We start from the raw sequence: 66,953 nt of genomic DNA, 5'->3' as shown, positions 1-66,953 counted from the left end.
ATTGCACCTTCACAAAAACTCTCAATCAGGCTAAGACATACTAACACCCCTTATGAGTATACCCGACCAAATAATTATTCCCACGGGGAACAAGTAACGAATATTGCCATGAGCTATAGCCTACAATAATACACACATAATCTCATATATTTTCTTTTCAACCAGCATGATTAATTAACAGGTTTAAAGAACAAAATAAAACAAGTCTAATTAAGATCACATGCATTTTATAAGCTCACTTATGGATCATTAGTCTTTCCCTTCCACATCAACAGTAGATTAATTGTGATGTTCGTTCGCTTTTGCTTATTATATTTGTAGTTGACACACCTATTAAAAAAATATTGATTGACATGCATATCATGTTATTCTTACAATAACCTGTATTTATAAGGTTAATAAACAAAAACAGAAATAAGATGAAGCAGAAAAAATATAAAATACAAGAATTAATCCGAGTCCACAGAAACTACTGTGTGTCCTTAAGAAATTTAATCCCCTCACTGTACCCAAGGTTATGGATTAATTTCTCCCAAGATAAAACGGATTAAACCTGTTAAAAAAATAGCGGTACCTCAAACTTCTTTAACTTCAATGAACTTAAGAACAACAACAAGTCACACAGACTCAGTCGATCGACACTTTGATTTTTTATTTGAGAGAAAATAAATGCAGAGAAAGAAAAATTTTTCAGTGTTTTAAAAATCGAAAATTGACTTCCTTTTATAGCCATTTTCAGCAAGGAACATGTCTGTTTAGTGAAATCTGTTCAGACCCATTTTATTCAGAAAGTTGTGTCTTTTGGGAAAAAATAACAACTTTTCAGAAAATTGTGTCTGTTAGGAAAATAACGATTTTTTGGAAAGTAATGACTTTTCGGAACGAGTAACAACTTTCGGAATGTTACCGTTACCTGCAAATTTATAAGAGATAATTTTTAACAGGATTTATTTCATTTAACAAAAACTGATTAAATAAATTTTGTCCAAAAAATTTATCAATCAATCACATCATTTGCCGAATCCAAATCCAAAATCCAAAGCCGAAGCCAAGGCCGAGCGACGACGACGACGGCGCGAGGGGGGCATCTTCTTCTTAGCTCTTTAAGAAGTAATGGAAGTGTTTCCTTCTATAAGGACAACAATTTCCCTTTCTTTTGCCGATATGGGAGAAATGACTTTTCATTTGCACTTTGCAAATGACTTTTCATTTTCCTTCCAAAATAGTTCCCTCACTTTTTCATATTCTCTCTTTTCTTTTCCCATTCACACTTGCTAAATCCCAATAATCCCCCACATGAATGGGGAAGGCTATTGTTAAAACATATGCATGAAAAAACTTGTGTGTCTTGTAGGTAAAGGTTAATCGTATCTGGATAAGTAGGTTTCCCTTTAAACTTTCCATAATGAACATATATCGGATATACTCGGTCAATCGGTAGATTTGATATCTTTGAACCATCTAGCTTTGGTGTATACCTAGAAAACATAGGTCACACAATCAACCCTTGAATTGTTCTTAGTTCTCATTGTTTTGTTCGTTTCAGCCATGAACACATCTTGGATAGTCAGTGCTTAAAGAACTGGCCTTACCGGATTCTCCTTGAAGCGGCTTACACTTCACACTTATATAGGTGATTTGTAATTGTGTTATCCCATAGATACACCATTTGATATTCCCTGTTTCAAATTTAGAAACCATTAAAAAGCCTTATGTCTTTATCCTGGTTACTAAACATTGTCTCATAATGAGAATGAACCATAAAATAATATTTTTTTCTTTTCCTTTGACAATGTTGAACCGTCATCAATGACTTTGTTTTATCTCCTTGAACCTAGATCTTGGTATCTCCAGTCTTCTAGGTAGAGTTACCGCCACGATGACTTGTTCTCGGCCATAGTCCCATTCCCGTCGATGATTTCTCAACTCCCTCTCTATTTAGGCCTTTTGTAAGTGGATCCGACACATTATCTTTTGACTTCACATAGTCAATTGTGATAATTCCACTCGAGAGTAGTTGTCTCACAGAGTTATGTCTTCATCTTATGTGACGAGACTTGTTGTTATACATAATGCTTCAAGCCCTTCCTATTGCAGCTTGACTATCACAATGTATGCATATAGGGGCCATTGGTTTGGGTCAAAATGGAATATCTTCTAAGAAATTTCGAAGTCATTCAACTTCTTCACCTGCCTTGTCTAAAGCAATGAATTCAGACTCCATTGTAGAGTGAACTATACATGTTTGTTTGAATGATTTCCAAGATATTTCTCCTCCACCAATAGTAAAAACGTATCTACTTGTGGATTTTGTTTCAGTTGATCCAGTAATCCAATTTGCATCACTATATCCTTCAAGAACGGCTGGATATTTGTTGTAATGTAAAACATAGTTTTGAGTGTCATCTAAGTATCCCAAAACTCTCTTCATTGCCAACCAATGATTATGATTAGGATTACTTGTGTATCGACTCAGTTTACTGATAGCGCAAGCTATGTCTGGTGGTGTACAATTCATGACATACATTAAGCTTCCTAATACGCTAGCATAGTCCAATTGAGACTGACTTTCACCTTTATTCTTTGCAAGATGAAGATTTACATCAATTGGAGTCTTTTCCCTTTTAAAATTCAAAAATTTGAATTTTTAAGTATCTTTTGAATATAATGAGTTTGAGACAATGCTAGACCGTTAGGAGTTTTAAGAATTTTAATTCCTAATATCACATCAGCAACTCCTAAATCTTTCATATCAAACTTACTAGCAAGCATACGCTTTGTAGCTTTTATATTAGCAATGTCTTTGCTCATTATAAGCACATCATCTACATATAGGCATAAAATAACTTCCTGATTTGGAGTATCTTTAATGTAAACACATTTATCACATTCATTGATCTTAAATCCATTTGACAACATGGTTTGATCAAACTTTGCATGTCATTTTTTTGGTGCTTGTTTTAGCCCATAAAGTGACTTAATAAGTTTGCACACTTTCTTTTCTTTACCAGGAACTACAAAATCCTCAGGTTGTTCTATGTAAATTTCCTCTTCAAGCTCTCAATTTAAGAAGGTTGTTTTCACATCCATTTGATGAATTTCAAGACTGTATACTGCAGCTAGTGCAATTAACATCTGAATTGATGTAATCCTAGTCACTGGCGAGTATGTATCAAAATAATCAAGACCTTCTTTTTGTCTAAAACCTTTGACAACAAGTCTTGCTTTATATTTGTCAATAGTTCTATCGTCTTTCATCTTCCTTTTAAAGATCTATTTTGAACCCAAGGGTTTGTTCCTTGGAGGAAGATCAACCAACTCCCAAGTATGATTGCATAAGATTGATTCAATTTCACTATTAACAGCCTCCTTCCAAGAGGTTGAGTCGCTAGACAACATTGCTTCCTTGAATGTTTGAGGCTCACTTTGAAGAAGAAATGTTACAAAATCTAATCCAAATGAAGTAGATGTCTTTTGACGTTTACTGCGTCTTGGACTTTCTTCATTTTGTTCATTCTCTTTTGGTTCTTCTCTGGGTTGTTTAGATCCCCCACTAGATGACGCAAGTCTAGTTTTATACGGATAGATATGTTCAAAAAATTCAGCACTATCTGATTTCATTACCGTATTATCATGAATATCCGGATGTTCGAACTTATGAACCAAAAATCGACATGCCTTACTGTTTGTGACATATCCAATGAATACACAATCCACAGTCTTAGGTCCTATTTTTACCCTCTTAGGTATAGGAACTTGGAATTTTGCTAGACACCTCCACACTTTGAAATATTTCAAATTGGATTTTCTACCTTTCCATTTCTCATATGGAATTACATTTGTCTTTGAGTGAGGCACTATGTTAAGTATCTGATTTGCTGTAAGGATAGCTTCCCCCCCACAAGTTCTGTGGTAAACCTGAACTTATAAGTAATGCATTCATCATTTCTTTTAAAGTTCGATTTTTCCTTTCTGCAATTCCATTAGACTGAGGAGTGTAGGGAGCAGTAGTTTGATGGATTATTCCATTTTCTAAACATATTTTTGCAAATGGAGATTCATATTCTCCACCTCTATCACTTCTGATCATTTTGATCTTTTTATCTAACTGATTTTCAACTTCAGTTTTATATTGCCTAAATGCATCTATTGCTTCATCCTTACTATTAAGCAAATATACATAACAATATCTAGTGCAATCGTCAATAAAAGTTATGAAATACTTTTTCCCACCACGTGATGGTGTTGACTTCATGTCACAAATATCAGCGTGAATCAATTCTAAAGAATTTAAATTCCTTTCAACAGATTTATAAGAATGCTTAGCATACTTAGATTCAACACAAATTTGACATTTTGATTTATTGCACTCAAATTTTTGCAAAATATTTAAGTTAATCAGTTTTCGCAAGGTTTTGTTATTAACGTGTCCCAAACGTTCATGCCATAAACATTTAGACTCAAGCAAGTAAGAAGAAGCAAAATCTTTATTCATATCAACTGCAATTACATTGAGTTTGAAAAGGTCATCACTAAGGTAGACTTTTCCTACATACATATCATTTTTGCTTACTACTACTTTATCAAAAACAAATACACATTTAAATCCATTCTTGGTCAGAACTGGAATTGAAACTAAATTCTTTCTCAATTCTGGAACATATGAGACCCTATTCAAAGTCACCACCTTGCCTGATGTCATCTTTAATAGGACTTTGCCAGTTCCTTCCACCTTTGCAACAACGGAGTTTGCCATAAATAATTTTTCATCTGTAAGTGCTGGAGTATATGATGAAAATAATTCTTTGTTGGCACAAACATGACATGAGGCACCAGAATCTATCCACCATTCTCTTAGATTTCCAACCAAATTACATTCCGAAAGCATTGCACAGAGATCGACCATTTCTCCTTTGGATTCAGCCAAGTTTGCTTGATCTTTCTTTTTATTTTCCTTCTTAGGATCCCGACATTCATTAGCCCTATGACCATGTTTACCACAATTAAAGCAGTTTCCATTGAATTTCTTCTTAGGAGGATTGCTTTTTGGACCAGATGATTTCTTTCTTTTCTTTAATTTTGTAGAATCTTCTTCAACAAAATTTACTCCAGATATTGCTGAATTACCAGGTGACCTCTTTTCTGCAGCCTTATTATCCTCTTCGATTCTCAACCTTACTATGAGATCTTCAACAGTCATCTCCTTGCGTTTGTGTTTTAAGTAGTTTTTAAAGTCCTTCCACAATGGAGGTAACTTTTCAATAATTACAGCCACTTGAAAAGCATCATTCACAATCAATCCTACATTAAAGGTTATGTGAGTATTAAGGGAAAACTTAATATTCCTAACATAGGCATTAAATAAATTTATACCTTCAGCAGGGAGATCATGGATTATGACATGCTATTCTTGAACTTGGGTGACGACAGTCTTACTGTCTATCATCTTATAGTCCAGAAATTTTGCCACAATGAATTTCTTCATTCCGGCATCTTCTGTTTTGTACTTCTTTTCTAAAGCATCCCAGAGTTCTTTTGAGGTTTTGGCATTGCTGTACACATTGTACAGATCATCTTGCAGATCACTCAAAATATAATTTTTACACAAAAAATCTGAGTGTGTCCATGCTTCTGTTACCAAGAATCGTTCATCAGCCGGAGTTTCATCTGACATAACAGGAACATTCTCATTGATGAACTTTTGCAGACTCAACGTAGTGAGACAGAAGAACATCTTTTGCTGCCATCTCTTAAAGTCTACTCCAGAAAACTTTGCAGGTTTCTCAGCTGGTGCTAAGGCAGCATTTGAACGATTATGTGCAACCGTTGTTGTTGCAGCACTTACTGTTCCAGCATTTGTTTGACTTGAATTAGTCATTTTTTTCTGTCACAAATGGCAGATAAATTAAGTATTTAAAATACTAACACTAAAGAACAAATCTTTACACAAATTGTTTCTGATTTAACGATAAAGTTTTTATGTTCTTTTAATCGTTAATCGAATGAATTTTAAAAATTCAAACAGAGTAGAAAACCATAAAGGTTTTAATCTCCAGAAACCTCAAATACAGAAACTGATAAATTTCTTAAGATTGTTATTCTTACAATAACCTGTATTTATAAGGTTAATAAACAAAAACAGAAATAAGATGAAGCAGAAAAAATATAAAATACAAGAATTAATCCGAGTCCACAGAAACTACTGTGTGTCCTTAAGAAATTTAATCCCCTCACTGTACCCAAGGTTATGGATTAATTTCTCCCAAGATAAAACGGATTAAACCTGTTAAAGAAATAGCGGTACCTCAGACTTCTTTAGCTTCAACGAACTTAAGAACAACAACAAGTCACACAGACTCAGTCGATCGACACTTTGATTTTTTATTTGAGAGAAAATAAATGTAGAGAAAGAAAAAATTTCAGTGTTTTAAAAATCGAAAATTGACTTCCTTTTATAGCCATTTTCAGCAAGGAACATGTCTGTTTAGTGAAATCTGTTCAGACCCATTTTATCCAGAAAGTTGTGTCTTTTGGGAAAAAAATAACAACTTTTCAGAAAATTGTGTTTGTTAGGAAAATAACGACTTTTTGGAAAGTAACGACTTTTCGGAAAGAGTAACAACTTTTCGGAATGTTACCGTTACCTGCAAATTTATAAGAGATAATTTTTAACAGGATTTATTTGATTTAACAAAAACTGATTAAATAAATTTTGTCCAAAAAATTTATCGATCAAATCATTTGCCAAATCCGAGACCGAGGCCGAGCGAGCGACGACGGCGGCGCGAGGGGGCATCTTCTTCTTAGCTCTTTAAGAAGTAATGGAAGTGTTTCCTTCTATAAGGACAACAATTTCTCTTTGTTTTGCGGATATGAGAGAAATGACTTTATTTGCACTTTGCAAATGACTTTTCATTTTTTTCCTTCCAAAGTAGTTCCCTCACTTTTTCATATTCTCTCTTTTCTTTTTCCATTCACACTTGCTAAATCCCAACATATCATACTATCCCTATTAAATGATGTTTAGTATATTATGAAGTAAGCAATTAATGCTATGGGAAAAACATGAATTTTGTCATCTTTTTTTTTTTCAAAAGTAAAAAGTAAAAGTTTATTTTTAAAAATAGCGGAGAAATGAAAGTGAACATAGGAAGTATTTCATATTCTTTAAATTTTATGCAATATACACGAGTCCACTGTAGATTTGATCTAAAGTGGTTACTGTTGAGCAAATAAATGCAAATAACACACACTTTTCTTAATAATGTTGGTATACAAACTAAGCTTGTTGGTTAATGCATCAAACTACTGTCTACTATCTTTGATCCCATATTAGATGAATATTTTACTAAAAGTATTTATTTTGTAGTATCTGATCATTTATTAAATTTAGATAAAATTAATTATTTTCTCAATATTACCCCTACAGTTAACAAGGCTTTGGAAGTTTAAACAAATTCTTAAGATCCAATTTAATTTCAAGAGGATAATTAGCATGATCAAATGACAAAATAGTAAAGTTAATCAACTTATTAACAATTTTTTAATAATAGTGTAAAGTATAAAGTGTTCATCCAACACGGGACGAAAGAATATGTCTCACCAAACAATAAAGTTTAGGCAGATGGGAAAATGTGATCGAATTCGAATATTAGTTCCCAAGGTAGTAGTGCCCCACTAAGCCCTATCCTTTGGCAAAACTCAGAACAATATAAACAACGAGATATATTCCAATTTTTAAACATCATTTTTGGAAATTGGAACATTCCTGGCGTCTGGGAAACAAGTAGGACCTAACCACACATGGGCACACTTTTTTCTATCTGCCTTTAATGTTGTGATTTGATTGATCTTGAATCCCCATTAAGCATCATTGTTAGTGATTGGACATGCCTTAAAAGTATGATTCTACCCATGTTTGCTTAATCATTCAAAGATGGATTTGCCAAATGTTTCCATTTAATAGTACACTCGTTTGGCCAGAAAAATGTTTTAAAAAATTCTCATGATCAAATGAGTCTTATATTAATATTACAAAACATAACTTCAACATTGAAAATTACAAATAAAAGTGAATATAGAACTACTTGCATCAAATCTTTTAACACCTGTACTTATGTTTTCGTGTTTCCAAAAACAGTACATGTCCTCAGAATTTTACTTCAAATTCTACATTTTACCTTCTAAACTACTCCTGTTCGTCTGATAACTATACACAAGTAACATAGATTCTTGGTGATCTAAAGAAGACTGCTGTATACGATGAAAAGTGCAGCCTCACCCTCCTCCCCAGATCACACATGGATTATGAAATATTCAAATACCAAATTTTATGAAGCTTCCAAGATAAGTGGGCAGGATATATTAACATTCGTCTCGGGGAGTTCCTGGGAAGTAGTGCAAGGAACAACTAAAATGCAATCTCTTGAAGAATTTGAAGTGTGTTCTGATGAACCTGAAACACAATTTAAAGTTATATGGATTAGCTACTTGTCCAGAAATGATGTTAAAAACAATCAGCCATTGATAACAAAAGCAACTTTCTAAATGAAACGCTACCCTAACAAAGATTAACAAGAGTATACCCATTCAAGATGCTGTGCTGTAACTCCAGAGACATTTCCTCCATATATGCCACCTAACACCTACAATGTCGCAATAAGATGCGGTAAGATATTATAATCGTCCCATCCTCCTTCTTACAATGTTTCTGAAGATTGAATCAGATATGCCAACTATGTCCAATAACAAAAATCTCATGTACGAGAAACTCTTACCTTAGAAACTGTTTCAAGAAACATGCCAGGACGCACAGGTGATGGTTTTCGCCCACTTACACTTGCCTGGAAACAAAAGAAAATTATAGTTGAGAAGCTTTGGAATTCTCAAAAGGTAGTGACATCATCTCAGGACAAAATCTCACCCTTCCTGCAATTCCACCAGCAGCACCAACTTCATCATTCGAACTGTCTGCACCTTCTTCTTTACCAAGCATCACGTTTTTTATCATGTCGCGTACTGCTTTCCCTGGTCTTAGGGAAACAAGTTCAGTTAAAAAGTTCACCTGCATGACCATAAAATGCTAACATTTAGTAGTCAAAGCAGAAGCTGTACAATAACCATTCAGATGGTTTATTTTTCACAGATTTACAGGCCCACCGAATTAAAATGTGACATGGGATATATATGTTTAAGTAACAAACCTCTGATTCAGGAAGAATATTAAGGCCACGATCATTTCTTTCGTCAAGTATTCCACCTCCCATCATGTTCCTAGCTTCTTCTCTGATTAAAACTAACCTTGCTAGTAACTTCCTGTCAGGGATAACAGAACGAGATTCCATCGTCTGCAACAAAGACAGTCACAGACAATCCATAATTTTATCAGTGAACACTAGCGTGAAGGATTCCTTCAAATAGTAATAATATTTTCGAAGTCCGTTGATCTGATAAATGATTTTAAGGGTTCAGAAATCACATTACATGATATTTTTTTTTGAGAATTTACATGATCTTATTTTATCTCTTACTTAAGCATGATGAAACAGTTTTTACTTTTTTTTCACAATGGAATATGAAATGATTCTAGAGCATGAAAGCAACTAACGAAACCTAATAGTAAAAGGAGCATCCGGACTAAATCTTTTACTATGCCATATCCATTATTGCATATTACTTCCAGAGTGATTTTCAAATATGTAAATTTATTTCTAGAAGAGGATAAAATGGGAGCCCAAGGGTGTGACCTAGTGGTCAATCAACTGGGTTGTGGACTCTGAGTTTTCAAGTTCAAATCCTAGCTGAGACAAAAATACTAGGTGAGGTTTTTTCATCTGTCATAGCCCCGTGGACAAAGTTATGTGGTACCTGTTTATTGCTAGTAGGAGGTGACAAGTATGTTGTGTAACAAGTCGAGGTGCATGCAAGGTGGCTCGGTCACCGCAGTTAATAAAAAAACAAAAATAAGGATAAAATGGATATTATATCTAAATCATGGAAAAGGTCAAAACTGATAACGAAGAATGAAGTATATCACATATATTGAATTGGGGAACACAAATAAGTTCAAACAGATGTCAAAAGAGAGTAATACAGAAAAGTTAGCCGAAAGCGCCAACACCATTTGACACTTACATGAGGAATTTGTTTAATTATTGATGACTGAAAACTGATAACTCTACAGTGACACGAAAAAAATTGAAGTCCAAACAAGATGATTCCCCTAAGCCTTTTTGGCAGGTTAGGTTTCCAACTGAAACCCATGTACTCCCTCCGTTTCAATTTGTTTGACTTACTTACTTTTTAGTGTGTTTAAAACAGAATGTCTCTTTTCTATTTTGGTAACTCTTTTCCTAAATTTCCACATGACATATTTAAGACCATAAGATTAAATAGCATTTTGGTACATTCTACATATTTTAGTTCAAGGCCACAAGATCCGAAAAAGTCTTCTTACTTTCTTTAACTCTGTCAGGTCAAAACCACAGAAACAAATTGAAAACGAGGGAGTATCATTTTTGGCCCTGATAACCAAGTAAGATGGCATCTGTTAAAACTTGACATTACCATGACTTGCCTTTTTTTCTTCATTTTTATAAAAAATTAATATTTCAGTAACTTGAGAACAAAAATAAATAATGAATTCAGCATTGAGCACAAGTTTCTTACAGCTTACATATAACCAGCATCAACACTACAAATTGTCTGACCAAGATGGCTGAACAGAAGTTTTAACATCAATAGATGAAAATATTGATCTAACCATTTTCCAAAATGTGTTACATAATGCACAGTGTGGTGCCTTATGGTCTCTACAAACCAGATGTTCCATACCATGTAAAGTTTGTGGTTTCTAATAACCTGCACCCTAAGGGACCCGCAGCCAAATGAAATTGATGCAAAACAAATTATTTTAGACTTAAATACCAAAAACTGGTTAGTCTCCTGACTATGCATATACATTAAGAGCCTACCTCCAGAATATCATCCGCTTGGTTAGCTATATCATTCAAATTTGCCCCAGGAAGATGGACTTTTGTCCCATTCTCACTTTGAAATACTCCACCACCAGCAGCAACTCGCCTGAGCAATTCATGTCTGCTTTCTTTTTGAGGAGTTCTACAGAGCAGGCCTATGACTTGAACCTAGAAAACATACAAATCCAATTCAATGTCAGATCAAAGACTAGAGCATCAATGCTGCTAATAATGTAGTCATTCAGCATACTAGCATACTCACATGAGGGGGGCACTTCTTGGTAAGATGGGATAATACAGTCTCCTTGATAACTTCCAAGAGTGATTTGCGCTAAAAGAAACAACTTTGTTAATCACATACCCACCCAGAAAACCTCTTGTATCAATGCAGTACTCTACAGGAATCAAATGGACATGAACTGGGCACAAAATGGAAATATATATATAATATATATAAAAAGACTATAATATGGATCAGATATCCAGCTTGATATCTAATCAAATAACATTCAGTCTAGCCAACAATCAAGGAAAATTGATTATAGAGAAGGTTCCCTTTAATGCCTTTAATTCTTTAATTATCGCTTCTTCAACCCGATGCTCTTGGCAACTTTTTCTATCAAGAAATAAATTACCCATACGATGAAAAGGCTAAAATGAGAGAACCTGACTATTTACTAGAGAAATCAGCATCAATAAGCTTCTAAATGAGACACCTATTACTTCATTACATCTTGTACTAGGCAAAAATTACATGAATATCATCAACAACAACTATTTGTTACTAATCCATCTCCAATGGCAGCACACAAATTATCTTACCACAGAAAATGTACCAGATGTGTCGACAGTGAAAACTAATAAATCAATTGCTCATGGCAAAATAATGATAGGTGGGACTATGAAGTATAAACCACGCATACTATGAAATCGAAATATGATTCCACGAACAAAAGAACTGGTTAAGGGAAAATAACAAGGAAAAAAAAAGAAAAAAAAAAGATCAGGAACCTTAATAATACTACCTTATCATCCTGGTCGTTGTCAGCAGTTTGGATCATGTAATCAAGGGCCATCATGAACCCGGACTCCATTTCATCAACTCTTTTCCCAATCACTCCTTGTGCAGCCAATTGCACTGCTACCTCCTCAGATGCTTCATCCATCTTCATATCTTCCAACTGTTTCATAAAATATGTATCCAACAAAGTATATTGACGAGATGAATAACTACTCCAGCTGACATACTGAAGTAACCACATAAGCGACTTGAACGGAAAAAAAAAGGGGGAAAATTCTATCTTTTTATTACTTACATATTTGTATCCATACCATTATCCATTTCAACATCACAAATTAGTATACAGGATAAGCTTCATTTCTAGGGTTACTAGCTATCAAGAATTAAGACCACACCCTTCAGATAACAATACAGAGACTTCATAAAATTCCTAAGAGAAGCACATTCACATGGACTGTGAAATCCTAGTACCTCTGATATTTAACTTGATTAACAATTAAACAGGAACAAATTCAATGAACACCTAAAGGGTTTAGGGTTTAATTTTTCTAGTAATCAAACACACAGAAGAATTGTAGTTTTAAAAGTATATCATCACAAAGACAAATGAAATATAATACAATTAAGGGAAAACATACTAGCTTGGCCATTTCTTCAAGGACGGAGGTAACTTGTTCACCACCTTTAAGAAGAACTTGATACTGAGAAGTATCAAAATCTCCGACTTCATGTCCATGATTTTCCATTCTTCCATTTTGAGCTCCGAATTCCTCCGCCAAAGAACCTGCGCCGACCTCGTTACTCGTACATAATGCCGAAAGGTTCAGTCTGCAGGATGTCTTCAGCTGCAATGAATACTGATTGGGGATTTCCGGTTGAAGAAAATAGTATAGTGATGGAGTCGAGTAACGAGATAGACTTGCAGGAGTAGCTCCACAGAAAACGATAGGGATGGACAGAAATGCCATGGATGAAATGACCAACGACGGAATTACAATCTTTTCTTTTGGGGGGTGGAAATGGAGATATTGCGGGAGAGGGGTAAGATCATTGTTATTATTATGGAAAAGGTCAAAATATTCGTAAACTATTTAAAATAATTCATATTTAAATTAAAATTACCTTTTTAAGAAGATAGCACTAAGTATGTTTGTTTCTAGCCTGCAAGCTTGGCCCAAACTTCAATTCATAGCACTAAGTATGGTTGTTTCTAGCCTGCAAGCTTGGCCCAAACTTCAATTCATACATCAGTTTCTCTTAGTAGTTTGGTACTCTTCAAGCTTCTTATAGGCCAAACTTGTGAAGCTTCACAATGGAGTTGCGAAAATAAAAATATATGAAGTTTTCGAAATGAATACGAGAAATTAGGGGAAAGGGGTGATTAAAATGGTTTCAAATGGAAATAGAAAAATGAGAAGAAGAATTAGGATTAAAATCTTATTATTAGTCTACGTGGAAATGAATGAAATTGGGGAGCTTATATGGTATGTCATGTGGCATTCACCTTTAACAAGTTTCATTAATAAGAAGGATAATTTTGACCCAATAATATTACAAGAAGCATAATTTTGGGCCGAAATATAGTTTAAGAATAAATATAAGTTATTTCGAATAATTTAGAGGAACTTTTGAGCATTTTCCATTATTATTATCACTTGTTTTGTTATATTTGAATAACGTGTCACAACTACAAGCTTATAACTTTTGACATCGTCTTTGTCCTTTTGGTGTGAATCGTGTAATGATATGTAAATCACTTAAAATATATAAATAGTACTATATAAGCACTATGTGATACGCTCGACTCATAAAATATTAAAATGATTAATTCCAAAGTCATCTATACACTACAAACCAAAATCGTCAATATGTAATCTATAAAACAGAAAAAAGGAAATGAAAAATACGTCAATCCACCATCATATGGTTAAAAACCATGACCGTCCATGTCATTTTCACCTTCTCCATTCTAATTGAGTAAATCCCCATCATATTTTTTTTTTTTGAATTAAAAATTCACCTAAATATTTTTGTTTCCTTATAAAAATATTTGATACATCTTTCCTGGTGAGATGGCATATGTATTATTATAATATTCCCTTTTTGTTTACAATATATTTTTTACCTTTTTGAATCATCCATATTTAATGGGGATAATGGTATAGAACGACAAATTAATAATATAAAATAAATATAGTAGTTACCGTTTTGATTTATTTGTGTTTCATAAAAAACTTTTTGTCAGTCACTCTCTCCCTCATATTATCGCTCGCTACTCTCCCTCTCTCGCTCGCTTCCTTTGCTCGCCTCTCTCGCTTTATACAATAGAATTGTATAAATTGTGTATCTAATTGTACAAAGCGAGAGAAAATTGTATATACACATGCAAATACATATATCTCCGTCTTATTCACTTACAATTATAAAATAAAAATACTTTCCTGCCTAAGTCTCTTTTGTCTTTCTCTCTTTCTCGTTTTATACAAATTCAAATTGTATATAATTTCTCTCTTTCTCGTTTTATAAAATTCGACTCAATAGTATATTCTCTGTCCAAGTCTCTTTTGCCTTTCTCCTTTCTCGTTTTATACAACTCAAATTGTATATAATCGTCATATACACTTATAATTATGTAATACGTTTTATATACTTCGTTTTATACACTTCATTTTATACAATTTTCTGCCCAAATCTCTTTCTCTTTCTCATTTTACACACTTCTTTTTATACAATTCACTTCAATTATATATGTATAGCGAATTATACATATATATGTTTGCTATGGAGCGCAACCATGCAAACTTTGTTATAACATACAAATATAAAATTTATGGTTGTCATGTGTGAAAGTTTCGCTATTTGATTTTGTACTTCTTCTATCCCTTTTTAATTATCATAATTTTCTTTTTAGAGTCAAATAGTAAGAAACATTTAATGATGTATTTTTTAATCACACTAATATGTTTATAGTACTTTTCATATGATTTTGAATGTCTAAATTTTAGTTTAAAATATTAAATTGATGTAATTGAATTTAATTTTAAAAATTAGTCAAATTTACTTTTGAAAAACGCAATATAACAACTTAAAGGAGATGAGGAAGTAGCCAATAAAAATTACTACATTTTCATATTTATTGGTTAAAAAAAAGATTTTTTATTATTGTAAAAAATTTCATGTCATACTTTTAACTTCGTTTACTTTTAATTTATTTTTATTGGTTTACTATGTTAAAAACTAGATAGGTGGTGCCCAAATAGGTGTTGTTCATGCCACCACGGCCTAATAGCAATAGCTGATGTAGTGGTTATATATACATGAAATGATATAAAGGAGCAAAGACGAAATACAAAAAAAAAAATATGTATAAATAAATGGATCCAACAGCTGAAAAATGAAGTTGTAGTGAAAGAATTTTACTATACAATCTGAACATTGGAAAACCATCTCGCATTTGTGATAAGGGGTGCAGTTTATTTTCATCTTCCTCTATGTATATCTTTGTATGTATTTGTCTTTTTATACAGATGATAATCCTTTGTGCCATAACATCCTTTAAATTCACTTTTGGAACAAATATTAGTTCAGTTAGTTGTAAAGCTAAAATGTTCTCCTTGAAACCAATTAAAAGGGATACCGATCGTAGTCAATAAAAACCCAACAAATAGTCGAGGTCGAATTTCATAGGAAATGGTATAGTGTAGAGATTCCTAGCAAGAAATTTGGATTGTAAAAATGTTCAATTATAAGGGGGTGACAAGTGGGTGGATGATTCCACCAATTTAATAAAAGAATCAAGTATATCATATTTTAACTAGAATTTCGAAGAATTCAAGAGTTAACAAGCAATCTACGGGTGCGGAGATTGAAAGTTGATGTTACATTGGGGTATTATGTTGCTTTATAATGATAAATATTCATGAATTGGTTAGATCATTTTCAACGATGCTAATTATCTTTCGATCTCAAGAAATATATGTGTAGTATCTCCTTTCAGTAATGTCAAACTAAACATCCCAATACATTAATGCGTTCTCTCTTTCGATGTAGAAGGGTAAATAGGTCCGACTCATAACTTCTATTTTCAAGCAAGTTACAAACATCAAACCTAAATTTCTAATATTAGACTTATTACTCATTCCAATCAATCTCTTTCGAACATCAATCGGAGATCAAAAGTAGGAATTATGTTTGGAACTCTAACCCATAAATTAACTTATGCTGATTAGCCCAAATTCATGTATAAACAACTAACAACATAGAGCATAACACAATATCCACTACATTATATCAACACCCAACCCCATAATTACACCTCTCTCTTGGGGTTTTAGCCACCCTTCGCAAAAGAGAAACACATGCAAGCTTTGTGCCATAGGTTTTCCATTAGTTTTAATCATAACACAATACCCACTACATTAAATGCACATGTGACCATACCATAGACACATCTATTAAATACAATAGTAAATGGTCCACATGACAGGTGAACGGGCCCACATTAACCTTTCAATATGTTCCGAATAATTTTAGGGGATACAATCTCAACCGTAGTTGATACAATTATCATTTCGTCGTGAGAACAAACAACAAAAATATCTTGAAGAATCTTTTATTACTTCAAACATACAGCCACAAGAATTTTCAATTTCTTTTTCATCACATTTAAATCTGTAACGACCTATTTTCGTTGTTATAGAAAAGTCAAAGGGAATAAATTTTGGGCCTGAAAACTTTTTCGTAGTAATTTGAATTTTTTTTTAGCCTAGATAGATTTGGATGAAATCGGAGTCAATAAAGTCTAGGAAAATTTGGTAACAACTAATAATAAATTTAATCAAAGGAGTAGCTAGCTAAGACATTAAGAAACCCATACGACTTTACGAAATTGAATTTAGGCAAGTAGAACTCCTGAAACTAACATAGGATGAACGAATAGTTTCTGAGTGTCATGGATTGAAAGTGTGTTGTGAAATGGGGATACTAAACTATAATTCCGAAGTTCAGTCTCCATGTAAGCCACCAAGGCAAGATTTATTCCTTTAGGGCGGGGTTACTGTGGCAGGATGGTGGCCACCATAGCTGCCAATCACGTTTTAAGTCATAAATAAACCTCCAAAACATTATTATTCTGTAAACTTCGTTCTTAAGAGTTAGGAGAAAAACCATGATGACTTCTTGACAGTTTTCACCATTCTTGTGGCTAAAGGTAATGTTTTTACTCCCAAAATCCATTTTTTCAATCCGTAGAATGTAAATTCATGGATATTATTGTTGAGGAAGGGTTTTGAACTATTTTGGATGGTGGAGAAAGCCCTAGTCGCATTTAGGATCATGGGTTTTTCCTAGGGTTGATGATTTTGATTGTAAACCAGGTAATTAAGCCTCAGTTATTGATTCTCGCGTCATATTGATTGTTTGTACCTAGAGAAAACGGAAAGAATCCAGAAAGGGAAGAATAAAGTTTCTTAGGAGGGTTCAAGCTTTGTTTGAGGTGGTGATGGTTGTGATTTTATATTGGTTTGATGTATGTTAGTAATAACTTCATAATAATGCATGCATGTATGTCGAATGTTGAATTATTGATCACACTAATCGTAAATGACTATGCATGAATGATTTTATGCCATGAATCAATACTTGATTGTATTGATTAAGAGAATGTACATTGTGATTGTGATTGTGAGTTTTTGAATGGATCATGTGTTACGTCCAACACACTAATTCTGGTGCATATATGGGATCGAGTGTCACGTCCGGCATACTAACTTGGATCGGATAACATGTACTAGTACAGTAGCAATTTAGGTGTGGGTTCCATGGGAGGACCATTAAATTTTAATATTTGATGTATTATTGAGAAGGTGGAATTAGTATTGATCCTGAAATGATGACTGATATTGTATACATTTGATATATGCATGTTTTATTATGTTGTGATTTCTTGTATACGTTTCACCTTTTGGAATAGTCATGTGATCTTACCAGTACACTATTGTTGTGTACTGACACTACAGTTGCTTTATCTTTGTTCAGTACAAGGCATCTCCAGGCGGCTACTAACATACCTCATTTTGAAAACAATGATCGATTTGATTTCAAGGATGAGATAGTTCTTTCAGATGGCCATGAGTTCTCGTTATGATTAGTCCATTTCTATTCGGACTTAGACTAATACATTAGATATTCTTATGTTTAGTTTGGGGTTGCAATCATTTTCTTAGACTTTTCGTTAGTAAATGTTTTGGTACATTGACTTTAGGTTCTAGGCATTAATTCTGGAATTTTTTTGTTAGACTTTTGGAGTTTGTGGGAACTCTATCAATTCTTGAATTTAAACATGCTTCCATATCATTAAATTCTTTACTTTTTATTAATTTGGGTTAGCTAGTTAGTATACATGGTTCTTCCGCCGGAGGGTTAGTGTGGGTGTCAATCACAACGGTCTGGGTCGTGACAAAGTTGGTATCGAAACCCTAGGTTCGTTGATATCGATGTAACAAAATGAGTCCAGTAGATTCTTGCAGAACGCTACAAAGACATCTGTACTTTTCTTCGAGAGACTATAACACTTTAAGAAATCTCTCTATTTCATCTTGTCTCCTTTTGTGCTATAATTTGGTTCCGATTAGTATCTGGTGATTCAAGTTGATATTTAGGCTCCTTCGCTCTTCTGTTCGCAGATGGTTAACACTAACTTCAACGACATCAGGACCATAGCTCCCATTAGTGCTGCTAGCTGAGGAATCCATAGTAAGTGGTCGCAGTTGAGGCAGGGATAGAGGAAGAGCAAAGGGAAGAGGCCGAGAAAGGGTAACACCTACTAGGAAGGAAGCTTCGGCTAAGAATGCTCCCAGAAATGAGAATCATCATGCACATCATGAAGATATAAAGGAGAATGTTGAGGAAAAGAATAATGAAAGATGTTAGACAAGAGAAAGAAGCATGCTAAGACTACATATATTCCTCCCCTAGACCTAGTGTTATCTTAACAAATTATTTCATCCCAAAAGGATAGGTTGGTCTTAGAGTGCTCCCCTCAGTTCAAGCAACTCAAGCACCCGCCAATCCCCCAATTGATATATCCCTATGGTGGGTGGAACTATAGGTAATGATGGTTTCTTCCATCCTTTTTGGTCCTTTTATGACTGGTAATGAACACGAGATGTTGACTAAGTTCATTAAATTAAAATTGCGTGTATTCTATAGTTCCAAGAGTGAGGATGATGGTGAGTTCTTTCTAGATTGTTATGAGAGGCTTCATAAGTTGGGAATCGTCCATCAACATGGAGTAGAGTTTGTGAATTTTAAACTTCAAGGTGAGGATAAACAATGGTGGAGATCTTATGTGGAGTGCAGATCTTCAGCGTTATACCCACTCACTTGGACCCATTTTTATGCTCTATTTTTGGATAAGTATGTGCCCCAGATTTTGAGAGATAGTAAGAAGGACGAGTTCATGGTTTTGGAACATAGTGCTATGGCTTTGACGGCTTATGAGGCTAAGTTTCATGCTTTGTCTAAATATGTTACACAATTAGTGACTACTAAGGAAGAGAAAATCCACCTATTTATTAACGGAATAAATTCCGAGTTGCAGATATTGTCTGTTCATATGACCTCTGCAGGAAAAAGCTTCAATGAGGTAACAATTTTTTTTGAAGAAAATGGAGGGGTGAGACGAGACAATCAGGCTAAGGCATTGTCTAAGAAAGCCAAGAATACTGGTAATTTTCAGGGTTCTTACTCCAGAGGTTCAAGGAGGCTGACACTTGCATTTCGGAATTAGTATTGATCTTGAAATAATGACTGATATGTATATGTTCGGTATATGCCTGTTTTATTATGTTGTGATTTCTTGTATATCTTTCACTTTTTTGAGTAGTCGCGTGATCCTATTAGTACACTGTGTTTGTGTATTGATACTACACTTTCTCATTCTTTGTTGAGTACAAGACATCTTTAGGAGGCTATTGACAAATGCGTACATAAAACAGTGATCGATTCAAATTCAAGGGGGAGCCAGTTCTTCTAGTCTGCCATGAGTTCCCGTTATGATTATCTATTTCTATTCAAACTTAGACAAGTAAATTAGATGTTCTTATGTTTAATTTTGGGTTGCACCCATTTCTTAGATTTGTCGTTATTAAATATTTTGGTATATTGACTTTCAGGTTCTAGACATTAATTCTGTTGTTGTTTTGTTAGACTTTTGGAGTTTATGGGAACTCTATTGATTCTTACATTTAAACTTGCTTCCGTATTACATTGATTTTCGTTAGCTAGTTAGTATTAATGGTTCTCCCACAGAAGGGTTAGCGTTGGTGCTAGTCACGACGTTCTAGACTTGACAAAATCAGAATGCTCAATCAGTTATGCCAACTGATATTTATTCTAGTGTACTTCTTTGTCATGTGATTCCTTCATCATACCAATATTTTTATTCAATAAAAAAGAGAAAGATGGGTAACCTTTTATGTAAATATTTATAACCCGCTTTGATTGTAGTAATCTGAAGATATTCAATTTTTCAGTAATGTACAATCTCAATATCATATATTTTTCAATTCCTCTGAAACTTAAAAAAATTCTTTCGAGACCTACTAGAACCTCAATATTATGAACTATTTGAATTTCCGGATAGCAACAAATTAGTCCTTTCGGAGATCTTAATTAAGTTTTGTGTACTACTACAAATTTCACAACACCTTTCATATGGTGGCCATCTACTTCAAGGAGAAAATTATCATTGTTGTCAAGGTTAGAATAATTACATACAAGGCTTATTTCTTGACAATCAATGACAAATTTGTGTTGTCACATCACGACATTTATTTTTATTTTGACCACAACCTTTATAGAAAAGGATTATTTCTTTCTTTTGTCCTCCAATAGGTAATAATAAAATATACCATAATATATGTGTAGTACTCAAACTATATGACCAAAATGACCATTTATGCCAAATATATTTTTTTAATATCTAAAAATTCCGTAGAGGTGAGATGTGACATTTATCCAATAATATACAAACATGTATTTATCCATACGAACACAAGTCACACTCTCTTCAAGAAATGATCATAACCATTTGTACATGCTCCATATTTTGTTACTAGTCATACTTTGTCATTATCAAATTTATTTAACCCACCTTAACATCATTTTAAAAGTACCAAATATACTACAACTTTTTAATTCTTTTTTATGGAAGATTTACAAAACTTTTAAATATGGTTGCCCCAACCCAATGTGCCCAATAACCTTTCATACCACTTTGATAACCAATAATTTCTTCACATTTGAAGGACCATCTTAAGAATCCATATTGTTCTTCCTTTTAATTACCACAATTGACTATTAACATTTTAACACACTCATATATTCATACATTTAACATTTTGTCATTCTCATACACAGTATGTCCAGTTATCATATTCACATAAGAGAATGAAGGAAATCAATTGGAGAAATTTCATAACTTTTACCAAAAGCATATAAATTTTCTCAGTCATCATTACATCGTCATTACATATATAACGTTGGAATTTGAACCCAACATCTAACCTATAAGAAGACATTTTAGGTCATGATTTGTAAGGACCCAACCCAACATTTTATTGTCATGACACATTAGGACTCTCACCCGACGTATTACCTTCTTGGTGCAATTAGACTTGAATCCTCTGTCTTACCCTTAATCAATGACATAATATATCAAATATAATAAGATTAGCTATTGAGCTTTAAAAAATATTGCCACTTTGTGATTAACAGTGCACAAATAAATATAGAACAAAAGAAACACAGTAAAAACATTCTAAAAAAAGCATGTACTAACATCTTAAACTTGTTAAAACAGAGAGTTACATAAAGCATTATATTCTATTATGCTTGGTGCACAATAATTAATATAGTTAATTGCCGTAACAAAACAAAGAATCAATTTCACACTAAAAAAAATAATAATTCCAATTACACTAAAATAAAACTGCTCTCAATCACTACTTCTTTTTTCAATTTCCATGTGAACCCAAAATATTTCACACACAAAATTAAATAAATAAAAAACTTATTTAATTAACATAAAAATGAGCATAATAAATAAAATATATAATAAGTTTCACATACAAAAGAATGTACATAAGTCATAGAGGAAAAAAAAAGAAACAATAATTTTAATCATTCACCTTGTTCACAAGTAAAATATAAATTAGATTCCACAATAATTTACCTTGTTCCAAGGAGAAAATAAACACAATTATTTTACCTTTTTTTATTTTATCACGATCTGAGCCTACACCCTATTATGTAACATGGCGTACAAGACTCCGAAGAGTCTCATACAAGCCTCATAACATATTATAACATAAGATCATAGAAAATGGTACGGAATTTGAAATTTTTTTATGATCGAAGTCTTTCATAAAAACAAATGGAAGTCTAAAAAATTTCTCAACAACCCATCTAATACAATCTAGTATCAATAAGGGTCACAACCATTTACAACATAGTCTCAAAAAAGAATGTAAGAAAGACATTCAAAATGAACAACTTTTGTCCTCAAACTATGAGGACTCACCAAAAGTGTAGAGAGAATCAATCCAAGCTTTGAACACTAGAAGAAGCACACCTGAACGACCTACACTTGTAGCAAAAGTAGAAATATGAGTTAGTATAAAAATGCACAAAGTATGATAGACATGCATAAAAATCCTTAAAACATCCTAAACGTGATATTTAGTTGAAACCATTCTATATGCCAATTTTGAACATGATTTTTGAAATAGTTAGGGAATGTAGCTCATAAGAAAACTCATGTACAATTCATCATAACATAAAGGATATCAACAATCACAAGCATAACCTATAACATAAACATAATGTATGCCCCAATAATCATAAAACATAATTCACATACATAGTTAAATATCAAGATCATCTCATCATAATAGAACCATCACTTAAGTAACCCTAAGTTATATTTGTGAAATGCATAGATAAGATCCCTTTGTCCCATCTACACCAAGTACCCTATTTAGCCCACAATGCTAACACTTATCATGCTTTGATCTCATCCATAGTTAATACTCATAGACAAGGAAACATTCATATTTATAGCTTATAACAAGGAAATCCACTCTTAGAAACAATCCATATCATACATGCATAAACTCACATATCTTTATATCATAAGAAAATCACACCGTAACCCTTTCAAAACCTGCTTGTGCAACTCATGAATGAAGTCTCATACCCCCTAGTCACACTAAGTAGAGCTCCTTGAGAAGTCACACATATAGTTCATGTTCATGTTCATAATTCATATAAAGCATGCATTAAATTATAAATAATCATGTCATAAGAGAAATATATCATGACCACTCTCAAAACCTACTTGTGTAATGTATGAATGAAGTCTCATACCCCTACTCACATTAAGTAGATATTCTTGAGGAATCATAGTACATGACTCATGTTCTTGTTCATAGTTCATGTTTTTGTTTCTTAACTGACATAGACCATGTTGAGCTACATGAAATTTGGTTTCATGCCCCCACACCGAAAAGAGATGTCCAACTTGCCTAAGGTAGAAATAGTTTGTTAACTTAGGTGAATCCACTAGCTAAAGACCTATGTGGGAACATAGTTTTGGGATAAGGAGATTTAAACTAGAAATCCGGACTAAGGTAAAAGTTTTCATCTCATGAGATAACTGTTTGGGAACTCGGATTGACTAGGTAAAAGGAACCTATTTAGAAACCCAAACTAACTGACGTAAAAGCTTTTATTTTGAAAGTCAGACCAACTGGTGTAAAAGCTTTCATGTCATATTCATATCCACTTGGCGCTAGACATAATTCCCTTCAAGTTCATGTAAAATCTTGACATAAGATCATGTTTATGGAAGAGTGACTTAACTCTCAATCCACAACAACATCATGATACAACTCATAAATTCATTAGGTGAGAATGACCTTTCAACCTTACAATCATTAATATGTGAGTAAGCCTTCATATCATGTTCATACTGTGTTCATGAGAAAAGTCTTTCAATCAACACAACAACATTGTCATCGTTATAGTCATAAACATTTTATGCATAGCCAAGTGTAAGGGTGTATATGAGCATGACCTTTCAACAACACCATATTACATCATAATCACATTCATGCATGGAGTGCGTGTGTTAGGTTGTTCTTTCAATGACACTACCAAAATACCATCATCATAGGCACTTCTTTTTCAAAATGTTTATAAAGCATGTACATAATATTGCCAATCATGAATAATTCTCATATTTTGCATTCAAGAATCATAGATCAGATTAAATCAACATATTTAGAATTCACTACATTAGACATGGATATAACCACAATTCAAGCAATTCAATTTGTATATACTCAATCTCATGTACTCGTATTATAGGTCATGTGGATCAACTCCTTCCACAATAATGCCATGTACAATTTAACATACATAATAGCTTTCTTCTTGAATCCTTAATATGCTTAGCTTATTCATAATAACTTTTACCCTTAAAGCCCTTGGAGTCATGTTCATTTTATAAGCCTCACTCTCAAGCAATGCCTCAAGAGATCATCATGTATACCTAATCCTTAAGGTAATCTAACTACATGCTTCATTCTTCACCAATTATAGTCATATAGCAACATATAAACTCCATCTCATTATTTCTCAACCATGATTCATCCTATAAGCCCCAATCAAATCAATTCATGTCTATAAGCTTTACTTTTAAGAGATTCATATCTAGATGTTCTAACCTCATGCAACATAAGTTTATCAATCTTAGAAGGTCACATCTAGGCCCTCAATGCCATCTTCTTTGCATAATACTAACTATATCAATTTCACGCTAGAATCTTAGGTTAATCAAGATTATACGTATGATAATACTAAAATAATGTAATTGCACCATAAAGAGCGATTATTTACTTAGTTAGATAAATATACAACAATACCCAAACTTAAGATCCAAACAAATAAAATTTGGAATTTCATGGGTTATAAGAGAAATTCATCATAAACCTGCAATATTTCATCTATATAGTAACAATTCATCATAAATCAACCATTGAAAATGTTTTGAAACAGAATCCATGACTAAGAGTTAAAGCCTAACCTTTTGGGGGAAAACACTAGTTTTGGAATTGAACTTTGAAGGGGCTCTAGGGTGAAGGATACCCATAAATAATAAGCTACCATACCTTACGAAGATTCTTCACAAAATTGAGTGGAAAAGATCATTCCTTGAAACCTAGACCATTACTTCTTCTTCTTCTTCTTCTTAAAGGGTAGCTTTAGTGAGAGAAATATTTGAGAGGGAGTTCATTATGATTTGGGTCTTGTGATTTTATGAAGTGTGAAAGGGTAGTTAATATCTTATTAACAAAAAAATATAAAATGACCCTACAATAAACTAATTAAAATAGGATTACCTAAATTAATTTTACCATGGCCGAACCTAGGTAGATTTGTTTGCAAAATCCACGACCTAGGAATCACGGTCCGTGAGTGAACTTCCTAAGCCATCCCAAAATCTTATGCTCCAATACAATGTTTTTCACGACCCGAGTCTACACCCAGACATAATACGACGTACAAGACTCTGAAGAGCCTCATACAATATCATAGCATAAAATCATAGAAAATGGTGCAAAATTTAAAAATTTTTACAATCGAAGTCTCTCATACAAACAAATGGAAGTCTAGACATTTTCTCAACAATCCATCTAATACAATCAAGTATCAATAAGGGTCACAACCCTTTACAACATAGTCTCAAAAGAGAATGTAAGAAAGACACTTGAAATGAACAACTTCTGCCCTTGAAGTATGATGACTGACCAAAAGCATGCAGAGAATTAATCTAAGATTTGAACACTAAATTAAAGAACCTCAACAACCGGTCTCTACACTTATAGAAAATGTAGAAATATGGGTTAGTGCAAAAATGCACTGACTATGATAGCCATGCATAAAATTCCTTAGTACATGCAAAAATGGACATTTTAGTTGAAACCATGCTATATACCAATTTTGAACATCATCTTTGAAATAGTTGTGGAATGTAACTCATAAGACAACTCATGTACAATTCATCATAGTAGAAAGGATATCAACATAATAAAAAGCATAGCCTCCAACATAAACATAATGCATACCACAATCATCATAAGACATAGTTAACATAAATAGTAAAATATCAAGATCATCTCATCATAATAGAAATATCACATAAGTAAACCTAAATTATGCTTGTGCAATTCATAATAACATCCCATAATCCCATCTACACTCAATAAAACTTTTAGGCCACCATGCTCATACTTATCATGCTTTGGTCTCATCCATAGTTAATGATAATAAACAAGGAAACATTCATATTCATAGCTTAAAACAAAGAAAGCCACTATTAGCAACAATCCATATTATACATGCATAAACTCACATATCTTCATGGCATAAGAAAATCACACCGAAACCCCTTTCACAGTCTTCTTGTTTAATGCATGAATGAAGTCCCATACCCCCACTAACACTAAGTAGAGATCCTTGAAGTCACAAGTATAGTTCTTTTTCATGTTCATACTTAATATAAAGAATACATTAACTCATAAATCATTATGTCATAAGAGAAACATACCATGACCACTCTTAAAGGCTTATCGTGCAATGTATGAATGAAGTCCCATACCCCCACTCACACTAAGCGAGGAACCATAATACATAACTCACATTCTTGTTCATAGTTCATGTTCTTTTTCATAGATGAAAATAACCTTAATCGACATAGACCATGTTGAGATACATGGAATCTAGTGTCATGCTCCCACATCGAAAAGAGGTGTCCTACTTACCTAAGGTATAACTAGTTTGTTAGTTTAGGTAGATCCACTAACTAAAGATCTATGTGAGCACATAGTTATGGGATAAAGATGTTTCTACTAGAAATCTCGACTAACTGAGGTAAAAGGTTCTCATTTCATGATATAAGTGTTTTGGGAACCTAGATGACTAGCATAAAAGGAACCCATTTAGAAAGCTGGACTAATTGACACAAAAGCTCTCATTTGGGAAGCCGGCCTACCTAACGTAAAATCTTCTCTCTCATATTATATTCAATCGGTGCTAGGAATAATTTCCTTTAACTTAATGTTAAGTCTTGACTTAAGTTCATGCGTATGGAAGAGTGACTTAAAACTGAATCCACCACAAGATCATGATATAGCTCATAGATTCATTAGGTGAGAATGACCTTTCAATCTTAGAATCATTAATATGTGACTAAACCTTTCATATCATGTTCATAGTGTGTTCATGAGAATATCTATTCAATTAATAGTACAACATTATCATAGTCATTTAAATTCATGCGTAGTCAGGTGTAAGGGTGTATGTGAGCATGAGCTTTCAACAACACCATATTTACATCATAATAATATTCATTCATGGAGTGTGTTTGAGGTTTTCCTTTCAATGACACTACTAAAATACCATCATCATAAACACTCCTCTTTCGAAGTATTCACAAAAGCATGTACAATAATATCCCAATTATGAATAATTCTCACATCTTTCATTGAAGAATCATAGATCAGATTAAATTACCATATCTAGAATTCACTACATTATACATGGATATAACCACAATTCAAGAAATTCAATTAGTATATGCTTAATCTCATATACTCATATTGTAGGTCATGTGGGTCAAGCCCTTCCACAATAATGCCATATACAATTCAACATACATTTTCGCTTTCTTCTTAAACTCTTAACGTTTTAAGCTTATTCATACTATATTTTACCCTTAAATCCCAAGTCATATTCATGCTACAAGACGTACTCTCAAACAATGCCTCACATGATCATCATGAATACCTAATCCTCAAAGTAATCTAAGTACACACTTTGTTATGAACCAATTATTGTCATATATCATCATATAAACTCCATCTCATTACCTCTCAACCATGATCCATCATAGAATTCCTAATCAAATCAATTCATGTCTAGAATCTTTCCTTTTAAGAAATTCATATCTAGATGTTCTAATCTCAAGCAATTCATACAAAAGTTCATCAATCTTTGAAGGTCACATGTAGGCCCTTGATGGCTTCTTTCTTGGCATAATACTAACCATATTAATTATTTCAAACTAGAGTCTTAGGTTAATCATGAATAAATGTATGAACTTATTAAAATCATAATTACACCATAAACAACTATTATTCACTTAATTGACTAATATACAACAATACCCACACTTAAGATCCAAATTGGGAAAATTGGGGATTTCATGGGTTCTTGAGGGAATTCATCATAAACCAACAATAATTCATTAATTCAATCATAATTCATCATAAATCAACCATTGAAAATGTTTTGAAAGAGAATCCATGACTTATAGTGAAACCCTAACCTTTTGGGAAAACACTAGTTTTGAAATTGAACATTAAAAGGCTCTACGGGTGAAGGCCACCCATAGATTATAATCTACCATATCTTATAAAGATTACTCATTAAATAGAGTGAAAAATATCAGTCCTTGAAACCTAGACCATGACGTCATTTTCTTCTTCTTCTTCAATGAAGGTTTTTGTGAGAGAAATATTAGAGAGCGAGTTGGTTATGATTTGGGTCTTGTGATTTTATGAAGTGTAAATTGGTTAGTTAATAGCTTATTAACCCTTATATGTGTCTAATAAACAATACAAAATGACCCTACAATAAACAAATTAAAATATGAATTACCTAAATTAACCTTACCATGGACGAACCTAGGCAGATTTGCAGGCACGATCCACGACCTAGGATCGACGGTCCGTGAGTGGACTCACATGGCGTCTTGAAGGTCCATAGGTGGTGACATAAAACTTCCATTTGGGTTTTAGACCCATGATCCTGTCCCATATGTCCCGTAGGTCCCATCCGTAGCTCACTCTTTTGGGCAATTTTGGGGACTGCTTTGTGGTCCTCCTCAAGGACCCCTTTGATTGATCCTTGGGGAGTCGTACCTTAACATTATATCACTAAACACCTCATACTAAGTATGGGAATCCATGTTATACTTCTAAACCCTACAACAAACTCAAAAACTCTCATGTAAGGCTCTAGTTTCTCCTACTAGTTTTTCGGGTGTTACATATTTACTTTGTTCAATCATGCAATGGTAAAACATTCCTGCAGATAACATGTTGTAAAAATTTAGTATAAAAGAACAATATAAAGATTATACACTAAGAACATAAGACAAGAGGAACAATATAAGATGACTTTCTTTCTTTCAAGTGTTCACCAAATTTGCAAGTCACTACAAATATGAACCCTTATGCATCTATTTGTAGTGTAGCATAGAGGTATACAAAATGTTAGTCATAAACATGAAATTAACACAAATATAATAGACGACGTTATAGAGGTAAAATGTTACAAGAATAATGGTCATAAAGGGGGAGGTTATCTTCATAATAAAGGAAAGTAATAGAGATCATTAGTCATAGTAACTTCTTGGTGTAGTAGACATCCATACCATAAAATTTTATAACAATACTTATAATCTAATAATCTTAAATACCCAACCATATGTTAGAGAATTATATGAGTATATGAGTTTCAAAAGACAATTAATCATGTCATTATCAATATAATAGATTCAAAATTTTAAGATAATACTCTCTCCGTTTCACAAAGAATGACCTGATTTGACTTGACACATAGTTTAAGAGTATAAAGAAGACTTTTGTATCTTGTGGTCCTAAATTAAAGTTAGGTTGAATTTACAAAATTACCCTTTGACCTTATGGCCTTAAATATGCCACGTGGAAAGCTGATTTTAAAATGTTACCAAAAAAAGAAAGAGGTCAATCTTTTTTAAACAGACCAAAGAAGAAAGGAGGTTATTCTTTTTGAAACGGAGGAAGTATTATTTAACGTATCTAAACAAGTTATCATATTCTAAAATGTTTTACAATAATATTTTTGATATAATTTGTACATTGCTCGGATACGTATACCAATATATATATATATATATATATATATATATATATGTATATATATATATATATATATATGTATGTATGTATGTATGTATATAAAACCACTATGTGGCAGCTTCTAAGACCTAAGATTCTATTTAAACCTAATTTTAACAATTAACTTTCAGTTATTTCTCCCAAAAGTCATGACTAATAAAGATTGAATTAACTAATACACACCTTCCGCTATGAAACCCCCAAAATCGCATTAACTCACAACTTTTAAGTTACCAAAAAGAAGAAACTGAATATTGGGTTTTTTTCAACAGTGATTTCCTTCTGTCCACAGTTTCCCCGCAATAATGATTCAATCAACTTAAGTTTTATTTCCTTTTCCTTCTAATCATCCTTAATTTTCCTTGCGGTTTCTTATTATCAACCATTGTCCATTTATGTTTTTTGTCACTTACTTATTGTGATGACTATAAAGGAGTATGTGTATCTGATCCACTTGATATATGTGTGTTAGGTTTTATTTGCCCTGATTTCTTACCATAAATAGGTTTTCCTTTTAGGAAAAGGTTATGGATTTACTAATCCTTTTTCTGGTAGGAAAAGGTTTAGGACTCTATAAATAGAGGAATGTTCCTTCTAACTTAATCAGCATTCACAATATAGTCTTAAAGGCTTTGAGAGTTTTGGTTAGAGGGAGAATTTGTGAGTCACAAGCTTGATACGTTATCACTTGTGTGAACCTCCTATGTATTCCGCGTGAATGGGTTGAGGTTGTTTCTCTCTGTATTTTGTACTCTCATATTTAGGATTGCTCATCTCCTTTGTGGACGTAGGTCGATTGACCGAACCACGTTAAATCTTTGTGTCTTTTGGTATATTTTTCATTGTCTTCTTACTCGTGGTCTTTTGAGGTTTGCTTTGCTAGCTTCCACGTTTACACCTGCTTATTTACGATCCTAACAATATGTTCCTGGTTTGTTATCATCAACCGTCTTTAATATATTCCACTTGATCCATATGGTCTTAATGTACTATAAAAGAGGATCAATTTGATCCTTTGACCTAAATGTAACAGATACATAAAAAAAAAGATTAACTTTAATGTTTGGCTCAACTTAAAAATAAACCACGAAAAACTTCTCATTCCCCTCATAAGCCATCGCATGAAAAGTGCCCTAATTTTCTCCATCTTCATCTCTTCTAAGTTACACTATAGAATTAAATACACTTTTTACTTTCTTCTTTATTATAAAGAACATTCATAACAAGAAATGTTGACAAAGAATCAACTCCATATTATTGTAAAATTTTTTACTACTCTCTGAACTGTTCCTCTATGATTTCTTATGAGATCCTCTTCCTAGGTAAAAATATTATCTTTTGTTAGTTTTGAGTTTTTCTACAAAGCATAAAGGGTTAGGATAAGGATCTCAAAACTTAAATCTTTAATCTCGTAAAATATGTTTACTCATGGTCCATCATATATATATATATATATATATATATATGACCGAATATGTACGGGGTCCTCATAATCTTCTATATAGATCCCGTGTTCGAGGCTGCACCTTTAGCATTAAAATTAATTGCATCAAACAAGCAAAACTTATGTTGGAAACATGGCGGACTATTTTGACTCTTTTGAAGCAAAAAATCCTAATTTAGTAGATTTGAAGTAGACGACTGTTATGTGCGGCTATATGAATGGCTTGGAAATATTTTGGCATAAATTGCCCGATAATAGGTGGAAATTTGTGTCTACTGAATTTGAAGCTCTCTCAGTTGGAAAATTTATCCCGAATGATAGAGTAGTTGAGTTGTATTTTAAACTTTTGGAATCCTACATTGAAGTAGATTCAATTGAGATGTCAGGCCACAAAAATTGCACATTAAACCAAGTTTATATTGAATGTGATGACACACATAGTTATAATGAGTTTGAAGATCAGAAAATAAATTATATGGTGATGATGTTATTCTTGAAAGACATGGAAAAAAAGGCAAAGTTTTGAGGATGGAAGGGAACTTATCAACGGTGATGTTCTGAGGAAGTTGTCTAATGAAGTTGGAAATTCAGATTGTGTGGACTCTAAAGATCAGAAGAGTTTTAATGGTTTCATTTTCCAAAGCAGAACCAAAACTGAAGTCAAACATCCTATATTAGCATTAGAATATACATTTGGAAGCAAGAATGAGTTTAAATGTTGTATCAACTCATGAGGAAAAAGCAAGGAAGAGTATTATGTGGATAAAAAATGATCGAAAAAGAGTAAAAGCAAAGTGTAGAAATCAGATTGTAAGTGGGTAATTATGGCATGACTAATGCATCGAGACAAGACATTTCAGATTAAAACTTATGATTCCAAGCATTCCTGCAAACATTGGAACCATCAGAACAAGACTATCACCCCTTCTTTCATTGCTAGAATGTATCTTGATGACATTAGTGAAGTTTGTCTAACTCTAAAGAGTGGAACTTAAAGCTCATGTTACTTTAACTCAAGCTAGAAAGGCTAAAAAAAGGCAGTTGCATTAATTGATGGACATGTGATAGAAAAATTTTCCATTCTTTGTGACTACTGCCTTGAAATTGGAAGGTCAAATCCCAGAACTTCAACGTAGGTGAAGCTAACTCAAAACGAAATGTCGAACATACCATAGAGATTTCAGATAATCTATGTTTGTTTTGCTGCTTTTAAGGAGGGATTTAAAGGCTGGATGTAGAAAAATATTGGGCGTGGACGGGTGTTGGTCGAAGGGTCAAATGTATGGATATCAGTTGTTGACGTTGGCTTGGATACCAATAAGAATAACTTTCCAGTGGCCCAGCAGTTTTAGAAAAGGAAAATAGGGAGACGTGGTCATGATTTTTGACCTACTTAATTGATGACTTGGAGATTAATGATCAAGCTGATTGGACCTTTACCAAAAGGTCTCATTGAAGTGTTTAATGAAGTTTTTCCATCTGTGAGTCATAGATGACATCTTCATAATAATTTCACGAGGGTTTAGTTTTAGTGGCTCCTCATTAAAATGTGCACTTTGAGCTGGTGCAAGTGCTACAACTGTGGGATTTTTAATGCTCTCACCAATAACATTGTTAAATTGGATACCGAAGCTGCTATATGGTTGAAAAAAATGGAACCTAGCCACTGAATGGTCTAAATCACATTTTTCTCCAATGCTAAATGTGATATTTTGTTGAATAATGATTGAATCGTTTATGTTGTTGCTTCCATTATCTGATGTTTTTTTTTGGTAAGTGTGTTCTGTGATTAACCTTTTCATTTTTCACTTCTTTGTATTAATATCTGATTATAACTTTGGCTTCTTAAATTTGTAAATAAATTAATTTCTCTCTTTCTCTATCCCTTTGCTTCTTCTTCTGGGTTTTTAATCCCATTTTTAACTATCTGGTCAATCTTGCTGCTATAGAGAAGCAGGGAAATGGAAGCTTCATTGTTTTTAATTTTAAGGTCGTAGGCAATTGCTTGATTAGTAAATTCAGTTATTCGGGCACAAAAATAATCTGACCCATATCTTCGCCCGACAGACCTTATCTTCTATGTGTATTCTTAATGTGGTACCTTTCTTTTTGCCCCATTTAAAATAACGAATAAGCTTCAATTTTGCAGTTAGTCAGATTTGCAAGATTATTTTCGATAGACCACTGATTGAGGACAAAAAAAATCTAGAAGTAAGATAACTACATTATTAGTGAAGAGAAATCCATTTATGAGGTGTAGGTCAATTTTAATCAAATGTATACAAGTGAACGAAGCAAACCAAATTAAAGTTGGTAGAACAAATGTCATACTTTTTGATGGATATTCTATACGAAGATGATATAGATCATAGAATAAGAGAAATTTCTTGGTAAGTCCTTTCCAAGGCTTACATCTATTTAATACGTAAGAAAATTATGTCCAGTGATCATTCTTCCTTTAGAAGTATAAACTAGAGCTCACATACTATGTTTTTTTGGTAAATAAAAAATTTCATTACCAAATGAATAATACAAATCAGTAACTCATGCATATTGGACATCTCCAACTGTACATTATTAGCTCTCTATTGTATCAAACATTTACTACGCATTTACAAATCTAGCTAAGTAGTTTGCACCTATTCAGGATAAAAGTTCATAGTTTCTAGGACACAGTTTAATAATATTCTCTCTCTCCCCCTCATATGCACTTCTTGAATAACATGTTTTGCCAGCATTGCCGGAGTTCTTGCTGCTTTTGGAAAATTCTTTGGTTCCTCTCCTGCCAGATGAGATTCACACTTGCAGCCAGTACCATCCTATATACCCAAGCCTTTGCTTGCTTACCTTTACAGTATATATATGCCTAGCTTGTTTCCTCTCCTATTAATGTTTTGCCATCTTAGTATCTTCTGCCAAACCTGTGATGAGAACAAACAACGAAAGAAAAAATGATTGTTGTTCTCGTTTTTATTCCTACATAATACACATTGATTATCTTCCACACAACCCCATGTTACCATTTGATCCTTTGTGAGTAGCCTGCTATGTAGGCCTAAATATAAGATTAAAATCCACTTAGGGCAGGCAATATTGCTGCATGTGAGTCTCCTCCATTCCACCTTTTGGCAGTCTCCACTAATGGCTTTATAAAGTTGTTTAACAAAGAATTTCTTAATATGCTTGACATACTCCTAATTCCAGCCAATAGTCTCTAATTCGTTGTGCGTATGTAATATCTTCTTCACCATCCATGAAGCTTGAGGTGGTATGACACCCCATATAGTCCCTTGTTTCTCATAATACATGTGGATCCACTTCACCTATAATCTATCTTTCTTAGTGATCAAATTAAATAATAGTTTGCTTCTTGCAACTTTATTCCATGCTTGAATATTTAATATATTGAGCCCCCTACAGTTTTAGGACTACATAGTGTGGAGTCCATACCCATTGTAGATAAACATAGCAAAAATGGTTGAATTTTTTTTGTTGATTATTGTTAAGTCAAAAAATGTTGCAACAAGATTCAAAGCTCATCATTTCTTTTTTCAACTAAAATCTTAGCAAGATTTCTATTAGGTGAAAATGTTGAAATCTTGTGTTTCTTGTGATGTCATTGGTGACATCATTAGGAGTAGATTTTCCTATAAATAGAGAGCTCTTGCTCATTTCAAAATACACCAAAAAAAAGGAATTAAAAAGGAGAGAAAAGAAGAGTGAGGCATCACAGAAGAAAATAATCTTTGAGGAAAAATAGAGAGTGTGAGCGGTATTTTAGTGAGATGGAAAAATCAAAAGAGTGTTATTTCTTTTGAATGTGTAGTGGTCTTTGGAGTTTTACTCAGACATACAAGTGTAAAATCCTTACTATAGTGATATTTGTTGCTCCTCTCAGGTCGTGGTTTTTCCCTTATTTAGGAGGGTTTCCACGTAAAATCTTGGTGTCATTATTTCTCTTTTATTCTCGTTGCTTAACCGTATTGTTGTGTTCCGCACTTGTTGCCTTTATTACCGAAAATATTATTTTTGTTACGGATTTATTCCCAACAATTGGTATCAGAGCACAGGTTCTGCTCATTTACAGAAATATTTTTTGCAGCTTATTGTACTATACTCAATAAAAAAAATGTCTGGAGTAAAGTACGAGGTAGCAAAATTCAACGGTGATAGTGGTTTCTCAACGTGGCAGAGAAGGATGAAAGACTTGCTCATCCAACAGGGTTTTCACAAGGCACTAGGCGGCAAATCCAAAAAGCCGAATCCATGAAACTTGAGGATTGGGAAGAAATGGATGAAAAGGCTGCTAGTGCAATCAGATCGCACTTAACAGATGATGTAGTTAATAACATCATCGATGAAGAGAGTGCATGTGGCATTTGGACAATGTTAGAAAATTTATACATGTCCAAAACGCTGACAAATAAATTGTACCTAAAGAAGCAGTTATATGCGCTACATATGGGTGAAGGTACAAAATTTTTTGTCTTATTTAAATGTACTTAATGGACTAATTACGCAGCTAGCAAATCTCGGAGTAAAGATCGAGGATGAAGATAAAGCCATAGTGCTCCTAAACTCGTTGCCATCTTTCTACGATACTTTAGCAACAACCATTTTACATGGTAAGGACTCTATTGAGTTGAAGGATGTCACATCAGCCCTTTTGCTTAATGAGAAGATGAGAAAAAGGCCTGAAAATTACGGACAGGCTCTCATCACGGAAAGTAGAGGTAGAAGTTACCAAAGGAGCTCAAGTAACTATGGTAGATCCGGAGCTCGTGGAAAGTCCAAGGTCCGATCAAAATCGAAGGCTAGAAATTGCAACAATTGCAATCAACCAGGACACTTCAAAAGAGATTGTCCAAATCTAAAAAGGGGCAAAGGGGAAAGCAGCGGCCAGAAGAATGATTACAACACAGTTGCCATGGTGCAAAATAATGACGATGTTGTTCTCCTCATAAATGAGGAAGAAGAATGCATGCACTTGGCAGGCATAGAGTCGGAATGGGTGGTTGACACAGCAGCATCTTATCATGCCACACCGGTAAGAGATCTTTTTTGTAGATATGTAGCCGGTGATTATGGCAATGTGAAAATGGGTAACACAAGTTACTCAAAGATTGCGGGGATCGAAGACATTTGCTTAAAAACAAATGTTGGATGCACATTAGTGTTGAAAGATGTGCGCCACATACCTGATTTGCGGATGAACTTGATCTCGGGAATTGCTTTGGACCAAGATGGATATGAAAACCACTTTGCAAATAAAAAATGGAGACTCACCAAAGGGGCATTGGTGATTGCAAAAGGAGTTGCTCGTGGCACGTTATACAGGACAAATGAAGAAATATGCCAAGGTGAATTAAATGCTGCTCACGAAGAAAATTCTGCAGATTTATGGCATAAAAGAATGGGTCATATGAGCGAGAAAGGATTGCAAATTCTTTCCAAAAAGTCACTCATCTCTTTTGCCAAAGGTACAACGATAAAATCGTGTAACTACTGCTTATTTGGTAAACAACATAGAGTCTCATTTAAGACATCATCTGAAAGAAAGTCGAATATACTTGATTTGGTATATTCTGATGTTTGTGGTCCAATGGAGATAGAATCGATAGGAGGTAATAAATACTTTGTTACCTTTATTGATGACGCTTCTAAAAAATTATGGGTTTATATCTTGAGAACCAAAGATCAGGTGTTTCAAGTATTTAAAAAGTTTCATGCTCTGATAGAAAGAGAGACAGGTCGAAAGCTAAAACGTCTCCGAACCGACAATGGAGGTGAGTACACTTCAAGAGAATTTGAAGAGTACTGTTCAAACCATGGAATCAGACATGAAAAGACAGTTCCTGGAACCCCACAACATAATGGTGTAGCTGAGAGAATGAAACGCACCATTGTTGAGAAGGTGAGAAGCATGCTCAAAATGGCTAAATTACCCAAGACATTCTGGGGTGAAACAGTTCGGACAGCGTGTTATCTTATCAATCGTAGTCCATCAGTTCCGTTGGAGTTTGACATTCCGGAGAGAGTTTGGACCAACAAAGATTTGTCCTACTCGCACCTAAAGGTGTTCGGTTGCAAAGCTTTTGCACATGTACCGAAGGAGAAAAGAACCAAGCTAGATGATAAATCAGTTCCTTGCATATTCATCAGATATGGAGATGAAGAGTTCGGGTACAGACTATGGGATTTTGTAAAGAAGAAGGTCATCAGAAGTAGAGATGTAATCTTTTGAGAAAGTGAAGTTGGAACTGCTGATGATCTATCCGAGAAGGCCAAGAAAAAGAATGGTATAGTCCCTAATCTTGTTACCGTTCATTCTTCTTCTAACCATCCCATAAGTGCAGAAAGTATGATTGATGAAGTTGCTGAGCATGAAGAGCAACCTGATGAGATTGTTGAGCAGGGGAGCAACTTGGTGATAATACCGAGCAAATGGAGTACCCAGAAGAAGAACAATATCAACCTCTGAGGAGATCAGAAAGACAAAGGGTAGAATCAACCAAATACCCTTCCTCAGAGTATGTCCTTATCAATGATGAAGGTGAGCCAGAAAGTCTTAAGGAGGTGTTGTCTCATCCAGAAAAGAGCCAATGGATGAAAGCCATGCACGAAGAGATGGGATCTCTACAGAAAAATGGCACATACCAGCTAGTTGAACTTCCAAAAGGAAAAAGACCACTTAAGTGCAAGTGGGTTTTTAAACTCAAGAAAGATGGCAATGGCAAGTTGGTGAGGTACAAAGCTCGATTGGTTGTAAAAGGCTTCGAACAAAAGAAAGGTATTGATTTTGATGAAATTTTTTCACCTGTTGTCAAAATGACTTCTATTCGAACTATTTTGAGCATAGCAGCTAGTCAAGATCTTGAAGTGGAGCAATTGGAAGTGAAAACTGCATTTCTTCACGGAGATTTGGAAGAAGAGATTTATATGGAGCAACCAGAGGGATTTGAAGTATCTGGAAAGAAACACATGGTGTGCAAATTGAATAAGAGTCTATATGGGTTGAAACAGGCCCCAAGACAATGGACAAGACAAAGAGCTGATTGCAAAATTGAAGAAAGATTTGTCCAAGTCATTTGACATGAAAGACTTAGGCCCAGCACAACAAATTCTAGGAAGATTGTTCGAGAACGAACAAAAAGAAAGTTGTGGCTATCTCAAGAGAAGTACATTGAATGTGTACTAGAACGATTCAACATGAAGAGTGCTAAACTTGTTAGCACGCCTCTTGCGAGTCATCTGAAATTGAGCAAACAGATGTGTCCTACAACAAAAGAGAAGAAAGAGGGAATGGCTAAAGTTCCTTATTCTTCAGCAGTGGGGAGTTTGATGTATGCGATGGTGTGTACAAGACCTGATATTGCTCATGCAGTTGGTGTTGTTAGCAGATTCCTTGAAAATCCTGGAACAGAACACTGGGAGGCAGTTAAGTGGATACTCAGGTATCTAAGAGGTACCACAAGAGATTGCTTGTGTTTTAAAGGATCTGATCCAATCTTGAAGGGCTATACTGATGCTGATATGGCAGGTGACCTCGATAATAGAAAATCCACTACTGGATATTTGTTTACATTTTCAGGGGGAGCTATATCATGGCAATCAAAGTTGCAGAAGTGTGTCGCACTCTTTACAATTGAGGCAGAATATATTGCAGCTACTGAAGCTGGCAAAGAGATGGTATGGCTGAAACGATTTCTTCAAGAACTTGGATTGCATCAGATTGAGTATGTCGTCTATTGTGACAGTCAGAGTGCAATAGACTTGAGCAAGAACACCGTGTACCATGCAAGGACGAAGCATATTAAAGTGAGATATCATTGGATTCGTGAAAAGATAGAGGATCGATCTATGCAGGTCATGAAGATCCCTACTAGTGAAAACCCTTCAGATATGCTGACCAAGGTGGTATCAAGGGACAAGTTTGAGCTATGCAAAGAACTTGTCGGCATGTACTTAAACTAGAAACCTAGAGCTACCTCCTTCAGGGTGAATGGGTCTGGAGGGGGAGATTTGTGGAGTCCATACCCATTGTAGATAAACATAGCAAAAATGGTTGAATTTTGTTTGTTGATTATTGTTAAAGTCAACAAATGTTGCAACAAAATTCAAAGCTCACCATTTCTTTTTTCAACTAAAATCTTAGCAAGATTTCTACATAGGTGAAAATGTTGAAATCTTGTGTTTCTTGTGATGTCATTGGTGACATCATTAGGAGTAGATTTTCCTATAAATAGAGAGCTCTTGCTCATTTCAAAATACACCAAAAAAAAAGAATTACAAAGGAGAGAAAAGAAGAGTGAGGCATCACAGAAGAAAATAATCTGTGAGGAAAAATAGAGAGTGTGAGCGGTATTGTAGTGAGGTGGAAAAATCAAAAGAGTGTTATTTCTTTTGAATGTGTAGTGGTCTTTGGAGTTTTACTCAGACATACAAGTGTAAAATCCTTACTATAGTGATATTTGTTGCTCCTCTCGGGTCGTGGTTTTTCCCTTATTTAGGAGGGTTTCCACATAAAATCTTGGTGTCATTATTTCTCTTTTATTCTCATTGATTAACCGTATTGTTGTGTTCCACACTTGTTGCCTTTATTACCGCAAATATTATTTCTGTTACGGATTTATTCCCAACACATAGCTGTTCCCAAGCAATAAGTGCCTTTCTCCATGTGTATTCCTCTGTCCATAAAAAGGTCTTGCATAATGTTTCAATACATATAAAAAATTTTTTGGGCAACACAAACACCTGTGATCAGAACACCTGAATGGAGAACAAAACACTCTTAATCAATTGAGTCCTTCCTGCATAAGATAGAAATATGAAAGTCCTGCTCTTTATTTAACTTATGGTCTTATCAATTAATTGATGATACTTAAGAGTAGACATCCTCTTATTACTTCGTGGAACTTCTAAGTATGTAAAAGGTAAGTACCCTTGTGAGAATCCTAGTTCATGAAAGATTTCATTTTGTATACTTATTATCACTCCTCCAAAATAAATGGAACCCTTATCAACATTTGCATCAAGTGCAGAAGCTAGGGAGATGTCTTGGAAACTGTCAAACATCAATCTAACTGATATAGTATCTCCTTTGCTAAACAACAAAAGATCATTAGAAAAAACGAGTTTCACAATCTCATTCTTTCACATTTTAGGTGGAAACTGAAATTAGGATCATTCTTCAGTTTCTTGAGAAGTCTTGTCAAATACTCCATACACAACACAAACAAATAAGGGGACAGTGGATCCCCATGTCGTAAGTATTTCTTTGCAATAAAAGAGTTATTAGGATGTCCATTTATCAGAATGGAATACGATTCTGTACTAACTCACTGATATATCTACTCAACTAATTTCTCAGGGAACTGCAAGTAAATCATTGTCTGTTCAAGATAACTCCATTCCACATAATCATATGCCTTTTCCATATCTACTTTAAGAATACATCTTGGTGACACTCCCTCCCTCCCATATCCCTTGACAAACTCATTACTTAGGATGATATTGTCATTTATCATCATGCCTGGCACAAAAGCAGACTGAATTTTATTCACCAAAGCCTCCATCAAACACTGCATCCTGCTTGCTAGCACTTTGGAGATAATCTTGTACAATAAACACTAAACCATTTTAGGCCTACAACCACACTTTATCTTGGCAACGCTTATAAAGTGTTGCCTACAATATTTTTGGGTACACTTTTAAAGTGTATTCTAAGTTTTTTACTTTTGGCTTCACTAATATTTGCAACACTTCTAAAACGTATTTTTTAATGGTATAAGCTACACTTTATAAATGTCGTTACATTATGATTTAATTGACAACACCTATTTACACATATGACCACACTTTTAAAGTGTGCTATTTTTATAATTATAAAAATAACACATAAAAAGTGTGGCCCTAGAGTTTTCACTTAAATGTTGAATTCCCTCCAGCATAATTTTTACTTACCCTCCTATTTTTAGTTGTCAAAAAAAATTATAAAACTTACAATCTTTTTGAAGTCTCAAGTGTTTGCCCTAAATAAGAAAAACCCTCTCAAATGCATAAGAACGGTGTTTTTCCCCTTTTAGAGATTTTCATAGCTCACATAACAAGAAGTATTTCTTCCATCAATACATAAATTAATGATATTTCCGAAGCCAGACGATGTACAAGAACAGTAGACGCAATGGATGCTTACACTTATGTGTCGGAGCTTTGGAGGAAGAAGCAGTCGGATGTTATGAGGTTCTTGCAAAGGGTGAGATGCTGGGAGTACCGTCAACTACTTTCTATCGTCCGTGTCACCAGGCCTACAAAACCTGACAAGGTACGCCGCTTGGGATACAAGGCCAAGAAGGTACATTTATATTTTGTATAGTAATTTACTCGGTATGTTCTTAATGGTAGGATTCGGATATTGTATCTTTTTGCAATATTTGTCCATAAAAAGAGTAGTGAGTTTGGATATCTAATGGAAGTGAAGTTTGAATCATGCTCTCTTTTGATTTGTATTTGTGTTCATTGGCTGCCTATGGGTTAAGTCTGTCTCACTGTTGGGTCTTATATTATTGTATTTGTGTTATGTTGGAGACATACATCTGTGATTGCTGAGTTTCTTGTGAAGGCTATATTGTTCAACATTTATGTCAATTTCTATATGCAAAAGATAGAAATCCTTATATAGTATACTCTCTTTCTCTTACTCATTCGAGCAATAGTAAGAAATCTTTTCTTCTATCATGTTAAATGCTACATTTTCCATTGTATAGACTAGTTCTAAGTTATGATTAAGACTATTTCTTTCTAGGGCTATGTGGTATACCGTGTTCGTGTGAAACGTAGTGGAAGGAAGTGGCCTGTTTCCAAGGGTATTGTATACGCTAAACCCTCCAACTAGGAAGTCACCCTACTGAAATTGCAGTGCAACAAGCGATCTGTTGCCGAGGAGCTTGCTGATAGGAAATTTGGTGGTCTTAGAGTCCTCAACTCATACTGGATTATTTAGGTATGTGCTTTAACATATTCCCTATTTCTTCTACTTCCTAGTGCATTTTATGTTCTAACACGCTAGAGTGCAAAGCTATTCGAATTTGTAACTGAGACAGAACTGTATTTTATTATCCACTACCGACTGTTAAACTTGAGATCTTTATCCCTAGTATGGTTTCCAAGTTGGTTGAGTTTGTTTTCAAAATTAGCAAATAGTTTGACGTTTTTCTAAATTTTTCACATTCCTGGGTTTTCACTGCCTACGTACGAATAAACCTCATATTTTTCTCTTTGTTCATCAGGTACAAAACGAAATGCTTCACTTAAGAAGAAGATGTCTTGAAGTTGCATCACATTGAAAGGATTTTGTTGGAATAGAGTTTATCAGGTAGATATTTCTACCTTCAAATGTCTGAATTTATTTTAATTTGGTTTGTGGGTATTTTTTTGTGTTGTTGATACGATTTGTGTTAATTGAAGTGAGTCCAGCTTGTAGTAGATATACACACATAAGATTCTTTGGCATGGGCATTATTCAATATATAAGAATGAGAATTTCTTTATTATTAGACCAAGAAACTGATTCGAGCTAAAATCGTCTATGATAATGTAGGTTTTCATGTCAATCTTATTTGTAGCATACGATTTGGGTTGCTTTGTCTGTATTAATTTATGAAACTCAAGTTTCTTGTATTGGATAGAAAGAATTCTAGGTTGTAGTAGTATTAAACCATCATATAACAAAGCATATCTCCTTTTCACATAGATTTCTTTTTGACCAAAGGAAAATTAGACCAATCAAGGGTCTCTTTTTATGCAACTATTTGATGAATTTCACATTATTAACGGTTTCTAATTTATCAGGTAAATAAGATCAAAATGTTGCTGTTTTCTTTACCTCGATGGACTTATGTATCCTCTATCTAAAAGGTATTATCAGGTAAATCCAAAAACATTTGTATCCCAATTCTAATTGGTTTAAAAGGTATCCAAATTTATAACTTTGTGTGTCTAAAAGAGATTGTACGTTATGAAGTAATACTAAAAAGGAATCATGTCTTTGTTTATAACGACAAGAAGTGATTAAAATTTTAATAACGAGACAACTCTTTTGATTATCTTTAATCAAGAGAGTTTTGAATCCTCGTTTTTGTATTCGTTGATTATCTTTGAAAGTTAAATGTTCTTGTCAGCACATAAAAACGAACAACAAGTAATAAAGTTTAAACCGACATAAATGTCGATAGTAAGTAAAAGAATACTTTGACAAAATATTCTTTTTAGTTGATGCAAGTTTTGATATAATCATTGTGATTAACTTTTTAAAATAAAAGTATTTACTGTGATGACTAGGAAAAACTTTTCCCTGCAAAGAATAACTCTGTTCTTCAGAATTAAGGAATTGTTTGAAAATATTTGTGGTTTCTATTTAGTTGTCTCACGTGACATTCCATCTCATGTTTGTCTGTTCATGTTTCCCTATTGGTTTCATGAAAATTAAATAAGACAACATGTCAACAATATTTTGCAGCGCTAGTTATTAGTGCAGAGCGGCTGAAAGAGTATGTCTTTAACAAAATTTGCAAGGAGCTTCTTAAGGGGCTATTATGTGTTGTCTACATGCATAGTTCTGTCCAGAAGGATAATAACAATCCTGGATTGACCATCTTGAGGTGGATCTATGAAGAGCTCTCTTCTGACTGTAAGGACAAGCTTCAGGCTGTATACTTTGTGTATCCTGGGCTCCTGTCAAGGCTTGTTCTTGGAACTCTAGGCAGATTTTTTTGAGTGGAGGGTAAGTAGTTTCTTCGTTAGTTCAAAATCTGATCATGGTAATTGTAGACCTCACATTTGCCCCTGCATTTTTAGTCGAGATTGCATATATTTTAGTTACATTTTTTGGTTGATTAGTCGAGATTCCATTAATTTTAATTACATTGCACTTTTGACCCTCTTATTTCCGAGGAACAAGATTTTGCTCATCTTGATTCACTACAGTTCTTACGCCTTGAATTTGGATCTAACAAATTGGGTAATCAGATCTTTTGTATTGTTGGGAAATACTTTCCAGGTAATTTTTCAAAACTCCATATCAGTTATCTTTAGTATACTTAAATATTACTAACCAATTTTGACAAGTAATTTATTATGCTCTACCTCAAGATTATTGTTTTCTGTTCAGTTTTATGAGCAACTTATTAATTTAAAGTGGGATTTTATGAATCTGTAATAGTTGAGTAGTGGGTGCATAAAATCGTGTATGTTGTGTAATAGTTATGTATATGTGGTGTAGCTTATGTAGAGCTACAATGGTGTGCCTGTATTGGTGTGAATATGTTCAATAGACGTGTGAAGGCTTAAAAATTAAGTCTTTAGGTGGTATGGTTATCTGGGCCTCACTTTGACGTTCTCTAATAGCTTTATGAACTATTTGTTTGTGCTTGAATTGTTTTGAGTTGGTGTTAACCTTCTTGGTTGTTGTAATGAGATATTACTCTCTGTTACATTCTTATGATGTTGTTAATGTGTGGAAAGTCAAAATTCATACAAAAGATGGATACTTTTCCTTCGATTCCTAACTCCTTTGTTCATTTTTAGATGGAAGAAGTAGGAATGTAAAGAATAGCAACTACATTAAGAAATGGCTACATAAAGTAATGGCTACATACAAAATCATTGTCTACTTATATTTGTTATTCAATACTTCTCTACCATATACTTCTCTTCTTTGTATTTCTATCTCGTTCTAATATCATATTCTACTATTTCTAACAAGTTGTTGGAAATATATTAAAATTGGTAGAACAATAGCTTCATTATTTTTCTAGATACTCATCTTAGAATCTAAAAAGAAGTCGTTAATCGAATTTTTAAATCTGGCAGCACGGGGATGCATTAACTATTAAGTGTCAAATTAATTACTTCCTTCTTGTTTTCAAGCTTATCCTTTCATTAGACTCATAATGTTGATCAGCTGAACTCATATCTACGTCCTACTTGTTTGGTAGTTGAGGCGGTTTGGAGGAAAGTCTAGACTTCAAGTCCCTATATTCAAATTTCCATCACCCTTCACTGAAGTCATGTTTTCAAAGAGTTGATGTCGGAGAAATGCTCTGTTGCTCATGGCAATTACATGTAGTTTCTCAACTACTACTAACAGTTAGCTGCAAAGAACATTCTCTTCAACCTAAACCATTCTAATTTTACTTTAAAATATAGTATAATGTGCACTCAAACTGCCTAGTGAAGAGGAAGAGAGGACCTTGAAACCTAGGAGTATGTTGCTTTACATGTGAAATCACCTATCTCTTTTTGAGAATTAACAACCATCGGTCTATATTAATCCAACATTCTACTTTATGGAAGTGTGAGTAAAAATAACAAATACTCAAGTATCAGGATGATATGATTATAACCTGTCACAATATTCTGTGATTCATCCTAAGGAAGGTAAGTTGTCTTTGGAGATTGCTCTATTGATTCTGTCTCCTGAAAATATAGGTGGGATAGATAAGTTAGTCACAGTTCTAGTTCTAAATAAATCATATAAAGAGGATATGCTTCAGAGATGATGTCTGTAGCAACTTAAACAGAACATTAGAAATAAGAATCAAACAGAACCACTTTGCATGATGATGTCTGAAAAACTGATAAATTCCCCTGAAAGTCTTCAAAATGAACTAGAAAGAAAGTTCTGTGACTAAAAAATTATCGTCATGCATGTGGAATTCCATTATGTATGTTTTTGCCTTGCATGTGGAATTAGATTCAACTCGCACTCCACAATTTCATATTATGTTGTAACTCACATTTGAGATACCCAAATCAATCATTTCTGATTTTTCTAGTATAATCCATCAGAAATGCAGAGGTGGGGCTTAATTACGTTTAATTACTGTGGAAGTAGAGAGATTCATGGTACTGTAGGATATGCATGTTGCTGTAAGAGTCTTGATTTTTTTTAGTACTAGTAACTTCTGTCAACTGTTAAATGTTAATTGGGTGATGATACAGGAAAAGATTCTGAACCTTGTGTCTAAACTGGAAGAAAAAGATGAGGCGATCAAAACATTCATGTTGTCGGCTGAACAATTGGCTAAGTTAAGAGAAAGGAAATGTAACAAGAAAGTGAGAAACAGGAAGTGCAAGCAGTAGATGTAGCATTGGAGAGATCAAATGGCATATATATAACATAAAAAATTGTCCCAAATACGACCCTCAGTCTCTTCTTCTACTGCCATAGCTCCTTCTTTTGTTCAGCTCCCTCAAACACAACAACATCGGCACACTCTTTCATTCTTGGTGTTGTATACACCACATTCAAATCACCAACAACGAATTTCACTGTAACATTTACTTTGACCGCTGTCCATGGGGCTGTCAGTTCCCAGTTACTGCCCAATACAGGCATGTTACAAGTGTCCTTTGTGTTTACAATACATGCAGTCATGTGCTGATATATATATATATATATATAATGGTTGGCTTATAATGATTACTTTCCAACTGCGCACTTCCACATTTATTTCACTAACTTGTAATTTTATTTTTGAATATGTAGGAAAGTGCCCGTAATTGAATTTGAGTTGTGGCCAGGATTAAACTCGATCTCTTGTAGTGAACGATGAAGAGTTTTTGTACTATTGTCATATATGTTTTAATATATTTGGTTTTTTGGGAATTTATTGATATTAGAGTTTTTTAAGAAATCACTTATTAATTATTGGTTGTACAAGAGACATTTCTCAAAGTTTATTTGAAATATATATCTTTGATTTAATTATTAGCTAGTATTGTGTTTTAGGTTACTTGTATATTTAATTATGTGATTACATATTGAATACATGCAATTCAAAATTGTTGTAGGACGTCTAATGTTAAAGTTACGATTTATAAGTGTTGCTCTAGATGAGATATAAAGTTACACTTTATAAGTGCTGCTCTAGATGAGATATAAATTTACGCTTTATAAGTGCTGCTCTAGATGAAATATAAAAGGCAACACTTTTGATGTGTGACCAATAACACTGCTAAGCCAACACTTTTAAGTGTATTATAATAAAAAATAGGTGTCGGTAATGCATCACCAAAAATTGTTCCCTTATACCGATTTGGCTACGCTTTATAAGTGTAGCCAAAGATGGCGACATTTAAAAAGTGTTGCGCAATGTCAAAAGTTACGCTTCTTTAGGCCATCCCTAAAAAGCGTTGCTTAAAGTCCAAAACTGTAGCCTTTTATCAAAGGCCACACTATTTGCTAGTTTAGGCTACATTTTACTGGGGTGACCATAGGCCCAAAATGTAGTGGGGTAGGCTTTACATTCAAGACAAACCTAGGTTTAAGAAGAGGTATTCTAATCAAGTTCTTACGAAATTTCCCAAGGATTGTGATGATAGTGTGTCTAATCATAAGTCTCAAAAGGGAAGTACTAGCTTACCAAACAAGAAGATGACTTGTGGAAACCAGTGGCAAGAAGGATTATGGTAATTGACTTAAGGGAATGAATAATTATTTTGGTTGTGCTAAGAGAGGGCACAAAGTTCGTGATTGCCCAAATTTGAAGGGTCAAGACAAGAGTAGTGGTCAAGCTCAAGCAAGTGGTTCAAATGTTGATGGTCCCAAGAAGAATAACTTCTATGCACTTTGCTCAAGGGGTGAACAAGTGAGTTCTCCCGACATGGTGACCGGTATGTTACAAGTCTTCTCTATTGATATATATGCTTTAATTGATTCGGGTTCTATGCTATCTTTTGTTATTCCCTTGATAGCTAGAAAGTTTGATATTTTCCCAAAATTCTAAATAAACCTTTCTTGTTAACTATCCCGGTAGGTGAGTCGTTGGTTGCAAAGAGGGTATGTAGAAATTGTCCTATAATGTTGCCAAATAGGGTTACTCATGTTGAATTTGTAAAACTTAATATGGTAGATTTTGATGTTATTTTGGGGATGGATTGGTTTCATTCTTATTTTGGCTCCATAGATTGTAGAACTATCAAGTTCAATTTTCCAAATAAACCCATTTTTGAGTGGAAGGGGGGGAAATTCTATTCCTAGAGGTTGTACCATCTCTTGTCTTAAGACTTGTAAAATGATCTCCAAAGGGTGTCTATATCACATAGTAAGATTCAAAGATTTAGACTCCGAAAATACTCCCATTGAGTTGGTCCCCGTAGTAAGGGAATTTCCGGAGGTCTTTCCTAATGATCTTCCCAGAATGCCTCCCAAACGGGGAATATATTTTGGTATTTACTTGCTATCGTATACCAACTCCATTTAAATTTCTCCTCATTGGATGACTCCGAATGAATTGAAAGAGTTGAAGGCTCAACTCAAAGATTTACTAGACAAAGGCTTCATTAGACCTAGTATTTTTCCATGATGTGCTCTAGTTTTGTTTGTGAAACAGAAGGATGGGTCCCTTAGAATGTGCATCGAATTATTGACAACTTAATATCACTATTAAGAAGAAGTATCCTCTCCCTGGGATTGACGACTTGTTTGATCAACTACAAAGGGCAAACTACTTTTCTAAGATTTACTCGAGATCGGGGTATCACCATTTTAGGGTGAGAGGTGTGGATATACCAAAAATGGCATTTCGAACTAGATATTGTCACTATGAGTTCTTAGTAATGTTCTTTGGTCTCACTAATGCCCGTAGTTTAAGGTAAGTAGGGGTCTGTCCCGACCTACTTTAGGTCTTCTACCTTCTTAGAGGCTTTGTTGACGTACGTATATAGTTCAGTTGTGCCTTAAAGAGTTGTGGCCTCAACGGCCAAGTCTGGTATATAACTTTTGAGTCTACTTATGTTGGTTGGTATCGGGTGCCTGTCCTTCTTAATAGAATTTGAGGCGTGACAAAAGTGGCATCCCTTGAAGCAGTCCAAAAAACTAGTAGCTACTTTACCAAGGAGAACGGTCGGCTTCACGATCCATGGTCCCTTTGAAGGCCCGTCATATAGGCCGTGGTTTGCCCGTCAGATCCTTGAATTAGCGGTCATTTTTTCTTTTCCGCTCTGTGTTGGATACCTAAACTCCGTCGTTTAACCCCTAAACTACGTGGTCTTGGTAAGTTTTAGCCTAGTAAACAAATTAGAACCTAACCTAATCAACTACATTCAAGATAAAATTAGAGAAAAATAGATAAGAATACTCTAGCAACCCTCTCAAACAAATTCAACAAGTTTCGTCAGTTCCAGCCCTTAAATTTAAAAATTCCTCTATGAAATTTGTCACCATGTATGTGGGACTTCACTATTGGGATCCTTTCACCCATTAGGTCCCTAAATTTCAGTCTGAATCTTGATTCCATTGATATTATCTAAATGTAGGGTTTCTTGAATGTTAGAAGTTGTTGAAATTCATATGATAAAATGTTCCAATTCAGATTATCATGGTTTTTGTATCATTATTTGTAGATTCTTTCATAAATTCAAAACCCTTGTTATGTAGTTCTTTTAGTTCATGAATTGCACATGGTAGGTTAGTTTTTTAAGATATATATGCTTAAGAATTCAATGTTTTGTTATTAATACATTACTGTTGCATTTTCAATAAGTATGTCATTATTTGAGGTACATAATTTTATGGGAATTCAATCATTTGTTAATTACATAATAAAATTAGAGAAGCTTAATATCGAGTGGACTAGGGTCAATCACCCTTAAGACCCAGAACTATGTGCCCTATAGTTTGTATGTCCCCTCTACAGGCATCATTTAATGATCATGCCAGCCATGCTTCTATACCACTGTCTAGGTATATTGGGTCCTCTTTATTGGGCGTATACATCACTACATTTAACTCATGTTGTTTTATGTCAGTTAGTAGAAGCTCCTCACAATAACATTCGAGTTCATTGACCAGATTGTCGGTAGTAGTTTAGATTTTTAGTTTTAGCATGTTATGAACTTGGCGATGACATTTAGTTATTTCATGTTCGTTATTCACAAATGATATAATTCTTATCTCTTATTATTTCTTAGATATTATGCTTTGGTTCAATTAATGGTTCAACTTTATTATATACTGCATGCTCACTACCTTTAATGTACTGACGCATACTTTGCGCTACATCTACTCGTGATGTAGGGTCAGGTGCTTAACTATAAGATCACAGATAGATCAGGTTTCAATCTTTAGCTCAATAACAATAATGGTAAGTCCTAAATTTTCACGGAGGATTGACATGATTGACATTTCTTGCTTTTAGTTTTAATTACAGGTTTTTTTTTAGATTTATCTAGGGCATGTTCCAACACTTCTACTAAGTTAAAGGCTATTTTCAGATATAGTTCAATTTTTGTTTAGTATTTTAGGTTGACTTTTCAGGTTTTATTGAACTCTCAGTTTTTATTATTGATTTAGTTTATGGCTATTCCCCATCATTTCTATTATATGATGATTTAGCATCTTCAGAGTATTTATTGATTTAGTTTATCTTTAATACTCTTATGATGTCCCAACAGGGTTAATTTATGGTCACTCACGGTCCTAGGTCCTGTGTCTGCATCTAGGCATTAGCTTCGCGGCGTGACATTCCCCTATTAGAATAACTTCCTTTCTTGATTTGCCTGACATATTGGAAAACCTTGCAATAAATAGGTTCATCATGCTCCATATATCTGGAACCATCTCTGGAACATATCGAAAAAGTTGTGTGATGTTCATGATATACTTATGAATACTTAGTGAATACAACTTAAGGGTAAGAAATTCCCATACCTTGGCTTCTTTAACTTTGCGGGGAATTAAACCAAGAATGCAGTGTTGAAAACATCCTAACTCATAACCGGTGCATCCTCAGCCTCACTCTCCTTCCACTATTCAAAATAAGTCCTAGCAATATTCTTAAGTAGACATGCCACTAGTTCAATTAGCTCAGCATTGGCAACATTCATAACTTCAATTACCTTTTACAATTCGTCAATAAAATTTTCTGGATCCTCAGTTGTTCTTGAACTAGTTTACAAGGGAGCTTTCAGCCTCAAGAACTCGTAGATCCTCGAAGTATTAGCTTATCCCTGTCGAGCTGCTCTTTGTTGGAAAACTATGTTTGTCACAACTTGACTTAGCATTCGGATTGCTTTCTGAATTTAGCATTGGTGAGTGTCCTTAGGGTTGCACTTCTAGTGCATTAGGTAACCCTAGACCCACAACATTCGACCTAGAAGAACGACTTGAGACAATTATTTATGGAGGCATGATTAAACGAAAGGCACGCACAAGCACAAGTTCGAGAGAGACTTTATAGAGATGAACTCTTTATCAAATATTTAACAATTTATGCCTCTGAAATTTGATAGAAATAATGAAAAAAATATTTATTTTTAAATATCAAAAAAGTCTTATCATATCTTTAAAAAAATGCAACACAAAGTCGCACCATAAAATAAAATAATAAAAAAATGTAAAAATCACACCTAAAAAAATCCATCAATTTTGAAATAAATTAAAAATAACACAAACTATAAAAATTGTATCTCTAAATTTGTGTTGCGATAATCACCTCCTAGTTACATCAAATCTAAAAAATAAACTTTTACGGGATTCGGCTCCTTTCTATTTTTTCTCTCTCCATTTTCTCCAAGTTTCTATTTGGATTAATGACACATGGCATTGATTAAAATAAATTTTTAAGATTTAATTTCCAAAATAAATCTCTAACCATGATTTAATTAATAAATACATTATATATTAAGTATTAAAAATTATTATACTATAACTATCTTAGCAACATATTATCTTGTCCATCAATATAGGTAAAAAAATTCTCTTCCTAGATTTATTTTATACATAAGATTTTTTTAAATTTTCTTTTAAATAATCTTTTTATCTAATTAATTGAATAGAAGTATAAAAACTATAATTAACTATCGTATGTACTGGTATCACCGGATTTATAATCTTATTATAATATTAAAATTAGTTTGTTAAAATAATTTAATTATCTCTAGGTAATTTATTAATCATGGATTTTTGCCATGTACCGACATAAATATTGGAAGGGGTGTCACGATCTGACACACTAATTGGGATCGGTTACCACACATTAGCATAAATATCATAATCAATGTCACGATCCTAGTAGGTTAGGTATGGGTTCATGAGAGGACCATTGAATTGAGTTCCATGAGAGAACAATTTATTTTTTATTTCTATTTGTTATTGAGAATGTGGAATCGTGCATTTCTCCTGAAATGATAATCGATCTGCATATATATTCCGTGTATGTATGTGTTTACTACATTGTAATTATGATGTATGGTATGCTTACTGGAATAGTCGCAAAATACCAGTAATTATGATTGTGTACTGATACTGCACTTGCATGTTCTTTTTTAGTACAAAATCTTTAGGCGATTATTGATAGACCTCAGCTATATGACTATCGAGCGTGATCGGATTCATGGGTGAGCCAGTTCTTCAGGGCGCCATGGATCTTTTTTGTTTAGCTCTACTCTTTTTGGACTTTGTTTAAGGTGTTTGTTTAACTTTTTTGTTTTACCCCTTGTTCTTACACTTGTTGTTATTAGAGATTTGGTACAATGGTTATCAGGTTCCTAGGTTGTTCTTCCACATCAGTTTGCCCAGTTTATTTAAACATTGGAGTTTATGGGGACTTCATTTTTTATTTAATTTAAACATGCTTTCGTAACATTTAATGTATTAGCATTCATAAAATTTTCTAGTTTGGGTTGTAGTAATTGTTCTCCCACAGGATGGTTTGTGTAAGTGTGAATCACGACAGTCTAGGTCGTGACAATTTCGAGTTAAAAAGACCTTAAATTTGTGTTTTGATGGTTCCATTAAGTCTTAAAAGACGACCTCAGTTTGGTAGCATATTTTCTATAAGTACTCGGGGTTCCAAATGAATCTCGGAGTCCATTCAGGAATTTGTGTCTTGTGTGTAGTGCTGTTTTTTTTTCTCGTGCCACGGATGTTGTTCATTGAGACTGCGAGACCTTCTATCACGATCGCGTAGAGTTAGTTTGTTGGTCATCACAACTGCATGAGTCCCACTAACGATCGTGATGGTCAACTTTAATAAGTAGACCTATATACTCATTCCGATTATGAGGCTTTGGGTCATGATCGTAATAAGCATTTTTTGCCTAAACATTGTTTTCTTCCAAAAGCTCACCATTTTTCTATTGTTGGAGCTAAGTATCAGCCATTTTAAAGGGTTTTCAAGTTTCAATGATTGATTAACAATTTGTAACTCCCTTACTCTTTTACCCATTGATTAACTCATGATTTTAATGTTTAAACATTGGATTTCACCCCAATTTGAACGACTTTGAAGAAGACTGAAACATTTTGATAAATTGGATTGTGGATCGATTTTGATGTCATTTTTGAAATGATTTTCATCATTATCTCTAAATCCTTTGGGTAACAAATTTTGTTTTTATTTTCAAATTTACCTTTCATTTTTGAAATCGAATTTATGGTTCATTTTGGTTCCATTTTTCAAATTGCTTGACAGGGATGTTGTCAGCTTCAGAATCTTGTTGTAAGTATTTATTTAATTATATTGCATTGATTTGGATGCTGAAAGAAAAGGAAAAACACACGTATATAATATCCAATCCAAGTCAAATTAAATAAGCTACTAAAGTCATACCACGTGTCAAAGTTATGTGGCAATCCAAGCCAAATTAAATAAGACACTAAAATCATGAAACATATCAAGGTTATGTGGTAATCCAAGTCAAATTAAATAAGCAATTAAAATCATGTCACATGTCAAGGTTATGTGGCAATCCAAGTCAAATCAAATGAGCCACTAGAATAATGACATGTGTATGTGTGACATGTTCTTATCAATAAGATCAAAGTTTTTCTACGGAGCAATGTGATTGGTCAGTAAAACACACCAGTAGATCACTCCCTACTACTATAAATATGGCTCCTCATTATTCATAGAGGGAGGTTTTTTAAGAAAAAGAAGCCCTCCCAAAAACAACCTTGGAAATCGTGTAAGTATCAATCCACAACCAGAGCCACGCACCATAGGTCAAGCCACGGGTTGTGGCCTTGGTCTGTGGATTGATGACCTAGAAATTAATTCTCTGAAGCCAAGATGACGATTTACACGATTGACCATTATTCAGTCGATTGATAGCTTCTGCTGAGTTTTAAGTCAAGGTTCATTTAGTCTTTTACTTATGCGTTGGACCCCTAAACTATGTCGTTTCAATCCTAAACTACGTGGATTATTTTTTGTCAGTTTTAGCCTAGTAAATATTTAGAACCTAACCTGATCCTTCATTCACCAAAGTCAAGTGAAACTTCGAGCAAATTAGAGGAAATAGTCGAGCTGCCGTAGTTCAAGAATACAACAAGTTGTCGTCGATTCCAGCCCCAAAATTGTATGATTTCTTCTTGGTATATGTCATTGGTATGTGGAGTTTCACTAGTGGGTTTGTTTTACCCATTAGGTCTCAATAATTTAGTCAGATTTTTCATTCTTTATAACATGTTAGACCTAGGGTTTCTAGAATTTCCAAATTTATATTGTGGTGCAGTTGTTAGACTAATCCAAATAATATTATCATTTTTTCATGAGATTGTTGCTAGTTATAACATAAACTCAGAAACATAGTTATGTAGTTCTGTTAGTTCATTAATTACATTAGCTAGGACAAATAAATTTGTATACATGCCTCATATTTCATTATCAATACATTAATGTTCCATTTTCACTTAGCATTTCAGTATTTTGAGCTATAAAGTATTTGAATTAATCAATAATAATATTGATTATATACATAATTACTAGGGAGTACGCTTAATATCAAGTCAGAGTTGTGTTAGTCACCGTCATAGACCCAGGACTGAGTTCCCCATAGGTTTATAAGTCCCCTATGTAGGCCTCATTTTTGTGAATTTTTCAATCATGCCTTTACAGCTTTGGCATGGTATATTGGGTCTTTTAAATGGGGAGTATACATTAGACACTCCACATTAAGGTCATGTGGTTTTTATGTCGGTTATTAGTAGCCCCAACGTGAGATTCTTGTAATGTCCATGTTATCAATTATAGTTCAACATTCAGTTTCAGCATGATATAAACTTGGTCATTACATTCAGTTAGTTCATGTTCATTATTTCATATATTAGATCATGATCATCTTATCTCACTTCTCTATTTTATGTTTCGTTCAATTATGTACATTGTTTAGCTTTATTGTATCTTGGATTCTCCCTAACTACTTATTCATATTTTGCGATACATATTCTCATGATATAGGCTTAGGTCCATAACATCGACATCATACATAGATCGGTTTCCAATATCTATTTCAGCAACATCAGTTGTGAGTTATCATTCTTCGAGGACGAATCACATGATTATATTTTCTTATTTAGTATTTAATTTCAGTTTTTGCTAGATCTAGTTGGGCTACGTACCATAATTTCTAGTTAGTGAGAGGCTTTATTTCATATATAGCTAGTTTCAGTTTTTGCTTTGGTGTTTGATATTTTAATTGTTATTAAAATCACATATTATATATTCAGATAGTTTTGGGTATTCCCCATAATTTCATTTGATAATACGTTTCTAGCTTTCACACTATATGACTATTATGTTGAAAATCATTGAATATTCTTTTGATATGGAAGTAGGGTTAACTTGGGGTCACTCATGATCCTAGATCCCGTGCCTCGGTCCTGGGGTAGCCTCGAGGACTGACAAACTTTGTTTTAAAGCATTAGGTTTAACAGTACTAGGATTTCAAAAAAGTCGCATTCAATAGAGTCCTTTTCATGGGTGTGAAGTGATGTACATGTAAAGAGAACGAGGCTACGATGTGTTTTAGGAAATTTTGCTTTCTTGATATTCTTATCATGTGTATGGTATGATCTCTTTCTAATCCATCATTGTGCGCTTTCTGATCATGCCTTCTCATAGAACTTATGGGAGGAATGTGAATGCACACAACATTGACACAACTCATCCAGTCTTTCGAATGTTGAGTTTGGAATATCATTAAGCCTTTGTCTTAGAGTGTGACCGACCATAACAACTAGAATATTGCACTACCTGCATATTTTTGTTGTGAATTAAAGGAATCCAGGGTTCATGATTTTGTTAACATGAATCCTTCTTTGTTTTTAGGGTCACAGATTGGTGAAGACCCCCAAAACTTCGTAGATGAGGTCAAGAAGATATTTGGACTGATTCAAGTGAATAGAAATGATAAGGTTGAGTTACAATCTTATCGTCTTAACAATATAACTTATATTGATATTGCTCAATGGAAAGAAAAAGGAGTACAAATGTAGCTCCTATACTGTTATTGCTTAAGTAAGACTTTTTCTAGACAGGTTCTTCCTAGTTGAGTTGAGGGAGGCAACAACTCAGGAGTTCATGAATTTGAGGCAAGATAGCATGCCGGTCCAAGAGTACGGAATCAACTTCATCCAACTCTCCATGCATTTTCTTCACTTGGTTGCCTATTCCAGGGCTCAGATGTACATGTTTCTATATGGGGTATCCTACTTAGTGAAAATAGAGTGTAGGAATGCTACGTTGTTGGAAAATATGAACATCTCTAGGCTAATAAATCATGCTTTGCAGGTTGATGGGGATAAGCTTAAGAAACATGTGATGGATAAAAAAGGATATGACACGCAAGTATGAGTATTTTCACTAGAAGTCTTGAGCCCCCTCACCTTAATCATCTATGTATAATCATCTAGGTTTTGACATGATAAAAAAGGTATGACATCAAGCTTCAAGTCTTATGGGAGTTGCTCAGGCAACAAATCCTACTGAACTTGTCATAGGCGAGTGTCTTGCAGGAAAAAAAGGATGTTTTGGGTTGGTTAGGCTGGTCACAGGGTGCGAGAGTGTCTTTCATCTAAATAGGGTCAAGGAGGCAATAATGGTAGGGATCATTATAAAACTTCAGCACCACCATCACATTGGCAGGCTCAGCAGGGTAACTCATCTCGTACAGGTGACGGTCATCACAAAAACAGGTTGTATTCTCTCCAGGCACGCTAGGATCAGGAAGATTCTCCTGATGTGGTCACTAGTACGTTATAAGTATTTTACTTAGATGTTTATGCTTTGTTAGATCCTGGGTTACTCTTTCCTTTGTAACTTCTTATATAGAAGTCATCTTCAATGTTAGTCAAGAAAATCTCTCAGAACCCCTGTCAATATCTGCCACATCAGGTGACCCTGTTAAAACTAGAGGACATAGAGAAATTTCCATGTCACAGTCTCGTAGAAAGAAAACTCACCAGATCTTGTGGAGTTAGAAATGGTCGATATCATTCTAGGCATGGATTAAGTATATTCTTTTTATGCCTCAGTCAATTGTAGAACTAGGATCCTTCATTTTTTAGTTTCGAGACGATCCAATCTTATATTGAAAGAGTAGTAGCTAAGCATCTACAGGTAAATTTATTTCTTACCTTAAGGCAAGAAAGATGATTTCTAAGGGTTAATATCTATCATCTTGTTTGTTTTATAATTCATGTTCTAAAACCCTAACTCTTGAGTCAATTCCAATAATTAATAAGTTCCTAAAAGTGTTTCCAACATATCTTATTGGAGTTTCTTCCCCACGAAAAATCAACTTTAGAATTGACATTCTAGTTAAGGGCTTTATCAGACCTAGTATTTCCCCATTTGATGCACCAGTGTTGTTCATGAAAGAAAGGAAGATGGTTCTCTCAGTGTGTTCATTGACTATGGATACTTGAACAAAGTCACAATAAAGAAAACATATCTTATTCCCAATATTGATTACTTGTTTTACCAACTATAGGGTGTTAGTCATTTCTCAAAGAGAGAACTCAAATTAGGTTATGATCAGCTTTAGGGTGTGTTAGTCATTTCTCGAAAATAACCTATAGAACTAGGTATGGTCATTATGAATTTGTATTTATGTCATTGAACTAACCAATTCACCCGCAACTTTTATGGATTTGATGAACATGGTGTTTTCAAGTAGTATTTGTACTTGTTTGTTGTTATCTTTATTAATGATATTCTCATTACTCTATGAATGGGGAAGAACATGCGACTTATTTGAGAGTTGTCCTGAAAACTCTCAAAGATTGCTATATATTTGCTAAGTTTAGCAAATGTGAGGTTTGGTTGACATTTTTTGTTTTTCTTTGGCATATATTATTTAGAGAAAGGACCTTAGTAGATTATGAGAAAATAGAACTAGTGAAACAATGGAACAGACCTACTTTTCCTATAGATATTTTAAGTTTCTTGGGTCTAGCAAGTATTACTCGAGGTTCGGGGAAGGATTTTCGTCCATAGCTTCTCCGTTGACTAAGTGAACTCTTAATATGGTTATGTTTTAGTTATCAAATGATTATGAGAAAATATTCATAGAATTAAACACTAGGTTGACTATAACTCCTGTTGTGACTTTACCGGAGGGTTCAAACGATTATGTGATGTATTTATGCATCCAGAGTTAACTTAGGTTATGTACTGATGCACCAAGATAATTCTATAGCTTATGATTCTATTCAACTTAAGGTGCATGAGAAAAATTATGCAACTCATCTCCTCGAGCTTGAAACAGTGGTATTTGCCCTTAATATTTGGAGACATTACTTTTATGGTGTACTCAAGGATTATGATATGAGTGTGAATTACCATCCTGGTAAGGGTATGTTTGGGTAATCAATGACACAACTTTCATTACAAATGTCCACGATCGTGCAATAGTATAGTAACTCAACCAAGGCTTGGGATCGTTCCCCAAGGGAGTGGTTGTGAAAATTTGTAGATAACTAGAATTTCATTCTAATTAGTCATAGAAAAAGAAACTAATGATTAAAAACATATTAAATTCAATGGGTTACTCAAAATGTGTCAAATATCAAATTTGTCACAAGTAGTAAAAAAATTATGATATTAACAAGGAAATTTAAGCAATGAGAGGGTATATTCTTCAGATGTGACCGACATATGGAATAAATCTAAATTATTGGGTACATGCTCTCAATAGAAGATTTATAGAGTAATAATGAGTAGCCTAAGATTTACATAGAAATAAGTTCTCAGTCAAGCAACTTATCCCTTTTCAAATGGGTTTCTCTCAGACACCCACTTTTTGTCTGAAGAACAGCCTATGACTTACCCCTCTTACTCTCTCTAGCTGAGTGTCAGTATATGGGACTAGGGATCACATTCTAGAGCTTAACCTCATGTCGACCCACTTCTTAGGCCATCAATATAGTATTCTTCGTTTAACGACTTCTCTCTCTCGCAAGCCGAAAACATAAAAATAAACTTTTATTCGCAACTACAGTTTTGTTAAATTCATCCACATAATCTAGCCAAAATTACCATTAAATTACAATTAATATATCAACAAGAAAGACCCAACAACAATCTTAACCCGTATTTACTAAATCACACCCCAAGAATGGGTTTTTTAGACAAATATCATGAAATTTAAGTTATTCCTTTAATCATGTTGATATCAAATGGGTATGAGAAAATAAGTCCTTATTTAGGCAAAGCAAGATGAATCAAACAGACCCACTTCAAAATTAAAATAGATGGAACCCTGTTCTTCTTGAAGTCTTCAAAACCCTTTGAACTTACGATAAAAATGTGAAAAACTATTATTCTAGATAGAAAGTAATAATAATAATGTTTGGCTCTCTATAAACTACAACTCTAACTAGTATTTATAGTGTTTTATATCTATAATGCAATGGATCTTTTGGTAACGTTAGTCAGAATCACCGGCAAACTCAGCGATTCACCAATTAGTGTAGTTCACCGACTTCTGGTACAGCCTACAACAATAGTGTTCTTTAGTCCATTGGGCGATATTGTACTGCCTCACAAAGCTCCTTGGTGACGCTCCAGCTACTCATTTTTTTTAGCTAATTTGATCCTTTCGTTCAGGGCTCCGCACACTGGAACAAAAGGCAAATTTGGTCTCTTTGGAGATCCACCAAGTGGACTCGCAGATCCCCAAGCTTCTATTTCTTAATTCATTTTGTCCCTTTTGCGATATAGTGTTCATGCTTTCCTTCTAACATCAAATACAGTTTTCATCAAATATTAAGATAAAATAAACATTTGAGGATGCTTTTCCCATTAAACTATAACCCTAAATGAGTCTACTTTGTGAACTCATCAAGAAAAAACACAAGTTTAGCATTTCAAAAAGTATAGATCTAATAGTGCTACACAAGACTCAATCATGAATGTACAATAGGACTCAAATTACTTATGTAAGGATCAATTGTGTACTCTAAGATTCAAGTTGTGACACACCACTACCAAAGATTCTCAGGCTCGCATGACTCGCTTCAAATTCAAGTTCAAGCTTAACAAAAGCATTTGAATACCCTCAGACAATATGCTTTCAACTGTAGGTTTGCCCTTATTTCCCAATCGACATTTGTTTCAACTTTGTCAAGATTAAAAAGGTCTTTCTAAGGTTTGTAATGTGGTTGAGTGTGAAGGTATTGTCATTTGGCCTTAATGACTGATGATCCTCATGAATTGTGGTGTTCATAACACTTCTTTCATTCTTCCATTCTCATCTTTGTTAGCCCTCACAAATCATCATATCATTCACTACCATAGATTGCTAGAAACCATATTTCTATTGTACATTATTCCATGTCTTTCTTTTTGATTTCTTTTTTTTTCTTTTTTTTTTCTTTTCTCTCATTTTTTTTACAAATGGAGGGTTTCAATCTTTTCACAACACCATAGACTAAAGGAGAATTTCCTTACAATTCTTTGACTTTTCGCTTTTCTTTTCACCGCATCCCCTACTTAGATATTTCAATCAATCCAATCATTCATGAGGATTACGAAAGACGGATAAAGAAGGGTCTAGTATTCATGAAATATCTTTCAAAGAAGTATACGATTAAAAAGGGTGTTCAAGAGAGATTTACACACTCAACAGGGAGGTTATAAAAGATGTATATGTAAGATCAGCTCACACCCAACGAGATTGACTAAGATTATACCAACAGAAAGCATTACTTAGCTGACTGGAGTAACGGGAAAAATTCTAGGTGTTGTGATGTATGGTTCAAGGTAAGCTTATCATAGAAGGCACTGATACTAACGTCAAACAAGACTTTACACTTTACCTAGCGTGTAACGGGCAACACACGAGAATTAATTTGACCATGACCAGTCACATCGAGATGCAAAGAGTTCACATATTGTATATCAACTTCATTTGGTCTCATCGTAGCCGTACCCTAATGTTTTCTCGATTACAAGAACGATTTTGTCATCGATATTGATCAAAATTAAGACTCAAATTTGCTAATGAACAACCATATTTAAGTGCATCCAAGGGGTGCAAAAATTTGTGATACATTTTAAACTTTTTTGAACGGTCAAAATCATTTTAAAAATGAAATTAAAATGGGAACTAAAATCTCAAAAATCCACAAAAAGAATATAAACATAATTTCAATAGAGCAACCGAAATAAAAAAAATGAGTATCAAGTCTAACACAAAAAGGGTAGGCATCACCCACCAAAAAAACATATTTCTTGTCTTGTCAGTGCAGTCTGTCCATTTGCTAGGGTCATTATGTTTGGTGCAATGACTTGTACTTGGGCTTCAATGCTCAAGATCTCCACCTGAATTCTCTTCTTGCTATATCTTTGCACATCTCCGATGGTAGTCGGAAGAATCCCCGAGGTCTCTGTAGCGTCTAAGTCCTCTACCCTTCCTATTAATAAATTGATGTTGATAGACTTAAGGTAGTCTACGTCCTTTGTCTGGTTTGCGACTTTGACTTTTAAAGTCATTACCTTGGAGGATGCCCCCTGTCTAGTGTCAAGTTGTGAATCTCATGGTTAATGTATCCATAAAATCATTAAGGTGACGTATGATAATATCGATCATCCCTAGGACATATCTCTCGAGTCGGGATACTCTTGCATCAATTGATTAGGATAATCGCCCCATCTATAGGATCATGGCCTAAATAAGCTTGGTCGGTTTGGAGGAGGAAGAGGGAACTAGGACCTGTGAAGAAGAAGAAGGTGCAAATGTACTTGAAGGCTCAATTTCTAGAGTACGCAAAGGGGTCTTACTGGCAACAAGTCTATATCGATCTTTGGGTAGTGTCGGTCGGATCTGCTCTCCTCATCTCAACCTTCTCTCGTTTGTTCTCGGCCACAATTCTCCAAATATTGGTGGAGGAGGATGGGATGACCTCAATGTCCCTCGTAGTCTACTAAGGTACTCAAGAACTTCCGTATAACTTGGTCACCAATACTAGGATAGATAAAGAGGTCAGCTTTTTGTTGATCCTCATGGCCATCTCTTGTGAAGTCAGCAGCCCCAGGTCGATTCACTGTCTGGAGATGATACAAACCAAGCAAGTTTCTTTTGGAAGCACACAATAGACTCGCTCTGAGATGAAATTATGGTGTTGTTGATGAAGCCAAACCAAAACCCGCCAGTAATGTTTAGGTCCTTATTTTCAATGTGATTTCCTACCCAACCTATCTGTTGGTGGTGTCAGAAATCATAGAGGTGGAAGAAATAACAGGCAACCCCTCATAAGGGTGTAATGCGTGCATCACTCTTCCCAATATGACTTTAATGTGCTCGCTGTGGAAGTCCACCTATTTACCTCTGACACTGACCAATCTCATCGGTCTAAACTTGCTCGCTTTCTTCTTGTTCTTGGGCACCAACTCTATGTATCCAAGAAGTAATATAGGGACTTCGGGGCCTCATGAACTACTCAAAATTATGGTATCAGATGATTTCTAAACGTCAAAATGTTTGCCTTCGAGGCTGTCCATTGATAAGAGTTTCTCCTCTAGGATGGTTCATAGCCCCATCACCCTTTAATATGACCAACATAGGTTGGGGAATGATATGGAATATAGGAGTTATTGGAGGGGCATGAGCTGTCACTAATTTTTATGTAGGAGGGGTTATAACTAATGTAACCCTAGTGGGAGGAGTTGCAGCTAATGAGACCAGGAAGATGTGGAAGTAGGACTATCTCGAAACTTATTTTGTCGTTGAATCAATGGTGATCATCTTGATGATCAGTCCACTCAACATCGGCCTCAAAAATTATGTCTTTCCTTGCTATATGTTTCTTCCTCTAACCTTTGTCTCCCGGTGGCCGTTCCTCTCTTCCACTTTTTAGAGGATTTGACCCCCCCTTCATTGATTTCAATGACCTTTGATGCTATCTTGGGTGGCATGTTTGAGTCTATATGTACTTTATCTGCGTAATATCAGAAATTGTTAAAATTAAATTAAGCAAACACACAGATAATATATGGTAGAGAGTTTTGCTAATTGAATCGGCAAATCGCTGAACTTCTTTAGCGAGATAGGTTAGGCTTTCCGAAGGGATTGTATTCAATTTATAGCCAGTTGGATATTGAAAATTCTTTCAGCTATACATTGACTACTTCTTGTGAGCTCGAGTTAGTCCGCTAAAAGTTCTAGTGCATCAAGTGTTCAGGGGTACATATGAAAGGCAATATAAGAGTAAATTTTGTGAGACACTGAGCTCTTTCATCAATCCATATCATTTCGCCTAAAGTAACAAATTCAAACATCAAATTTAAATCCATATAAATGGAGAAATGGAGACATTAGGCGAACCCATGAGTATTTAGGCGAGCACGACCCAACTCTTTAAATTGCCCAACATGCCTGTTTACTAATCACCTACATGAAGTCTACACCCACCTTAAAAAAAATGATCTCATGCAAATGAATAACTAAGCACAGGCCGATAGTACCCATAAATCCAGGATATTCAGATTTCTCATGGTTTTGCCAAGTTTGGCCATTTTGACGATATTTTGCTCTTAAGAATGGGGTCAGCTATTCTATTATTAAGCAATTTTAGTTGTTTATAAAAAACAAGGGTTACTAAGCCTTCACCAAAAACTATCTAACCAACATGCAATCACAATCCAACGATATTTCATTCAATTTAAAGAACAAACATCATGGAAATTTGATGACCAAACATTATGGGTAAGATTTTCAAATTAAATTAGGCATGAAAACATTGCAATCCTAGCATAGAGGCCCAACACATATAAACTTAATACTAATATTGCAAATAAGTACAAAATCGTCAAAATTCGATTCGAGGTTTTAGACACTAATCTTTAATACTAATTGAAAATATGATAGAAATTCTAAGCATCAAATAAATCCTAATCTTAAGCACCAATCACCACTACAATACTAGTTGATAACCAAAATAAATAAAGTTTTACCTTGGTGTGAATTTGTGAAGTCTTGAAGAGAGGGAAAGTGAAGAAATTCAAACTCTAAGTCTCTTAGCCCTTAAAAATCATCCAGTTCGCTTCCATTCGGCGACATTATTGTTGCTCGCCGACCTATTAGGCTTCGCGTCGAATTGTCTATTACTTCACCAAGTATTACTAGACCCCCAACGCGTGTGAAGGTCCAAACGACGGAAAATAGTGGTACCACCAACAATTTCCATGATTCACCTAATGGATTCTTTGTTTGCCAACCTTTATGTTTTACCACATTCTTTGATCCATCCCACAATATTAACACACTATTAAAGCGATAAAACCTTGGGTTCCTCCCAAGAAGAGCCTTAATTTATATCCTGGCTCGATGTTAGCTACCAGTCAAGATTTATTATTGGGGTTAGACCTAAAAACACTAGACAACCCTCCTTTATTGCTAGGGCGAAGATGATTCAATGTGTGGTCAAAGAGGTCGTCAATCAATTTGATTGTTCTTGAGTGAGAAACAGTCATCAGATCCAGCACCTCCAAGATTTCCTTCATCGCCTCTAGCATTTTTTCTTGCTTGTGAAGCTTCTAGAGAATGTTCTATAGGATATACTCTATACAGTTATTCTCATTTTTGCACTACTTTTCCACCGTAAATATTTTGGTGGCTAATGCATTTAGTTGAGCTACCAGTGCATTTAACTCGAAGTTACCCTTAACTTCTTGATTTACCTCAACCGACTTGCCACCCTTCCCTCTGCCATGCTCAGTGTGCCTGCCTACACAAACAACTCAAAAACAACTTAAACTAATGTTAGTAAAGCTATATCTAATTAACAATGAAAAAATATACTTTACTACATTTTCTAATCTAACATCACTTTTCGGCAGCGGCGCCATTTTCATGTTTTGCATAATCAATGACACAACTTCAAGTACAAGTGTTTATGATAATAAAATAGTATAGCAACCCAACCAGGGATTTGGTTCGTGTCCCAAGGGAGTTTTCATTATTAGTAGATAATTAGAATTTCATTCTAATTAGTCATAGCTAAAGAAATTAACAACTAAAACATAGTAAATTCAATGGGTGACACAAACGTGTCAAATATCAAAGGGGAATTTTCTCACAAATACTAAAACATTACGAAACTTACAAGGAAAACTAAAAAATTAGAGGGTAAATTCTTGGGATTAGACCGTAATACGGAATAATCTTAATTATTGTGTACATACTCTCAATAGAAAATTTATAGAGTAATAGTGATTATGCTAAGGTTTACATGGAAATAAGTTCTGTCTTGACCAACTTACCCCGTTTCAAATAGGTTTCTCTCGGACAATTATTTTCCGTAAGAAGACAAGCCTACGCCTTAACCCACTCATTATCTCGAGCTTGGTGTTAGAATATGAGACTAGGTCTCACTCTCTCGAGATGAACCTCATATCGACCCAATCCTTATGCCATCAATCTATTATTCTTTGTTTAACGACTTCTCTCTCATTAAAGCCAAAAAACATAAACAAACTTGTACTTACAACCACAGAATTGATAAACTCATCCAGACATACTAGAAAAAATCACTGTTAAACTACAATTAATCTATCAACAAGAAAGAACCAACAACAATCTTAACACATATTTTCTAAACCACACCCCAAGAATGGGATTTTTAGCCACACATAATGAAATAGAAATTATACCTTCAATTATGTTTTAATAGCATGGGTATGAGAAAATAAGTCTTCATTTAGGCAAAGCAAGAACAATGAAAGAGACCTACTTCCAAATGAAAAAGATGAAACCCTATTCTTCTTCAAGTTTTCAAAACCCTCTCATACTTAGAGCAAAAATGTGAAAAAATAATATTCTAGATACAAAATAATAATTATGTTTGACTCTCTACAAATTACAACTTTAAGTAGTATTTATAATGTTTCAAATCTGTGTTGCAGTGGATCATTCGACCTCGCTAGTAAAAATCCCCGATAGAGTCGGTGAATCGCCTATTTGTGTACTTCATCCGGTACAACCTTCAACATCATCATGGTTTGGTTTATTGGGAGACATGGTACCACTTTACGGAGCTACTCGGTGAGGCGTCGACTGCTCTTTTCTTAAATCAATTTGACCATTTCCTTCAGGGATCCTCACATTGGAACAAAAGGTGAAGTATTCCTCTTTGGCGATCCACCAAGTCGAGTTAGCGATCC

General features: G+C 34.2%; 1 protein-coding gene and 1 long non-coding RNA gene across 5 annotated transcripts; one reads left to right on the top strand and one right to left on the bottom strand.

Moving 5' to 3' along the window:
* Positions 1-7,990: 7,990 nt before the first annotated feature.
* LOC101257209 (protein PEP-RELATED DEVELOPMENT ARRESTED 1, chloroplastic) lies at positions 7,991-13,428 on the bottom strand. The gene is made up of 9 exons (XM_004246981.5): positions 12,636-13,428; positions 12,002-12,157; positions 11,239-11,307; positions 10,974-11,144; positions 9,204-9,347; positions 8,924-9,064; positions 8,778-8,843; positions 8,586-8,645; positions 7,991-8,455 (listed from the first exon to the last, which is right to left on the bottom strand). Exons 1-9 carry the CDS (start codon positions 12,963-12,965, stop codon positions 8,411-8,413), a joined length of 1,182 nt encoding a protein of 393 aa, XP_004247029.1. The 5' UTR covers positions 12,966-13,428; the 3' UTR covers positions 7,991-8,410.
* A 28,057-nt stretch (positions 13,429-41,485) lies between these two features.
* Positions 41,486-47,278, top strand: LOC101256704 (uncharacterized). Of its 4 annotated transcripts, none has more exons than XR_011211443.1 (7): positions 41,486-41,860; positions 42,311-42,508; positions 42,795-42,880; positions 43,357-43,432; positions 44,024-44,563; positions 46,507-46,899; positions 47,054-47,278. It is a non-coding gene; the product is annotated as an uncharacterized lncRNA (long non-coding RNA). The 4 variants fall into 4 exon arrangements; XR_011211445.1 differs by having other exon boundaries at positions 41,490-41,830; positions 44,024-44,287; XR_011211444.1 differs by having other exon boundaries at positions 41,529-41,830; positions 43,357-43,422.
* Positions 47,279-66,953: the final 19,675 nt, after the last annotated feature.

The sequence above is a fragment of the Solanum lycopersicum genome, chromosome 9 (genome assembly GCF_036512215.1).
Source record: "Solanum lycopersicum chromosome 9, SLM_r2.1".
Lineage (NCBI taxonomy): Eukaryota > Viridiplantae > Streptophyta > Magnoliopsida > Solanales > Solanaceae > Solanum > Solanum lycopersicum.
The sequence above is the reverse complement of the archived record's forward strand: the minus strand, read 5'-3'. Positions and strand labels throughout refer to the sequence as shown.

Bases quoted from the DNA above. Each gene is read 5' to 3' on its own strand.
- LOC101257209 (XM_004246981.5), bottom strand. From the start codon at position 12,965: ATGGCATTTCTGTCCATCCCTATCGTTTTCTGTGGAGCTACTCCTGCA. The intron at 11,308-12,001 runs GTAGTATTATTA...TGTTTCTTTTAG, and splicing joins ACAACGACCAGGATGATAAG to CGCAAATCACTCTTGGAAGT. The intron at 8,646-8,777 runs GTAAGAGTTTCT...GCGACATTGTAG, and splicing joins TTCTTGAAACAGTTTCTAAG to GTGTTAGGTGGCATATATGG.